Here is a 72,089-nt window from a genome sequence, read left to right as displayed (position 1 = left end):
GAGAACTCAGAGTGAGTAAATTGGCCATTTTCATGCACTTTTAACCATTCCATAAATCTTGTGTTTAGGGCCCCTGGAAGCATGAAACTCACTTTAAACATGCTAATTTTAGCTCTAACACTGATGATCAACCTACAAATGTGAACTGACGTTCAAAAATAAAACATTTGAAAACGGACCATTTTCCACATTTCTGAAGCATGACGTAATGGGGGGGTATTATCTCTTTTGTCAAAAATCAGCCGTTTTTGCTTGAACATTAAATGCCTTTAAATAGTATTTAATTCACTTCCCGAGCCCCTGGAAGCATGAAAATCACTTTAAACATGCTAATTTTAGCTCTAACACTGATGATCCACCTACAAATGTGAACTGACGTTCAAAAATAAAACATATGAAAACTGACCATTTTCCACTTTTCTGAAGCATGACGTAATGGGGGGGTGTTATCTCTTTTGTCGAAAATCAGCCGTTTTTGCTTGAACATTAAATGCCTCCAAATGGTATTTAATTAACTTCCCGGGGTGAAGAAACCCTTTTTGAGAACTCAGAGTGAGTAAATTGGCCATTTTAATGCACTTTTAACCATTCCATAAATCTTGTGTTTAGGGCCCCTGGAAGCATAAAAATCACTTTAAACATGCTAATTTTAGCTCTAACACTGATGATCCACCTACAAATGTGAACTGACGTTCAAAAATAAAACATTTGAAAACGGACCATTTTCCACATTTCTGAAGCATGACGTAATGGGGGGGTGTTATCTCTTTTGTCGAAAATCAGCCGTTTTTGCTTGAACATTAAATGCCTCCAAATGGTATTTAATTAACTTCCCGGGGTGAAGAAACCCTTTTTGAGAACTCAGAGTGAATAAATTGGCCATTTTCATGCACTTTTAACCATTCCATAAATCTTGTGTTTAGGGCCCCTGGAAGCATGAAAATCACTTTAAACATGCTAATTTTAGCTCTAATACTGATGATCAACCTACAAATGTGAACTGACGTTCAAAAATAAAACATTTGAAAATGGACCATTTTCCACATTTCTGAAGCATGACGTAATGGGAGGGTGTTATCTCTTTTGTCAAAAATCAGCCGTTTTTGCTTGATCATTAAATGCCTTCAAATAGTATTTAATTCACTTCCCGAGCCCCTGGAAGCATGAAAATCACTTTAAACATGCTAATTTTAGCTCTAACACTGATGATCCACCTACAAATGTGAACTGACGTTCAAAAATAAAACATTTGAAAACTGATCATTTTCCACATTTCTGAAGCATGACGTAATGGGAGGGGTGTTATCTCTTTTGTCGAAAATCAGCCGTTTTTGCTTGAACATTAAATGCCTCCAAATGGTATTTAATTAACTTCCTTGGGTGAAGAAACCCTTTTTGAGAACTCAGAGTCAGTAAATTGGCCATTTTCATGCACTTTTAACCATTCCATAAATCTTGTGTTTAGGGCCCCTGGAAGCATGAAAATCACTTTAAACATGCTAATTTAGGTCTAACACTGATGATCAACCTACAAATGTGAACTGACGTTCAAAAATAAAACATTTGAAAACGGACCATTTTCCACATTTCTGAAGCATGACGTAATGGGGGGGTGTTATCTCTTTTGTCAAAAATCAGCCGTTTTTGCTTGAACATTAAATGCCTCCAAATAGTATTTAATTCACTTCCCGAGCCCCTGGAAGCATGAAAATCACTTTAAACATGCTAATTTTAGCTCTAACACTGATGATCCACCTACAAATGTGAACTGACTTTCAAAAATAAAACATTTGAAAACGGACCATTTTCCACATTTCTGAAGCATGACGTAATGGGGGGGTGTTATCTCTTTTGTCGAAAATCAGCCGTTTTTGCTTGAACATTAAATGCATCCAAATGGTATTTAAATAACTTCCCGGGGTGAAGAAACCCTTTTTGAGAACTCAGAGTGAGTAAATTGGCCATTTTCATGCACTTTTAACCATTCCATAAATCTTGTGTTTAGGGCCCCTGGAAGCATGAAACTCACATTAAACATGCTAATTTTAGCTCTAACACTGATGATCAACCTACAAATGTGAACTGACGTTCAAAAATAAAACATTTGAAAACGGACCATTTTCCACATTTCTGAAGCATGACGTAATGGGGGGGTGTTATCTCTTTTGTCAAAAATCAGCCGTTTTTGCTTGAACATTAAATGCCTCCAAATAGTATTTAATTCACTTCCCGAGCCCCTGGAAGCATGAAAATCACTTTAAACATGCTAATTTTAGCTCTAACACTGATGATCAACCTACAAATGTGAACTGACGTTCAAAAATAAAACATTTGAAAACGGACCATTTTCCACATTTCTGAAGCATGATGTAATGGGAAGGTGTTATCTCTTTTGTCAAAAATCAGCCGTTTTTGCTTGAACATTAAATGCCTCCAAATAGTATTTAATTCACTTCCCGAGCCCCTGGATGCATGAAAATCACTTTAAACATGCTAATTTTAGCTCTAACACTGATGATCCACCTACAAATGTGAACTGACGTTCAAAAATAAAACATTTGAAAACGGACCATTTTCCACATTTCTGAAGCATGACGTAATGGGGGGGTGTTATCTCTTTTGTCGAAAATCAGCCGTTTTTGCTTGAACATTAATTGCATCCAAATGGTATTTAATTAACTTCCCGGGGTGAAGAACCCCTTTTTGAGAACACAGAGTGAGTAAATTGGCCATTTTCATGCACTTTTAACCATTCCATAAATCTTGTGTTTAGGGCCCCTGGAAGCATGAAACTCACTTTAAACATGCTAATTTTAGCTCTAACACTGATGATCAACCTACAAATGTGAACTGACGTTCAAAAATAAAACATTTGAAAACGGACCATTTTCCACATTTCTGAAGCATGACGTAATGGGGGGGTGTTATCTCTTTTGTCAAAAATCAGCCGTTTTTGCTTGAACATTAAATGCCAACAAATAGTATTTAATTCACTTCCCGAGCCCCTGGAAGCATGCAAATAACTTTAAACAAGCTAATTTTAGCTCTAACACTGATGATCAACCTACAAATGTGAACTGACGTTCAAAAATAAAACATTTGAAAACGGACCATTCTCCACATTTCTGAAGCATGACGTAATGGGGGGGTGTTATCTCTTTTGTCGAAAATCAGCTGTTTTTGCTTGAACATTAAATGCCTCCAAATAGTATTTAATTCACTTCCCGAGCCCCTGGATGCATGAAAATCACTTTAAACATGCTAATTTTAGCTCTAACACTGATGATCCACCTACAAATGTGAACTGACGTTCAAAAATAAAACATTTGAAAACGGACCATTTTCCACATTTCTGAAGCATGACGTAATGGGGGGGTGTTATCTCTTTTGTCGAAAATCAGCCGTTTTTGCTTGAACATTAAATGCATCCAAATGGTATTTAATTAACTTCCCGGGGTGAAGAAACCCTTTTTGAGAACACAGAGTGAGTAAATTGGCCATTTTCATGCACTTTTAACCATTCCATAAATCTTGTGTTTAGGGCCCCTGGAAGCATGAAACTCTCTTTAAACATGCTAATTTTAGCTCTAACACTGATGATCAACCTACAAATGTGAACTGACGTTCAAAAATAAAACATTTGAAAACGGACCATTTTCCACATTTCTGAAGCATGACGTAATGGGGGGGTGTTATCTCTTTTGTCAAAAATCAGCCGTTTTTGCTTGAACATTAAATGCCAACAAATAGTATTTAATTCACTTCCCGAGCCCCTGGAAGCATGCAAATAACTTTAAACAAGCTAATTTTAGCTCTAACACTGATGATCAACCTACAAATGTGAACTGACGTTCAAAAATAAAACATTTGAAAACGGACCATTCTCCACATTTCTGAAGCATGACGTAATGGGGGGTGTTATCTCTTTTGTCGAAAATCAGCCGTTTTTGCTTGAACATTAAATGCCTCCAAATGGTATTTAATTAACTTCCCGGGGTGAAGAAACCCTTTTTGAGAACACAGAGTGAGTAAATTGGCCATTTTCATGCACTTTTAACCATTCCATAAATCTTGTGTTTAGGGCCCCTGGAAGCATGAAAATCACTTTAAACATGCTAATTTTAGCTCTAATACTGATGATCAACCTACAAATGTGAACTGACGTTCAAAAATAAAACATTTGAAAACGGACCATTTTCCACATTTCTGAAGCATGACGTAATGGGGGGGTGTTATCTCTTTTGTCGAAAATCAGCTGTTTTTGCTTGAACATTAAATGCCTCCAAATAGTATTTAATTCACTTCCCGAGCCCCTGGATGCATGAAAATCACTTTAAACATGCTAATTTTAGCTCTAACACTGATGATCCACCTACAAATGTGAACTGACGTTCAAAAATAAAACATTTGAAAACGGACCATTTTCCACATTTCTGAAGCATGACGTAATGGGGGGGTGTTATCTCTTTTGTCGAAAATCAGCCGTTTTTGCTTGAACATTAAATGCCTCCAAATGGTATTTAATTAACTTCCCGGGGTGAAGAAACCCTTTTTGAGAACTCAGAGTGAGTAAATTGGCCATTTTCATGCACTTTTAACCATTCCATAAATCTTGTGTTTAGGGCCCCTGGAAGCATGAAACTCACTTTAAACATGCTAATTTTAGCTCTAACACTGATGATAAACCTACAAATGTGAACTGACGTTCAAAAATAAAACATTTGAAAACGGACCATTTTCCACATTTCTGAAGCATGACGTAATGGGGGGGTATTATCTCTTTTGTCAAAAATCAGCCGTTTTTGCTTGAACATTAAATGCCTTTAAATAGTATTTAATTCACTTCCCGAGCCCCTGGAAGCATGAAAATCACTTTAAACATGCAAATTTTAGCTCTAACACTGATGATCCACCTACAAATGTGAACTGACGTTCAAAAATAAAACATATGAAAACTGACCATTTTCCACTTTTCTGAAGCATGACGTAATGGGGGGGTGTTATCTCTTTTGTCGAAAATCAGCCGTTTTTGCTTGAACATTAAATGCCTCCAAATGGTATTTAATTAACTTCCCGGGGTGAAGAAACCCTTTTTGAGAACTCAGAGTGAGTAAATTGGCCATTTTAATGCACTTTTAACCATTCCATAAATCTTGTGTTTAGGGCCCCTGGAAGCATAAAAATCACTTTAAACATGCTAATTTTAGCTCTAACACTGATGATCCACCTACAAATGTGAACTGACGTTCAAAAATAAAACATTTGAAAACGGACCATTTTCCACATTTCTGAAGCATGACGTAATGGGGGGGTGTTATCTCTTTTGTCGAAAATCAGCCGTTTTTGCTTGAACATTAAATGCCTCCAAATGGTATTTAATTAACTTCCCGGGGTGAAGAAACCCTTTTTGAGAACTCAGAGTGAATAAATTGGCCATTTTCATGCACTTTTAACTATTCCATAAATCTTGTGTTTAGGGCCCCTGGAAGCATGAAAATCACTTTAAACATGCTAATTTTAGCTCTAATACTGATGATCAACCTACAAATGTGAACTGACGTTCAAAAATAAAACATTTGAAAATGGACCATTTTCCACATTTCTGAAGCATGACGTAATGGGAGGGTGTTATCTCTTTTGTCAAAAATCAGCCGTTTTTGCTTGAACATTAAATGCCTTCAAATAGTATTTAATTCACTTCCCGAGCCCCTGGAAGCATGAAAATCACTTTAAACATGCTAATTTTAGCTCTAACACTGATGATCCACCTACAAATGTGAACTGACGTTCAAAAATAAAACATTTGAAAACTGATCATTTTCCACATTTCTGAAGCATGACGTAATGGGAGGGGTGTTATCTCTTTTGTCGAAAATCAGCCGTTTTTGCTTGAACATTAAATGCCTCCAAATGGTATTTAATTAACTTCCTTGGGTGAAGAAACCCTTTTTGAGAACTCAGAGTCAGTAAATTGGCCATTTTCATGCACTTTTAACCATTCCATAAATCTTGTGTTTAGGGCCCCTGGAAGCATGAAAATCACTTTAAACATGCTAATTTAGGTCTAACACTGATGATCAACCTACAAATGTGAACTGACGTTCAAAAATAAAACATTTGAAAATGGACCATTTTCCACATTTCTGAAGCATGACGTAATGGGGGGGTGTTATCTCTTTTGTCAAAAATCAGCCGTTTTTGCTTGAACATTAAATGCCTCCAAATAGTATTTAATTCACTTCCCGAGCCCCTGGAAGCATGAAAATCACTTTAAACATGCTAATTTTAGCTCTAACACTGATGATCCACCTACAAATGTGAACTGACTTTCAAAAATAAAACATTTGAAAACGGACCATTTTCCACATTTCTGAAGCATGACGTAATGGGGGGGTGTTATCTCTTTTGTCGAAAATCAGCCGTTTTTGCTTGAACATTAAATGCATCCAAATGGTATTTAAATAACTTCCCGGGGTGAAGAAACCCTTTTTGAGAACTCAGAGTGAGTAAATTGGCCATTTTCATGCACTTTTAACCATTCCATAAATCTTGTGTTTAGGGCCCCTGGAAGCATGAAACTCACATTAAACATGCTAATTTTAGCTCTAACACTGATGATCAACCTACAAATGTGAACTGACGTTCAAAAATAAAACATTTGAAAACGGACCATTTTCCACATTTCTGAAGCATGACGTAATGGGGGGGTGTTATCTCTTTTGTCAAAAATCAGCCGTTTTTGCTTGAACATTAAATGCCTCCAAATAGTATTTAATTCACTTCCCGAGCCCCTGGAAGCATGAAAATCACTTTAAACATGCTAATTTTAGCTCTAACACTGATGATCCACCTACAAATGTGAACTGACTTTCAAAAATAAAACATTTGAAAACAGACCATTTTCCACATTTCTGAAGCATGACATAATGGGGGGGTGTTATCTCTTTTGTCGAAAATCAGCCGTTTTTGCTTGAACATTAAATGCCTCCAAATGGTATTTAATTAACTTCCCGGGGTGAAGAAACCCTTTTTGAGAACTCAGAGTGAGTAAATTGGCCATTTTCATGCACTTTTAACCATTCCATAAATCTTGTGTTTAGGGCCACTGGAAGCATGAAACTCACTTTAAACATGCTAATTTTAGCTCTAACACTGATGATCAACCTACAAATGTGAACTGACGTTCAAAAATAAAACATTTGAAAACGGACCATTTTCCACATTTCTGAAGCATGACGTAATGGGGGGGTGTTATCTCTTTTGTCAAAAATCAGCCGTTTTTGCTTGAACATTAAATGCCTCCAAATAGTATTTAATTCACTTCCCGAGCCCCTGGAAGCATGAAAATCACTTTAAACATGCTAATTTTAGCTCTAACACTGATGATCCACCTACAAATGTGAACTGACTTTCAAAAATAAAACATTTGAAAACGGACCATTTTCCACATTTCTGAAGCATGACGTAATGGGGGGGTGTTATCTCTTTTGTCGAAAATCAGCCGTTTTTGCTTGAACATTAAATGCATCCAAATGGTATTTAAATAACTTCCCGGGGTGAAGAAACCCTTTTTGAGAACTCAGAGTGAGTAAATTGGCCATTTTCATGCACTTTTAACCATTCCATAAATCTTGTGTTTAGGGCCCCTGGAAGCATGAAACTCACATTAAACATGCTAATTTTAGCTCTAACACTGATGATCAACCTACAAATGTGAACTGACGTTCAAAAATAAAACATTTGAAAACGGACCATTTTCCACATTTCTGAAGCATGACGTAATGGGGGGGTGTTATCTCTTTTGTCAAAAATCAGCCGTTTTTGCTTGAACATTAAATGCCTCCAAATAGTATTTAATTCACTTCCCGAGCCCCTGGAAGCATGAAAATCACTTTAAACATGCTAATTTTAGCTCTAACACTGATGATCCACCTACAAATGTGAACTGACTTTCAAAAATAAAACATTTGAAAACAGACCATTTTCCACATTTCTGAAGCATGACATAATGGGGGGGTGTTATCTCTTTTGTCGAAAATCAGCCGTTTTTGCTTGAACATTAAATGCCTCCAAATGGTATTTAATTAACTTCCCGGGGTGAAGAAACCCTTTTTGAGAACTCAGAGTGAGTAAATTGGCCATTTTCATGCACTTTTAACCATTCCATAAATCTTGTGTTTAGGGCCACTGGAAGCATGAAACTCACTTTAAACATGCTAATTTTAGCTCTAACACTGATGATCAACCTACAAATGTGAACTGACGTTCAAAAATAAAACATTTGAAAACGGACCATTTTCCACATTTCTGAAGCATGATGTAATGGGAAGGTGTTATCTCTTTTGTCAAAAATCAGCCGTTTTTGCTTGAACATTAAATGCCTCCAAATAGTATTTAATTCACTTCCCGAGCCCCTGGATGCATGAAAATCACTTTAAACATGCTAATTTTAGCTCTAACACTGATGATCCACCTACAAATGTGAACTGACGTTCAAAAATAAAACATTTGAAAACGGACCATTTTCCACATTTCTGAAGCATGACGTAATGGGGGGGTGTTATCTCTTTTGTCGAAAATCAGCCGTTTTTGCTTGAACATTAATTGCATCCAAATGGTATTTAATTAACTTCCCGGGGTGAAGAAACCCTTTTTGAGAACACAGAGTGTGTAAATTGGCCATTTTCATGCACTTTTAACCATTCCATAAATCTTGTGTTTAGGGCCCCTGGAAGCATGAAACTCACTTTAAACATGCTAATTTTAGCTCTAACACTGATGATCAACCTACAAATGTGAACTGACGTTCAAAAATAAAACATTTGAAAACGGACCATTTTCCACATTTCTGAAGCATGACGTAATGGGGGGGGTGTTATCTCTTTTGTCAAAAATCAGCCGTTTTTGCTTGAACATTAAATGCCAACAAATAGTATTTAATTCACTTCCCGAGCCCCTGGAAGCATGCAAATAACTTTAAACAAGCTAATTTTAGCTCTAACACTGATGATCAACCTACAAATGTGAACTGACGTTCAAAAATAAAACATTTGAAAACGGACCATTCTCCACATTTCTGAAGCATGACGTAATGGGGGGTGTTATCTCTTTTGTCGAAAATCAGCCGTTTTTGCTTGAACATTAAATGCCTCCAAATGGTATTTAATTAACTTCCCGGGGTGAAGAAACCCTTTTTGAGAACTCAGAGTGAGTAAATTGGCCATTTTCATGCACTTTTAACCATTCCATAAATCTTGTGTTTAGGGCCCCTGGAAGCATGAAACTCACTTTAAACATGCTAATTTTAGCTCTAACACTGATGATCAACCTACAAATGTGAACTGACGTTCAAAAATAAAACATTTGAAAACGGACCATTTTCCACATTTCTGAAGCATGACGTAATGGGGGGGTGTTATCTCTTTTGTCAAAAATCAGCCGTTTTTGCTTGAACATTAAATGCCTCCAAATAGTATTTAATTCACTTCCCGAGCCCCTGGAAGCATGAAAATCACTTTAAACATGCTAATTTTAGCTCTAACACTGATGATCAACCTACAAATGTGAACTGACGTTCAAAAATAAAACATTTGAAAACGGACCATTTTCCACATTTCTGAAGCATGACGTAATGGGGGGGTGTTATCTCTTTTGTCGAAAATCAGCTGTTTTTGCTTGAACATTAAATGCCTCCAAATAGTATTTAATTCACTTCCCGAGCCCCTGGATGCATGAAAATCACTTTAAACATGCTAATTTTAGCTCTAACACTGATGATCCACCTACAAATGTGAACTGACGTTCAAAAATAAAACATTTGAAAATGGACCATTTTCCACATTTCTGAAGCATGACGTAATGGGGGGGTGTTATCTCTTTTGTCGAAAATCAGCCGTTTTTGCTTGAACATTAAATGCATCCAAATGGTATTTAATTAACTTCCCGGGGTGAAGAAACCCTTTTTGAGAACACAGAGTGAGTAAATTGGCCATTTTCATGCACTTTTAACCATTCCATAAATCTTGTGTTTAGGGCCCCTGGAAGCATGAAACTCTCTTTAAACATGCTAATTTTAGCTCTAACACTGATGATCAACCTACAAATGTGAACTGACGTTCAAAAATAAAACATTTGAAAACGGACCATTTTCCACATTTCTGAAGCATGACGTAATGGGGGGGGTGTTATCTCTTTTGTCAAAAATCAGCCGTTTTTGCTTGAACATTAAATGCCAACAAATAGTATTGAATTCACTTCCCGAGCCCCTGGAAGCATGCAAATAACTTTAAACAAGCTAATTTTAGCTCTAACACTGATGATCAACCTACAAATGTGAACTGACGTTCAAAAATAAAACATTTGAAAACGGACCATTCTCCACATTTCTGAAGCATGACGTAATGGGGGGTGTTATCTCTTTTGTCGAAAATCAGCCGTTTTTGCTTGAACATTAAATGCCTCCAAATGGTATTTAATTAACTTCCCGTGGTGAAGAAACCCTTTTTGAGAACTCAGAGTGAGTAAATTGGCCATTTTCATGCACTTTTAACCATTCCATAAATCTTGTGTTTAGGGCCCCTGGAAGCATGAAACTCACTTTAAACATGCTAATTTTAGCTCTAACACTGATGATCAACCTACAAATGTGAACTGACGTTCAAAAATAAAACATTTGAAAACGGACCATTTTCCACATTTCTGAAGCATGACTTAATGGGGGGGTGTTATCTCTTTTGTCAAAAATCAGCCGTTTTTGCTTGAACATTAAATGCCTCCAAATAGTATTTAATTCACTTCCCGAGCCCCTGGAAGCATGAAAATCACTTTAAACATGCTAATTTTAGCTCTAACACTGATGATCAACCTACAAATGTGAACTGACGTTCAAAAATAAAACATTTGAAAACGGACCATTTTCCACATTTCTGAAGCATGACGTAATGGGGGGGTGTTATCTCTTTTGTCGAAAATCAGCTGTTTTTGCTTGAACATTAAATGCCTCCAAATAGTATTTAATTCACTTCCCGAGCCCCTGGATGCATGAAAATCACTTTAAACATGCTAATTTTAGCTCTAACACTGATGATCCACCTACAAATGTGAACTGACGTTCAAAAATAAAACATTTGAAAACGGACCATTTTCCACATTTCTGAAGCATGACGTAATGGGGGGGTGTTATCTCTTTTGTCGAAAATCAGCTGTTTTTGCTTGAACATTAAATGCCTCCAAATAGTATTTAATTCACTTCCCGAGCCCCTGGATGCATGAAAATCACTTTAAACATGCTAATTTTAGCTCTAACACTGATGATCCACCTACAAATGTGAACTGACGTTCAAAAATAAAACATTTGAAAACGGACCATTTTCCACATTTCTGAAGCATGACGTAATGGGGGGGTGTTATCTCTTTTGTCGAAAATCAGCCGTTTTTGCTTGAACATTAAATGCATCCAAATGGTATTTAATTAACTTCCCGGGGTGAAGAAACCCTTTTTGAGAACACAGAGTGAGTAAATTGGCCATTTTCATGCACTTTTAACCATTCCATAAATCTTGTGTTTAGGGCCCCTGGAAGCATGAAACTCACTTTAAACATGCTAATTTTAGCTCTAACACTGATGATCAACCTACAAATGTGAACTGACGTTCAAAAATAAAACATTTGAAAACGGACCATTTTCCACATTTCTGAAGCATGACGTAATGGGGGGGTGTTATCTCTTTTGTCAAAAATCAGCCGTTTTTGCTTGAACATTAAATGCCTTTAAATAGTATTTAATTCACTTCCCGAGCCCCTGGAAGCATGAAAATCACTTTAAACATGCTAATTTTAGCTCTAACACTGATGATCCACCTACAAATGTGAACTGACGTTCAAAAATAAAACACATGAAAACTGACCATTTTCCACTTTTCTGAAGCATGACGTAATGGGGGGGTGTTATCTCTTTTGTCGAAAATCAGCCGTTTTTGCTTGAACATTAAATGCCTCCAAATGGTATTTAATTAACTTCCCGGGGTGAAGAAACCCTTTTTGAGAACTCAGAGTGAGTAAATTGGCCATTTTAATGCACTTTTAACCATTCCATAAATCTTGTGTTTAGGGCCCCTGGAAGCATGAAAATCACTTTAAACATGCTAATTTTAGCTCTAACACTGATGATCCACCTACAAATGTGAACTGATGTTCAAAAATAAAACATTTGAAAACGGACCATTTTCCACATTTCTGAAGCATGACGTAATGGGGGGGTGTTATCTCTTTTGTCGAAAATCAGCCGTTTTTGCTTGAACATTAAATGCCTCCAAATGGTATTTAATTAACTTCCCGGGGTGAAGAAACCCTTTTTGAGAACTCAGAGTGAATAAATTGGCCATTTTCATGCACTTTTAACCATTCCATAAATCTTGTGTTTAGGGCCCCTGGAAGCATGATAATCACTTTAAACATGCTAATTTTAGCTCTAATACTGATGATCAACCTACAAATGTGAACTGACGTTCAAAAATAAAACATTTGAAAATGGACCATTTTCCACATTTCTGAAGCATGACGTAATGGGGGGGTGTTATCTCTTTTGTCAAAAATCAGCCGTTTTTGCTTGAACATTAAATGCCTCCAAATAGTATTTAATTCACTTCCCGAGCCCCTGGAAGCATGAAAATCACTTTAAACATGCTAATTTTAGCTCTAACACTGATGATCCACCTACAAATGTGAACTGACGTTCAAAAATAAAACATTTGAAAACTGATCATTTTCCACATTTCTGAAGCATGACGTAATGGGGGGGGTGTTATCTCTTTTGTCGAAAATCAGCCGTTTTTGCTTGAACATTAAATGCCTCCAAATGGTATTTAATTAACTTCCTTGGGTGAAGAAACCCTTTTTGAGAACTCAGAGTCAGTAAATTGGCCATTTTCATGCACTTTTAACCATTCCATAAATCTTGTGTTTAGGGCCCCTGGAAGCATGAAAATCACTTTAAACATGCTAATTTAGGTCTAACACTGATGATCAACCTACAAATGTAAACTGACGTTCAAAAATAAAACATTTGAAAACGGACCATTTTCCACATTTCTGAAGCATGACGTAATGGGGGGGTGTTATCTCTTTTGTCAAAAATCTGCCGTTTTTGCTTGAACATTAAATGCCTCCAAATAGTATTTAATTCACTTCCCGAGCCCCTGGAAGCATGAAAATCACTTTAAACATGCTAATTTTAGCTCTAACACTGATGATCCACCTACAAATGTGAACTGACTTTCAAAAATAAAACATTTGAAAACGGACCATTTTCCACATTTCTGAAGCATGACGTAATGGGGGGGTGTTATCTCTTTTGTCGAAAATCAGCCGTTTTTGCTTGAACATTAAATGCATCCAAATGGTATTTAAATAACTTCCCGGGGTGAAGAAACCCTTTTTGAGAACTCAGAGTGAGTAAATTGGCCATTTTCATGCACTTTTAACCATTCCATAAATCTTGTGTTTAGGGCCCCTGGAAGCATGAAACTCACATTAAACATGCTAATTTTAGCTCTAACACTGATGATCAACCTACAAATGTGAACTGACGTTCAAAAATAAAACATTTGAAAACGGACCATTTTCCACATTTCTGAAGCATGACGTAATGGGGGGGTGTTATCTCTTTTGTCAAAAATCAGCCGTTTTTGCTTGAACATTAAATGCCTCCAAATAGTATTTAATTCACTTCCCGAGCCCCTGGAAGCATGAAAATCACTTTAAACATGCTAATTGTAGCTCTAACACTGATGATCCACCTACAAATGTGAACTGACTTTCAAAAATAAAACATTTGAAAACAGACCATTTTCCACATTTCTGAAGCATGACGCAATGGGGGGGTGTTATCTCTTTTGTCGAAAATCAGCCGTTTTTGCTTGAACATTAAATGCCTCCAAATGGTATTTAATTAACTTCCCGGGGTGAAGAAACCCTTTTTGAGAACTCAGAGTGAGTAAATTGGCCATTTTCATGCACTTTTAACCATTCCATAAATCTTGTGTTTAGGGCCACTGGAAGCATGAAACTCACTTTAAACATGCTAATTTTAGCTCTAACACTGATGATCAACCTACAAATGTGAACTGACGTTCAAAAATAAAACATTTGAAAACGGACCATTTTCCACATTTCTGAAGCATGATGTAATGGGAGGGTGTTATCTCTTTTTTCAAAAATCAGCCGTTTTTGCTTGAACATTAAATGCCTCCAAATAGTATTTAATTCACTTCCCGAGCCCCTGGATGCATGAAAATCACTTTAAACATGCTAATTTTAGCTCTAACACTGATGATCCACCTACAAATGTGAACTGACGTTCAAAAATAAAACATTTGAAAACGGACCATTTTCCACATTTCTGAAGCATGACGTAATGGGGGGGTGTTATCTCTTTTGTCGAAAATCAGCCGTTTTTGCTTGAACATTAATTGCATCCAAATGGTATTTAAGTAACTTCCCGGGGTGAAGAAACCCTTTTTGAGAACACAGAGTGAGTAAATTGGCCATTTTCATGCACTTTTAACCATTCCATAAATCTTGTGTTTAGGGCCCCTGGAAGCATGAAACTCACTTTAAACATGCTAATTTTAGCTCTAACACTGATGATCAACCTACAAATGTGAACTGACGTTCAAAAATAAAACATTTGAAAACGGACCATTTTCCACATTTCTGAAGCATGACGTAATGGGGGGGTGTTATCTCTTTTGTCAAAAATCAGCCGTTTTTGCTTGAACATTAAATGCCAACAAATAGTATTTAATTCACTTCCCGAGCCCCTGGAAGCATGCAAATAACTTTAAACAAGCTAATTTTAGCTCTAACACTGATGATCAACCTACAAATGTGAACTGACGTTCAAAAATAAAACATTTGAAAACGGACCATTCTCCACATTTCTGAAGCATGACGTAATGGGGGGGTGTTATCTCTTTTGTCGAAAATCAGCCGTTTTTGCTTGAACATTAAATGCCTCCAAATGGTATTTAATTAACTTCCTTGGGTGAAGAAACCCTTTTTGAGAACTCAGAGTCAGTAAATTGGCCATTTTCATGCACTTTTAACCATTCCATAAATCTTGTGTTTAGGGCCCCTGGAAGCATGAAAATCACTTTAAACATGCTAATTTAGGTCTAACACTGATGATCAACCTACAAATGTGAACTGACGTTCAAAAATAAAACATTTGAAAACGGACCATTTTCCACATTTCTGAAGCATGACGTAATGGGGGGGTGTTATCTCTTTTGTCAAAAATCAGCCGTTTTTGCTTGAACATTAAATGCCTCCAAATAGTATTTAATTCACTTCCCGAGCCCCTGGAAGCATGAAAATCACTTTAAACATGCTAATTTTAGCTCTAACACTGATGATCCACCTACAAATGTGAACTGACTTTCAAAAATAAAACATTTGAAAACGGACCATTTTCCACATTTCTGAAGCATGACGTAATGGGGGGGTGTTATCTCTTTTGTCGAAAATCAGCCGTTTTTGCTTGAACATTAAATGCATCCAAATGGTATTTAAATAACTTCCCGGGGTGAAGAAACCCTTTTTGAGAACTCAGAGTGAGTAAATTGGCCATTTTCATGCACTTTTAACCATTCCATAAATCTTGTGTTTAGGGCCCCTGGAAGCATGAAACTCACATTAAACATGCTAATTTTAGCTCTAACACTGATGATCAACCTACAAATGTGAACTGACGTTCAAAAATAAAACATTTGAAAACGGACCATTTTCCACATTTCTGAAGCATGACGTAATGGGGGGGTGTTATCTCTTTTGTCAAAAATCAGCCGTTTTTGCTTGAACATTAAATGCCTCCAAATAGTATTTAATTCACTTCCCGAGCCCCTGGAAGCATGAAAATCACTTTAAACATGCTAATTTTAGCTCTAACACTGATGATCCACCTACAAATGTGAACTGACTTTCAAAAATAAAACATTTGAAAACAGACCATTTTCCACATTTCTGAAGCATGACGTAATGGGGGGGTGTTATCTCTTTTGTCGAAAATCAGCCGTTTTTGCTTGAACATTAAATGCCTCCAAATGGTATTTAATTAACTTCCCGGGGTGAAGAAACCCTTTTTGAGAACTCAGAGTGAGTAAATTGGCCATTTTCATGCACTTTTAACCATTCCATAAATCTTGTGTTTAGGGCCACTGGAAGCATGAAACTCACTTTAAACATGCTAATTTTAGCTCTAACACTGATGATCAACCTACAAATGTGAACTGACGTTCAAAAATAAAACATTTGAAAACGGACCATTTTCCACATTTCTGAAGCATGATGTAATGGGAGGGTGTTATCTCTTTTGTCAAAAATCAGCCGTTTTTGCTTGAACATTAAATGCCTCCAAATAGTATTTAATTCACTTCCCGAGCCCCTGGATGCATGAAAATCACTTTAAACATGCTAATTTTAGCTCTAACACTGATGATCCACCTACAAATGTGAACTGACGTTCAAAAATAAAACATTTGAAAACGGACCATTTTCCACATTTCTGAAGCATGCGTAATGGGGGGGTGTTATCTCTTTTGTCGAAAATCAGCCGTTTTTGCTTGAACATTAATTGCATCCAAATGGTATTTAATTAACTTCCCGGGGTGAAGAAACCCTTTTTGAGAACACAGAGTGAGTAAATTGGCCATTTTCATGCACTTTTAACCATTCCATAAATCTTGTGTTTAGGGCCCCTGGAAGCATGAAACTCACTTTAAACATGCTAATTTTAGCTCTAACACTGATGATCAACCTACAAATGTGAACTGACGTTCAAAAATAAAACATTTGAAAACGGACCATTTTCCACATTTCTGAAGCATGATGTAATGGGAAGGTGTTATCTCTTTTGTCAAAAATCAGCCGTTTTTGCTTGAACATTAAATGCCTCCAAATAGTATTTAATTCACTTCCCGAGCCCCTGGAAGCATGCAAATAACTTTAAACAAGCTAATTTTAGCTCTAACACTGATGATCAACCTACAAATGTGAACTGACGTTCAAAAATAAAACATTTGAAAACGGACCATTCTCCACATTTCTGAAGCATGACGTAATGGGGGGTGTTATCTCTTTTGTCGAAAATCAGCCGTTTTTGCTTGAACATTAAATGCCTCCAAATGGTATTTAATTAACTTCCCGGGGTGAAGAAACCCTTTTTGAGAACTCAGAGTGAGTAAATTGGCCATTTTCATGCACTTTTAACCATTCCATAAATCTTGTGTTTAGGGCCCCTGGAAGCATGAAACTCACTTTAAACATGCTAATTTTAGCTCTAACACTGATGATCAACCTACAAATGTGAACTGACGTTCAAAAATAAAACATTTGAAAACGGACCATTTTCCACATTTCTGAAGCATGACGTAATGGGGGGGTGTTATCTCTTTTGTCAAAAATCAGCCGTTTTTGCTTGAACATTAAATGCCTCCAAATAGTATTTAATTCACTTCCCGAGCCCCTGGAAGCATGCAAATAACTTTAAACAAGCTAATTTTAGCTCTAACACTGATGATCAACCTACAAATGTGAACTGACGTTCAAAAATAAAACATTTGAAAACGGACCATTTTCCACATTTCTGAAGCATGACGTAATGGGGGGGTGTTATCTCTTTTGTCGAAAATCAGCCGTTTTTGCTTGAACATTAATTGCATCCAAATGGTATTTAATTAACTTCCCGGGGTGAAGAAACCCTTTTTGAGAACACAGAGTGAGTAAATTGGCCATTTTCATGCACTTTTAACCATTCCATAAATCTTGTGTTTAGGGCCCCTGGAAGCATGAAACTCACTTTAAACATGCTAATTTTAGCTCTAACACTGATGATCAACCTACAAATGTGAACTGACGTTCAAAAATAAAACATTTGAAAACGGACCATTTTCCACATTTCTGAAGCATGACGTAATGGGGGGGTGTTATCTCTTTTGTCAAAAATCAGCCGTTTTTGCTTGAACATTAAATGCCAACAAATAGTATTTAATTCACTTCCCGAGCCCCTGGAAGCATGCAAATAACTTTAAACAAGCTAATTTTAGCTCTAACACTGATGATCAACCTACAAATGTGAACTGACGTTCAAAAATAAAACATTTGAAAACGGACCATTCTCCACATTTCTGAAGCATGACGTAATGGGGGGTGTTATCTCTTTTGTCGAAAATCAGCCGTTTTTGCTTGAACATTAAATGCCTCCAAATGGTATTTAATTAACTTCCCGGGGTGAAGAAACCCTTTTTGAGAACTCAGAGTGAGTAAATTGGCCATTTTCATGCACTTTTAACCATTCCATAAATCTTGTGTTTAGGGCCCCTGGAAGCATGAAACTCACTTTAAACATGCTAATTTTAGCTCTAACACTGATGATCAACCTACAAATGTGAACTGACGTTCAAAAATAAAACATTTGAAAACGGACCATTTTCCACATTTCTGAAGCATGACGTAATGGGGGGGTGTTATCTCTTTTGTCAAAAATCAGCCGTTTTTGCTTGAACATTAAATGCCTCCAAATAGTATTTAATTCACTTCCCGAGCCCCTGGAAGCATGAAAATCACTTTAAACATGCTAATTTTAGCTCTAACACTGATGATCAACCTACAAATGTGAACTGACGTTCAAAAATAAAACATTTGAAAACGGACCATTTTCCACATTTCTGAAGCATGACGTAATGGGGGGTGTTATCTCTTTTGTCGAAAATCAGCTGTTTTTGCTTGAACATTAAATGCCTCCAAATAGTATTTAATTCACTTCCCGAGCCCCTGGATGCATGAAAATCACTTTAAACATGCTAATTTTAGCTCTAACACTGATGATCCACCTACAAATGTGAACTGACGTTCAAAAATAAAACGTTTGAAAACGGACCATTTTCCACATTTCTGAAGCATGACGTAATGGGGGGGTGTTATCTCTTTTGTCGAAAATCAGCCGTTTTTGCTTGAACATTAAATGCATCCAAATGGTATTTAATTAACTTCCCGGGGTGAAGAAACCCTTTTTGAGAACACAGAGTGAGTAAATTGGCCATTTTCATGCACTTTTAACCATTCCATAAATCTTGTGTTTAGGGCCCCTGGAAGCATGAAACTCTCTTTAAACATGCTAATTTTAGCTCTAACACTGATGATCAACCTACAAATGTGAACTGACGTTCAAAAATAAAACATTTGAAAACGGACCATTTTCCACATTTCTGAAGCATGACGTAATGGGGGGGTGTTATCTCTTTTGTCAAAAATCAGCCGTTTTTGCTTGAACATTAAATGCCAACAAATAGTATTTAATTCACTTCCCGAGCCCCTGGAAGCATGCAAATAACTTTAAACAAGCTAATTTTAGCTCTAACACTGATGATCAACCTACAAATGTGAACTGACGTTCAAAAATAAAACATTTGAAAACGGACCATTCTCCACATTTCTGAAGCATGACGTAATGGGGGGTGTTATCTCTTTTGTCGAAAATCAGCCGTTTTTGCTTGAACATTAAATGCCTCCAAATGGTATTTAATTAACTTCCCGGGGTGAAGAAACCCTTTTTGAGAACTCAGAGTGAGTAAATTGGCCATTTTCATGCACTTTTAACCATTCCATAAATCTTGTGTTTAGGGCCCCTGGAAGCATGAAACTCACTTTAAACATGCTAATTTTAGCTCTAACACTGATGATCAACCTACAAATGTGAACTGACGTTCAAAAATAAAACATTTGAAAACGGACCATTTTCCACATTTCTGAAGCATGACGTAATGGGGGGGTGTTATCTCTTTTGTCAAAAATCAGCCGTTTTTGCTTGAACATTAAATGCCTCCAAATAGTATTTAATTCACTTCCCGAGCCCCTGGAAGCATGAAAATCACTTTAAACATGCTAATTTTAGCTCTAACACTGATGATCAACCTACAAATGTGAACTGACGTTCAAAAATAAAACATTTGAAAACGGACCATTTTCCACATTTCTGAAGCATGACGTAATGGGGGGGTGTTATCTCTTTTGTCGAAAATCAGCTGTTTTTGCTTGAACATTAAATGCCTCCAAATAGTATTTAATTCACTTCCCGAGCCCCTGGATGCATGAAAATCACTTTAAACATGCTAATTTTAGCTCTAACACTGATGATCCACCTACAAATGTGAACTGACGTTCAAAAATAAAACATTTGAAAACGGACCATTTTCCACATTTCTGAAGCATGACGTAATGGGGGGGTGTTATCTCTTTTGTCGAAAATCAGCCGTTTTTGCTTGAACATTAAATGCATCCAAATGGTATTTAATTAACTTCCCGGGGTGAAGAAACCCTTTTTGAGAACACAGAGTGAGTAAATTGGCCATTTTCATGCACTTTTAACCATTCCATAAATCTTGTGTTTAGGGCCCCTGGAAGCATGAAACTCACTTTAAACATGCTAATTTTAGCTCTAACACTGATGATCAACCTACAAATGTGAACTGACGTTCAAAAATAAAACATTTGAAAACGGACCATTTTCCACATTTCTGAAGCATGACGTAATGGGGGGGTGTTATCTCTTTTGTCAAAAATCAGCCGTTTTTGCTTGAACATTAAATGCCTTTAAATAGTATTTAATTCACTTCCCGAGCCCCTGGAAGCATGAAAATGACTTTAAACATGCTAATTTTAGCTCTAACACTGATGATCCACCTACAAATGTGAACTGACGTTCAAAAATAAAACATATGAAAACTGACCATTTTCCACTTTTCTGAAGCATGACGTAATGGGGGGGTGTTATCTCTTTTGTCGAAAATCAGCCGTTTTTGCTTGAACATTAAATGCCTCCAAATGGTATTTAATTAACTTCCCGGGGTGAAGAAACCCTTTTTGAGAACTCAGAGTGAGTAAATTGGCCATTTTAATGCACTTTTAACCATTCCATAAATCTTGTGTTTAGGGCCCCTGGAAGCATGAAAATCACTTTAAACATGCTAATTTTAGCTCTAACACTGATGATCCACCTACAAATGTGAACTGACGTTCAAAAATAAAACATTTGAAAACGGACCATTTTCCACATTTCTGAAGCATGACGTAATGGGGGGGTGTTATCTCTTTTGTCGAAAATCAGCCGTTTTTGCTTGAACATTAAATGCCTCCAAATGGTATTTAATTAACTTCCCGGGGTGAAGAAACCCTTTTTGAGAACTCAGAGTGAATAAATTGGCCATTTTCATGCACTTTTAACCATTCCATAAATCTTGTGTTTAGGGCCCCTGGAAGCATGAAAATCACTTTAAACATGCTAATTTTAGCTCTAATACTGATGATCAACCTACAAATGTGAACTGACGTTCAAAAATAAAACATTTGAAAATGGACCATTTTCCACATTTCTGAAGCATGACGTAATGGGGGGGTGTTATCTCTTTTGTCAAAAATCAGCCGTTTTTGCTTGAACATTAAATGCCTCCAAATAGTATTTAATTCACTTCCCGAGCCCCTGGAAGCATGAAAATCACTTTAAACATGCTAATTTTAGCTCTAACACTGATGATCCACCTACAAATGTGAACTGACGTTCAAAAATAAAACATTTGAAAACTGATCATTTTCCACATTTCTGAAGCATGACGTAATGGGGGGGGTGTTATCTCTTTTGTCGAAAATCAGCCGTTTTTGCTTGAACATTAAATGCCTCCAAATGGTATTTAATTAACTTCCTTGGGTGAAGAAACCCTTTTTGAGAACTCAGAGTCAGTAAATTGGCCATTTTCATGCACTTTTAACCATTCCATAAATCTTGTGTTTAGGGCCCCTGGAAGCATGAAAATCACTTTAAACATGCTAATTTAGGTCTAACACTGATGATCAACCTACAAATGTGAACTGACGTTCAAAAATAAAACATTTGAAAACGGACCATTTTCCACATTTCTGAAGCATGACGTAATGGGGGGGTGTTATCTCTTTTGTCAAAAATCAGCCGTTTTTGCTTGAACATTAAATGCCTCCAAATAGTATTTAATTCACTTCCCGAGCCCCTGGAAGCATGAAAATCACTTTAAACATGCTAATTTTAGCTCTAACACTGATGATCCACCTACAAATGTGAACTGACTTTCAAAAATAAAACATTTGAAAACGGACCATTTTCCACATTTCTGAAGCATGACGTAATGGGGGGGTGTTATCTCTTTTGTCGAAAATCAGCCGTTTTTGCTTGAACATTAAATGCATCCAAATGGTATTTAAATAACTTCCCGGGGGGAAGAAACCCTTTTTGAGAACTCAGAGTGAGTAAATTGGCCATTTTCATGCACTTTTAACCATTCCATAAATCTTGTGTTTAGGGCCCCTGGAAGCATGAAACTCACATTAAACATGCTAATTTTAGCTCTAACACTGATGATCAACCTACAAATGTGAACTGACGTTCAAAAATAAAACATTTGAAAACGGACCATTTTCCACATTTCTGAAGCATGACGTAATGGGGGGGGTGTTATCTCTTTTGTCAAAAATCAGCCGTTTTTGCTTGAACATTAAATGCCTCCAAATAGTATTTAATTCACTTCCCGAGCCCCTGGAAGCATGAAAATCACTTTAAACATGCTAATTGTAGCTCTAACACTGATGATCCACCTACAAATGTGAACTGACTTTCAAAAATAAAACATTTGAAAACAGACCATTTTTCACATTTCTGAAGCATGACGCAATGGGGGGGTGTTATCTCTTTTGTCGAAAATCAGCCGTTTTTGCTTGAACATTAAATGCATCCAAATGGTATTTAATTAACTTCCCGGGGTGAAGAAACCCTTTTTGAGAACACAGAGTGAGTAAATTGGCCATTTTCATGCACTTTTAACCATTCCATAAATCTTGTGTTTAGGGCCCCTGGAAGCATGAAACTCTCTTTAAACATGCTAATTTTAGCTCTAACACTGATGATCAACCTACAAATGTGAACTGACGTTCAAAAATAAAACATTTGAAAACGGACCATTTTCCACATTTCTGAAGCATGACGTAATGGGGGGGGTGTTATCTCTTTTGTCAAAAATCAGCCGTTTTTGCTTGAACATTAAATGCCAACAAATAGTATTTAATTCACTTCCCGAGCCCCTGGAAGCATGCAAATAACTTTAAACAAGCTAATTTTAGCTCTAACACTGATGATCAACCTACAAATGTGAACTGACGTTCAAAAATAAAACATTTGAAAACGGACCATTCTCCACATTTCTGAAGCATGACGTAATGGGGGGTGTTATCTCTTTTGTCGAAAATCAGCCGTTTTTGCTTGAACATTAAATGCCTCCAAATGGTATTTAATTAACTTCCCATGGTGAAGAAACCCTTTTTGAGAACTCAGAGTGAGTAAATTGGCCATTTTCATGCACTTTTAACCATTCCATAAATCTTGTGTTTAGGGCCCCTGGAAGCATGAAACTCACTTTAAACATGCTAATTTTAGCTCTAACACTGATGATCAACCTACAAATGTGAACTGACGTTCAAAAATAAAACATTTGAAAACGGACCATTTTCCACATTTCTGAAGCATGACTTAATGGGGGGGTGTTATCTCTTTTGTCAAAAATCAGCCGTTTTTGCTTGAACATTAAATGCCTCCAAATAGTATTTAATTCACTTCCCGAGCCCCTGGAAGCATGAAAATCACTTTAAACATGCTAATTTTAGCTCTAACACTGATGATCAACCTACAAATGTGAACTGACGTTCAAAAATAAAACATTTGAAAACGGACCATTTTCCACATTTCTGAAGCATGACGTAATGGGGGGGTGTTATCTCTTTTGTCGAAAATCAGCTGTTTTTGCTTGAACATTAAATGCCTCCAAATAGTATTTAATTCACTTCCCGAGCCCCTGGATGCATGAAAATCACTTTAAACATGCTAATTTTAGCTCTAACACTGATGATCCACCTACAAATGTGAACTGACGTTCAAAAATAAAACATTTGAAAACGGACCATTTTCCACATTTCTGAAGCATGACGTAATGGGGGGGTGTTATCTCTTTTGTCGAAAATCAGCTGTTTTTGCTTGAACATTAAATGCCTCCAAATAGTATTTAATTCACTTCCCGAGCCCCTGGATGCATGAAAATCACTTTAAACATGCTAATTTTAGCTCTAACACTGATGATCCACCTACAAATGTGAACTGACGTTCAAAAATAAAACATTTGAAAACGGACCATTTTCCACATTTCTGAAGCATGACGTAATGGGGGGGTGTTATCTCTTTTGTCGAAAATCAGCCGTTTTTGCTTGAACATTAAATGCATCCAAATGGTATTTAATTAACTTCCCGGGGTGAAGAAACCCTTTTTGAGAACACAGAGTGAGTAAATTGGCCATTTTCATGCACTTTTAACCATTCCATAAATCTTGTGTTTAGGGCCCCTGGAAGCATGAAACTCACTTTAAACATGCTAATTTTAGCTCTAACACTGATGATCAACCTACAAATGTGAACTGACGTTCAAAAATAAAACATTTGAAAACGGACCATTTTCCACATTTCTGAAGCATGACGTAATGGGGGGGTGTTATCTCTTTTGTCAAAAATCAGCCGTTTTTGCTTGAACATTAAATGCCTTTAAATAGTATTTAATTCACTTCCCGAGCCCCTGGAAGCATGAAAATCACTTTAAACATGCTAATTTTAGCTCTAACACTGATGATCCACCTACAAATGTGAACTGACGTTCAAAAATAAAACACATGAAAACTGACCATTTTCCACTTTTCTGAAGCATGACGTAATGGGGGGGTGTTATCTCTTTTGTCGAAAATCAGCCGTTTTTGCTTGAACATTAAATGCCTCCAAATGGTATTTAATTAACTTCCCGGGGTGAAGAAACCCTTTTTGAGAACTCAGAGTGAGTAAATTGGCCATTTTAATGCACTTTTAACCATTCCATAAATCTTGTGTTTAGGGCCCCTGGAAGCATGAAAATCACTTTAAACATGCTAATTTTAGCTCTAACACTGATGATCCACCTACAAATGTGAACTGATGTTCAAAAATAAAACATTTGAAAACGGACCATTTTCCACATTTCTGAAGCATGACGTAATGGGGGGGTGTTATCTCTTTTGTCGAAAATCAGCCGTTTTTGCTTGAACATTAAATGCCTCCAAATGGTATTTAATTAACTTCCCGGGGTGAAGAAACCCTTTTTGAGAACTCAGAGTGAATAAATTGGCCATTTTCATGCACTTTTAACCATTCCATAAATCTTGTGTTTAGGGCCCCTGGAAGCATGATAATCACTTTAAACATGCTAATTTTAGCTCTAATACTGATGATCAACCTACAAATGTGAACTGACGTTCAAAAATAAAACATTTGAAAATGGACCATTTTCCACATTTCTGAAGCATGACGTAATGGGGGGGTGTTATCTCTTTTGTCAAAAATCAGCCGTTTTTGCTTGAACATTAAATGCCTCCAAATAGTATTTAATTCACTTCCCGAGCCCCTGGAAGCATGAAAATCACTTTAAACATGCTAATTTTAGCTCTAACACTGATGATCCACCTACAAATGTGAACTGACGTTCAAAAATAAAACATTTGAAAACTGATCATTTTCCACATTTCTGAAGCATGACGTAATGGGGGGGGTGTTATCTCTTTTGTCGAAAATCAGCCGTTTTTGCTTGAACATTAAATGCCTCCAAATGGTATTTAATTAACTTCCTTGGGTGAAGAAACCCTTTTTGAGAACTCAGAGTCAGTAAATTGGCCATTTTCATGCACTTTTAACCATTCCATAAATCTTGTGTTTAGGGCCCCTGGAAGCATGAAAATCACTTTAAACATGCTAATTTAGGTCTAACACTGATGATCAACCTACAAATGTAAACTGACGTTCAAAAATAAAACATTTGAAAACGGACCATTTTCCACATTTCTGAAGCATGACGTAATGGGGGGGTGTTATCTCTTTTGTCAAAAATCTGCCGTTTTTGCTTGAACATTAAATGCCTCCAAATAGTATTTAATTCACTTCCCGAGCCCCTGGAAGCATGAAAATCACTTTAAACATGCTAATTTTAGCTCTAACACTGATGATCCACCTACAAATGTGAACTGACTTTCAAAAATAAAACATTTGAAAACGGACCATTTTCCACATTTCTGAAGCATGACGTAATGGGGGGGTGTTATCTCTTTTGTCGAAAATCAGCCGTTTTTGCTTGAACATTAAATGCATCCAAATGGTATTTAAATAACTTCCCGGGGTGAAGAAACCCTTTTTGAGAACTCAGAGTGAGTAAATTGGCCATTTTCATGCACTTTTAACCATTCCATAAATCTTGTGTTTAGGGCCCCTGGAAGCATGAAACTCACATTAAACATGCTAATTTTAGCTCTAACACTGATGATCAACCTACAAATGTGAACTGACGTTCAAAAATAAAACATTTGAAAACGGACCATTTTCCACATTTCTGAAGCATGACGTAATGGGGGGGTGTTATCTCTTTTGTCAAAAATCAGCCGTTTTTGCTTGAACATTAAATGCCTCCAAATAGTATTTAATTCACTTCCCGAGCCCCTGGAAGCATGAAAATCACTTTAAACATGCTAATTGTAGCTCTAACACTGATGATCCACCTACAAATGTGAACTGACTTTCAAAAATAAAACATTTGAAAACAGACCATTTTCCACATTTCTGAAGCATGACGCAATGGGGGGGTGTTATCTCTTTTGTCGAAAATCAGCCGTTTTTGCTTGAACATTAAATGCCTCCAAATGGTATTTAATTAACTTCCCGGGGTGAAGAAACCCTTTTTGAGAACTCAGAGTGAGTAAATTGGCCATTTTCATGCACTTTTAACCATTCCATAAATCTTGTGTTTAGGGCCACTGGAAGCATGAAACTCACTTTAAACATGCTAATTTTAGCTCTAACACTGATGATCAACCTACAAATGTGAACTGACGTTCAAAAATAAAACATTTGAAAACGGACCATTTTCCACATTTCTGAAGCATGATGTAATGGGAGGGTGTTATCTCTTTTTTCAAAAATCAGCCGTTTTTGCTTGAACATTAAATGCCTCCAAATAGTATTTAATTCACTTCCCGAGCCCCTGGATGCATGAAAATCACTTTAAACATGCTAATTTTAGCTCTAACACTGATGATCCACCTACAAATGTGAACTGACGTTCAAAAATAAAACATTTGAAAACGGACCATTTTCCACATTTCTGAAGCATGACGTAATGGGGGGGTGTTATCTCTTTTGTCGAAAATCAGCCGTTTTTGCTTGAACATTAATTGCATCCAAATGGTATTTAAGTAACTTCCCGGGGTGAAGAAACCCTTTTTGAGAACACAGAGTGAGTAAATTGGCCATTTTCATGCACTTTTAACCATTCCATAAATCTTGTGTTTAGGGCCCCTGGAAGCATGAAACTCACTTTAAACATGCTAATTTTAGCTCTAACACTGATGATCAACCTACAAATGTGAACTGACGTTCAAAAATAAAACATTTGAAAACGGACCATTTTCCACATTTCTGAAGCATGACGTAATGGGGGGGTGTTATCTCTTTTGTCAAAAATCAGCCGTTTTTGCTTGAACATTAAATGCCAACAAATAGTATTTAATTCACTTCCCGAGCCCCTGGAAGCATGCAAATAACTTTAAACAAGCTAATTTTAGCTCTAACACTGATGATCAACCTACAAATGTGAACTGACGTTCAAAAATAAAACATTTGAAAACGGACCATTCTCCACATTTCTGAAGCATGACGTAATGGGGGGGTGTTATCTCTTTTGTCGAAAATCAGCCGTTTTTGCTTGAACATTAAATGCCTCCAAATGGTATTTAATTAACTTCCTTGGGTGAAGAAACCCTTTTTGAGAACTCAGAGTCAGTAAATTGGCCATTTTCATGCACTTTTAACCATTCCATAAATCTTGTGTTTAGGGCCCCTGGAAGCATGAAAATCACTTTAAACATGCTAATTTAGGTCTAACACTGATGATCAACCTACAAATGTGAACTGACGTTCAAAAATAAAACATTTGAAAACGGACCATTTTCCACATTTCTGAAGCATGACGTAATGGGGGGGTGTTATCTCTTTTGTCAAAAATCAGCCGTTTTTGCTTGAACATTAAATGCCTCCAAATAGTATTTAATTCACTTCCCGAGCCCCTGGAAGCATGAAAATCACTTTAAACATGCTAATTTTAGCTCTAACACTGATGATCCACCTACAAATGTGAACTGACTTTCAAAAATAAAACATTTGAAAACGGACCATTTTCCACATTTCTGAAGCATGACGTAATGGGGGGGTGTTATCTCTTTTGTCGAAAATCAGCCGTTTTTGCTTGAACATTAAATGCATCCAAATGGTATTTAAATAACTTCCCGGGGTGAAGAAACCCTTTTTGAGAACTCAGAGTGAGTAAATTGGCCATTTTCATGCACTTTTAACCATTCCATAAATCTTGTGTTTAGGGCCCCTGGAAGCATGAAACTCACATTAAACATGCTAATTTTAGCTCTAACACTGATGATCAACCTACAAATGTGAACTGACGTTCAAAAATAAAACATTTGAAAACGGACCATTTTCCACATTTCTGAAGCATGACGTAATGGGGGGGTGTTATCTCTTTTGTCAAAAATCAGCCGTTTTTGCTTGAACATTAAATGCCTCCAAATAGTATTTAATTCACTTCCCGAGCCCCTGGAAGCATGAAAATCACTTTAAACATGCTAATTTTAGCTCTAACACTGATGATCCACCTACAAATGTGAACTGACTTTCAAAAATAAAACATTTGAAAACAGACCATTTTCCACATTTCTGAAGCATGACGTAATGGGGGGGTGTTATCTCTTTTGTCGAAAATCAGCCGTTTTTGCTTGAACATTAAATGCCTCCAAATGGTATTTAATTAACTTCCCGGGGTGAAGAAACCCTTTTTGAGAACTCAGAGTGAGTAAATTGGCCATTTTCATGCACTTTTAACCATTCCATAAATCTTGTGTTTAGGGCCACTGGAAGCATGAAACTCACTTTAAACATGCTAATTTTAGCTCTAACACTGATGATCAACCTACAAATGTGAACTGACGTTCAAAAATAAAACATTTGAAAACGGACCATTTTCCACATTTCTGAAGCATGATGTAATGGGAGGGTGTTATCTCTTTTGTCAAAAATCAGCCGTTTTTGCTTGAACATTAAATGCCTCCAAATAGTATTTAATTCACTTCCCGAGCCCCTGGATGCATGAAAATCACTTTAAACATGCTAATTTTAGCTCTAACACTGATGATCCACCTACAAATGTGAACTGACGTTCAAAAATAAAACATTTGAAAACGGACCATTTTCCACATTTCTGAAGCATGCGTAATGGGGGGGTGTTATCTCTTTTGTCGAAAATCAGCCGTTTTTGCTTGAACATTAATTGCATCCAAATGGTATTTAATTAACTTCCCGGGGTGAAGAAACCCTTTTTGAGAACACAGAGTGAGTAAATTGGCCATTTTCATGCACTTTTAACCATTCCATAAATCTTGTGTTTAGGGCCCCTGGAAGCATGAAACTCACTTTAAACATGCTAATTTTAGCTCTAACACTGATGATCAACCTACAAATGTGAACTGACGTTCAAAAATAAAACATTTGAAAACGGACCATTTTCCACATTTCTGAAGCATGATGTAATGGGAAGGTGTTATCTCTTTTGTCAAAAATCAGCCGTTTTTGCTTGAACATTAAATGCCTCCAAATAGTATTTAATTCACTTCCCGAGCCCCTGGAAGCATGCAAATAACTTTAAACAAGCTAATTTTAGCTCTAACACTGATGATCAACCTACAAATGTGAACTGACGTTCAAAAATAAAACATTTGAAAACGGACCATTCTCCACATTTCTGAAGCATGACGTAATGGGGGGTGTTATCTCTTTTGTCGAAAATCAGCCGTTTTTGCTTGAACATTAAATGCCTCCAAATGGTATTTAATTAACTTCCCGGGGTGAAGAAACCCTTTTTGAGAACTCAGAGTGAGTAAATTGGCCATTTTCATGCACTTTTAACCATTCCATAAATCTTGTGTTTAGGGCCCCTGGAAGCATGAAACTCACTTTAAACATGCTAATTTTAGCTCTAACACTGATGATCAACCTACAAATGTGAACTGACGTTCAAAAATAAAACATTTGAAAACGGACCATTTTCCACATTTCTGAAGCATGACGTAATGGGGGGGTGTTATCTCTTTTGTCAAAAATCAGCCGTTTTTGCTTGAACATTAAATGCCTCCAAATAGTATTTAATTCACTTCCCGAGCCCCTGGAAGCATGCAAATAACTTTAAACAAGCTAATTTTAGCTCTAACACTGATGATCAACCTACAAATGTGAACTGACGTTCAAAAATAAAACATTTGAAAACGGACCATTTTCCACATTTCTGAAGCATGACGTAATGGGGGGGTGTTATCTCTTTTGTCGAAAATCAGCCGTTTTTGCTTGAACATTAATTGCATCCAAATGGTATTTAATTAACTTCCCGGGGTGAAGAAACCCTTTTTGAGAACACAGAGTGAGTAAATTGGCCATTTTCATGCACTTTTAACCATTCCATAAATCTTGTGTTTAGGGCCCCTGGAAGCATGAAACTCACTTTAAACATGCTAATTTTAGCTCTAACACTGATGATCAACCTACAAATGTGAACTGACGTTCAAAAATAAAACATTTGAAAACGGACCATTTTCCACATTTCTGAAGCATGACGTAATGGGGGGGTGTTATCTCTTTTGTCAAAAATCAGCCGTTTTTGCTTGAACATTAAATGCCAACAAATAGTATTTAATTCACTTCCCGAGCCCCTGGAAGCATGCAAATAACTTTAAACAAGCTAATTTTAGCTCTAACACTGATGATCAACCTACAAATGTGAACTGACGTTCAAAAATAAAACATTTGAAAACGGACCATTCTCCACATTTCTGAAGCATGACGTAATGGGGGGTGTTATCTCTTTTGTCGAAAATCAGCCGTTTTTGCTTGAACATTAAATGCCTCCAAATGGTATTTAATTAACTTCCCGGGGTGAAGAAACCCTTTTTGAGAACTCAGAGTGAGTAAATTGGCCATTTTCATGCACTTTTAACCATTCCATAAATCTTGTGTTTAGGGCCCCTGGAAGCATGAAACTCACTTTAAACATGCTAATTTTAGCTCTAACACTGATGATCAACCTACAAATGTGAACTGACGTTCAAAAATAAAACATTTGAAAACGGACCATTTTCCACATTTCTGAAGCATGACGTAATGGGGGGGTGTTATCTCTTTTGTCAAAAATCAGCCGTTTTTGCTTGAACATTAAATGCCTCCAAATAGTATTTAATTCACTTCCCGAGCCCCTGGAAGCATGAAAATCACTTTAAACATGCTAATTTTAGCTCTAACACTGATGATCAACCTACAAATGTGAACTGACGTTCAAAAATAAAACATTTGAAAACGGACCATTTTCCACATTTCTGAAGCATGACGTAATGGGGGGTGTTATCTCTTTTGTCGAAAATCAGCTGTTTTTGCTTGAACATTAAATGCCTCCAAATAGTATTTAATTCACTTCCCGAGCCCCTGGATGCATGAAAATCACTTTAAACATGCTAATTTTAGCTCTAACACTGATGATCCACCTACAAATGTGAACTGACGTTCAAAAATAAAACGTTTGAAAACGGACCATTTTCCACATTTCTGAAGCATGACGTAATGGGGGGGTGTTATCTCTTTTGTCGAAAATCAGCCGTTTTTGCTTGAACATTAAATGCATCCAAATGGTATTTAATTAACTTCCCGGGGTGAAGAAACCCTTTTTGAGAACACAGAGTGAGTAAATTGGCCATTTTCATGCACTTTTAACCATTCCATAAATCTTGTGTTTAGGGCCCCTGGAAGCATGAAACTCTCTTTAAACATGCTAATTTTAGCTCTAACACTGATGATCAACCTACAAATGTGAACTGACGTTCAAAAATAAAACATTTGAAAACGGACCATTTTCCACATTTCTGAAGCATGACGTAATGGGGGGGTGTTATCTCTTTTGTCAAAAATCAGCCGTTTTTGCTTGAACATTAAATGCCAACAAATAGTATTTAATTCACTTCCCGAGCCCCTGGAAGCATGCAAATAACTTTAAACAAGCTAATTTTAGCTCTAACACTGATGATCAACCTACAAATGTGAACTGACGTTCAAAAATAAAACATTTGAAAACGGACCATTCTCCACATTTCTGAAGCATGACGTAATGGGGGGTGTTATCTCTTTTGTCGAAAATCAGCCGTTTTTGCTTGAACATTAAATGCCTCCAAATGGTATTTAATTAACTTCCCGGGGTGAAGAAACCCTTTTTGAGAACTCAGAGTGAGTAAATTGGCCATTTTCATGCACTTTTAACCATTCCATAAATCTTGTGTTTAGGGCCCCTGGAAGCATGAAACTCACTTTAAACATGCTAATTTTAGCTCTAACACTGATGATCAACCTACAAATGTGAACTGACGTTCAAAAATAAAACATTTGAAAACGGACCATTTTCCACATTTCTGAAGCATGACGTAATGGGGGGGTGTTATCTCTTTTGTCAAAAATCAGCCGTTTTTGCTTGAACATTAAATGCCTCCAAATAGTATTTAATTCACTTCCCGAGCCCCTGGAAGCATGAAAATCACTTTAAACATGCTAATTTTAGCTCTAACACTGATGATCAACCTACAAATGTGAACTGACGTTCAAAAATAAAACATTTGAAAACGGACCATTTTCCACATTTCTGAAGCATGACGTAATGGGGGGGTGTTATCTCTTTTGTCGAAAATCAGCTGTTTTTGCTTGAACATTAAATGCCTCCAAATAGTATTTAATTCACTTCCCGAGCCCCTGGATGCATGAAAATCACTTTAAACATGCTAATTTTAGCTCTAACACTGATGATCCACCTACAAATGTGAACTGACGTTCAAAAATAAAACATTTGAAAACGGACCATTTTCCACATTTCTGAAGCATGACGTAATGGGGGGGTGTTATCTCTTTTGTCGAAAATCAGCCGTTTTTGCTTGAACATTAAATGCATCCAAATGGTATTTAATTAACTTCCCGGGGTGAAGAAACCCTTTTTGAGAACACAGAGTGAGTAAATTGGCCATTTTCATGCACTTTTAACCATTCCATAAATCTTGTGTTTAGGGCCCCTGGAAGCATGAAACTCACTTTAAACATGCTAATTTTAGCTCTAACACTGATGATCAACCTACAAATGTGAACTGACGTTCAAAAATAAAACATTTGAAAACGGACCATTTTCCACATTTCTGAAGCATGACGTAATGGGGGGGTGTTATCTCTTTTGTCAAAAATCAGCCGTTTTTGCTTGAACATTAAATGCCTTTAAATAGTATTTAATTCACTTCCCGAGCCCCTGGAAGCATGAAAATGACTTTAAACATGCTAATTTTAGCTCTAACACTGATGATCCACCTACAAATGTGAACTGACGTTCAAAAATAAAACATATGAAAACTGACCATTTTCCACTTTTCTGAAGCATGACGTAATGGGGGGGTGTTATCTCTTTTGTCGAAAATCAGCCGTTTTTGCTTGAACATTAAATGCCTCCAAATGGTATTTAATTAACTTCCCGGGGTGAAGAAACCCTTTTTGAGAACTCAGAGTGAGTAAATTGGCCATTTTAATGCACTTTTAACCATTCCATAAATCTTGTGTTTAGGGCCCCTGGAAGCATGAAAATCACTTTAAACATGCTAATTTTAGCTCTAACACTGATGATCCACCTACAAATGTGAACTGACGTTCAAAAATAAAACATTTGAAAACGGACCATTTTCCACATTTCTGAAGCATGACGTAATGGGGGGGTGTTATCTCTTTTGTCGAAAATCAGCCGTTTTTGCTTGAACATTAAATGCCTCCAAATGGTATTTAATTAACTTCCCGGGGTGAAGAAACCCTTTTTGAGAACTCAGAGTGAATAAATTGGCCATTTTCATGCACTTTTAACCATTCCATAAATCTTGTGTTTAGGGCCCCTGGAAGCATGAAAATCACTTTAAACATGCTAATTTTAGCTCTAATACTGATGATCAACCTACAAATGTGAACTGACGTTCAAAAATAAAACATTTGAAAATGGACCATTTTCCACATTTCTGAAGCATGACGTAATGGGGGGGTGTTATCTCTTTTGTCAAAAATCAGCCGTTTTTGCTTGAACATTAAATGCCTCCAAATAGTATTTAATTCACTTCCCGAGCCCCTGGAAGCATGAAAATCACTTTAAACATGCTAATTTTAGCTCTAACACTGATGATCCACCTACAAATGTGAACTGACGTTCAAAAATAAAACATTTGAAAACTGATCATTTTCCACATTTCTGAAGCATGACGTAATGGGGGGGGTGTTATCTCTTTTGTCGAAAATCAGCCGTTTTTGCTTGAACATTAAATGCCTCCAAATGGTATTTAATTAACTTCCTTGGGTGAAGAAACCCTTTTTGAGAACTCAGAGTCAGTAAATTGGCCATTTTCATGCACTTTTAACCATTCCATAAATCTTGTGTTTAGGGCCCCTGGAAGCATGAAAATCACTTTAAACATGCTAATTTAGGTCTAACACTGATGATCAACCTACAAATGTGAACTGACGTTCAAAAATAAAACATTTGAAAACGGACCATTTTCCACATTTCTGAAGCATGACGTAATGGGGGGGTGTTATCTCTTTTGTCAAAAATCAGCCGTTTTTGCTTGAACATTAAATGCCTCCAAATAGTATTTAATTCACTTCCCGAGCCCCTGGAAGCATGAAAATCACTTTAAACATGCTAATTTTAGCTCTAACACTGATGATCCACCTACAAATGTGAACTGACTTTCAAAAATAAAACATTTGAAAACGGACCATTTTCCACATTTCTGAAGCATGACGTAATGGGGGGGTGTTATCTCTTTTGTCGAAAATCAGCCGTTTTTGCTTGAACATTAAATGCATCCAAATGGTATTTAAATAACTTCCCGGGGGGAAGAAACCCTTTTTGAGAACTCAGAGTGAGTAAATTGGCCATTTTCATGCACTTTTAACCATTCCATAAATCTTGTGTTTAGGGCCCCTGGAAGCATGAAACTCACATTAAACATGCTAATTTTAGCTCTAACACTGATGATCAACCTACAAATGTGAACTGACGTTCAAAAATAAAACATTTGAAAACGGACCATTTTCCACATTTCTGAAGCATGACGTAATGGGGGGGGTGTTATCTCTTTTGTCAAAAATCAGCCGTTTTTGCTTGAACATTAAATGCCTCCAAATAGTATTTAATTCACTTCCCGAGCCCCTGGAAGCATGAAAATCACTTTAAACATGCTAATTGTAGCTCTAACACTGATGATCCACCTACAAATGTGAACTGACTTTCAAAAATAAAACATTTGAAAACAGACCATTTTTCACATTTCTGAAGCATGACGTAATGGGGGGGTGTTATCTCTTTTGTCGAAAATCAGCCGTTTTTGCTTGAACATTAAATGCCTCCAAATGGTATTTAATTAACTTCCCGGGGTGAAGAAACCCTTTTTGAGAACACAGAGTGAGTAAATTGGCCATTTTCATGCACTTTTAACCATTCCATAAATCTTGTGTTTAGGGCCACTGGAAGCATGAAACTCACTTTAAACATGCTAATTTTAGCTCTAACACTGATGATCAACCTACAAATGTGAACTGACGTTCAAAAATAAAACATTTGAAAACGGACCATTTTCCACATTTCTGAAGCATGATGTAATGGGAGGGTGTTATCTCTTTTTTCAAAAATCAGCCGTTTTTGCTTGAACATTAAATGCCTCCAAATAGTATTTAATTCACTTCCCGAGCCCCTGGATGCATGAAAATCACTTTAAACATGCTAATTTTAGCTCTAACACTGATGATCCACCTACAAATGTGAACTGACGTTCAAAAATAAAACATTTGAAAACGGACCATTTTCCACATTTCTGAAGCATGACGTAATGGGGGGGTGTTATCTCTTTTGTCGAAAATCAGCCGTTTTTGCTTGAACATTAATTGCATCCAAATGGTATTTAAGTAACTTCCCGGGGTGAAGAAACCCTTTTTGAGAACACAGAGTGAGTAAATTGGCCATTTTCATGCACTTTTAACCATTCCATAAATCTTGTGTTTAGGGCCCCTGGAAGCATGAAACTCACTTTAAACATGCTAATTTTAGCTCTAACACTGATGATCAACCTACAAATGTGAACTGACGTTCAAAAATAAAACATTTGAAAACGGACCATTTTCCACATTTCTGAAGCATGACGTAATGGGGGGGTGTTATCTCTTTTGTCAAAAATCAGCCGTTTTTGCTTGAACATTAAATGCCAACAAATAGTATTTAATTCACTTCCCGAGCCCCTGGAAGCATGCAAATAACTTTAAACAAGCTAATTTTAGCTCTAACACTGATGATCAACCTACAAATGTGAACTGACGTTCAAAAATAAAACATTTGAAAACGGACCATTCTCCACATTTCTGAAGCATGACGTAATGGGGGGGGTGTTATCTCTTTTGTCGAAAATCAGCCGTTTTTGCTTGAACATTAAATGCCTCCAAATGGTATTTAATTAACTTCCTTGGGTGAAGAAACCCTTTTTGAGAACTCAGAGTCAGTAAATTGGCCATTTTCATGCACTTTTAACCATTCCATAAATCTTGTGTTTAGGGCCCCTGGAAGCATGAAAATCACTTTAAACATGCTAATTTAGGTCTAACACTGATGATCAACCTACAAATGTGAACTGACGTTCAAAAATAAAACATTTGAAAACGGACCATTTTCCACATTTCTGAAGCATGACGTAATGGGGGGGTGTTATCTCTTTTGTCAAAAATCAGCCGTTTTTGCTTGAACATTAAATGCCTCCAAATAGTATTTAATTCACTTCCCGAGCCCCTGGAAGCATGAAAATCACTTTAAACATGCTAATTTTAGCTCTAACACTGATGATCCACCTACAAATGTGAACTGACTTTCAAAAATAAAACATTTGAAAACAGACCATTTTCCACATTTCTGAAGCATGACGTAATGGGGGGGTGTTATCTCTTTTGTCGAAAATCAGCCGTTTTTGCTTGAACATTAAATGCCTCCAAATGGTATTTAATTAACTTCCCGGGGTGAAGAAACCCTTTTTGAGAACTCAGAGTGAGTAAATTGGCCATTTTCATGCACTTTTAACCATTCCATAAATCTTGTGTTTAGGGCCACTGGAAGCATGAAACTCACTTTAAACATGCTAATTTTAGCTCTAACACTGATGATCAACCTACAAATGTGAACTGACGTTCAAAAATAAAACATTTGAAAACGGACCATTTTCCACATTTCTGAAGCATGATGTAATGGGAGGGTGTTATCTCTTTTGTCAAAAATCAGCCGTTTTTGCTTGAACATTAAATGCCTCCAAATAGTATTTAATTCACTTCCCGAGCCCCTGGATGCATGAAAATCCCTTTAAACATGCTAATTTTAGCTCTAACACTGATGATCCACCTACAAATGTGAACTGACGTTCAAAAATAAAACATTTGAAAACGGACCATTTTCCACATTTCTGAAGCATGCGTAATGGGGGGGTGTTATCTCTTTTGTCGAAAATCAGCCGTTTTTGCTTGAACATTAATTGCATCCAAATGGTATTTAATTAACTTCCCGGGGTGAAGAAACCCTTTTTGAGAACACAGAGTGAGTAAATTGGCCATTTTCATGCACTTTTAACCATTCCATAAATCTTGTGTTTAGGGCCCCTGGAAGCATGAAACTCACTTTAAACATGCTAATTTTAGCTCTAACACTGATGATCAACCTACAAATGTGAACTGACGTTCAAAAATAAAACATTTGAAAACGGACCATTTTCCACATTTCTGAAGCATGACGTAATGGGGGGGTGTTATCTCTTTTGTCAAAAATCAGCCGTTTTTGCTTGAACATTAAATGCCAACAAATAGTATTTAATTCACTTCCCGAGCCCCTGGAAGCATGCAAATAACTTTAAACAAGCTAATTTTAGCTCTAACACTGATGATCAACCTACAAATGTGAACTGACGTTCAAAAATAAAACATTTGAAAACGGACCATTCTCCACATTTCTGAAGCATGACGTAATGGGGGGTGTTATCTCTTTTGTCGAAAATCAGCCGTTTTTGCTTGAACATTAAATGCCTCCAAATGGTATTTAATTAACTTCCCGGGGTGAAGAAACCCTTTTTGAGAACTCAGAGTGAGTAAATTGGCCATTTTCATGCACTTTTAACCGTTCCATAAATCTTGTGTTTAGGGCCCCTGGAAGCATGAAACTCACTTTAAACATGCTAATTTTAGCTCTAACACTGATGATCAACCTACAAATGTGAACTGACGTTCAAAAATAAAACATTTGAAAACGGACCATTTTCCACATTTCTGAAGCATGACGTAATGGGGGGGTGTTATCTCTTTTGTCAAAAATCAGCCGTTTTTGCTTGAACATTAAATGCCTCCAAATAGTATTTAATTCACTTCCCGAGCCCCTGGAAGCATGCAAATAACTTTAAACAAGCTAATTTTAGCTCTAACACTGATGATCAACCTACAAATGTGAACTGACGTTCAAAAATAAAACATTTGAAAACGGACCATTTTCCACATTTCTGAAGCATGACGTAATGGGGGGGTGTTATCTCTTTTGTCGAAAATCAGCTGTTTTTGCTTGAACATTAAATGCCTCCAAATAGTATTTAATTCACTTCCCGAGCCCCTGGAAGCATGAAAATCACTTTAAACATGCTAATTTTAGCTCTAACACTGATGATCCACCTACAAATGTGAACTGACGTTCAAAAATAAAACATTCAAAAACGGACCATTTTCCACATTTCTGAAGCATGACGTAATGGGGGGTGTTATCTCTTTTGTCGAAAATCAGCCGTTTTTGCTTGAACATTAAATGCATCCAAATGGTATTTAATTAACTTCCCGGGGTGAAGAAACCCTTTTTGAGAACACAGAGTGAGTAAATTGGCCATTTTCATGCACTTTTAACCATTCCATAAATCTTGTGTTTAGGGCCCCTGGAAGCATGAAACTCACTTTAAACATGCTAATTTTAGCTCTAACACTGATGATCAACCTACAAATGTGAACTGACGTTCAAAAATAAAACATTTGAAAACGGACCATTTTCCACATTTCTGAAGCATGACGTAATGGGGGGGTGTTATCTCTTTTGTCAAAAATCAGCTGTTTTTGCTTGAACATTAAATGCCCACAAATAGTATTTAATTCACTTCCCGAGCCCCTGGAAGCATGAAAATCACTTTAAACATGCTAATTTTAGCTCTAACACTGATGATCCACCTACAAATGTGAACTGACGTTCAAAAATAAAACATATGAAAACTGACCATTTTCCACTTTTCTGAAGCATGACGTAATGGGGGGGTGTTATCTCTTTTGTCGAAAATCAGCCGTTTTTGCTTGAACATTAAATGCCTCCAAATGGTATTTAATTAACTTCCCGGGGTGAAGAAACCCTTTTTGAGAACTCAGAGTGAATAAATTGGCCATTTTCATGCACTTTTAACCATTCCATAAATCTTGTGTTTAGGGCCCCTGGAAGCATGAAAATCACTTTAAACATGCTAATTTTAGCTCTAATACTGATGATCAACCTACAAATGTGAACTGACCTTCAAAAATAAAACATTTGAAAACGGACCATTTTCCACATTTCTGAAGCATGACGTAATGGGAGGGTGTTATCTCTTTTGTCAAAAATCAGCCGTTTTTGCTTGAACATTAAATGCCTCCAAATAGTATTTAATTTACTTCCCGAGCCCCTGGAAGCATGAAAATCACTTTAAACATGCTAATTTTAGCTCTAACACTGATGATCAACCTACAAATGTGAACTGACGTTCAAAAATAAAACATTTGAAAATGGACCATTTTCCACATTTCTGAAGCATGACGTAATGGGGGGGTGTTATCTCTTTTGTCAAAAATCAGCCGTTTTTGCTTGAACATTAAATGCCTCCAAATAGTATTTAATTCACTTCCCGAGCCCCTGGAAGCATGAAAATCACTTTAAACATGCTAATTTTAGCTCTAACACTGATGATCCACCTACAAATGTGAACTGACGTTCAAAAATAAAACATTTGAAAACTGATCATTTTCCACATTTCTGAAGCATGACGTAATGGGGGGGGTGTTATCTCTTTTGTCTAAAATCAGCCGTTTTTGCTTGAACATTAAATGCCTCCAAATGGTATTTAATTAACTTCCTTGGGTGAAGAAACCCTTTTTGAGAACTCAGAGTCAGTAAATTGGCCATTTTCATGCACTTTTAACCATTCCATAAATCTTGTGTTTAGGGCCCCTGGAAGCATGAAAATCACTTTAAACATGCTAATTTTAGCTCTAACACTGACGATCAACCTACAAATGTGAACTGACGTTCAAAAATAAAACATTTGAAAACGGACCATTTTCCACATTTCTGAAGCATGACGTAATGGGGGGGGGTGTTATCTCTTTTGTCAAAAATCAGCCGTTTTTGCTTGAACATTAAATGCCTCCAAATAGTATTTAATTCACTTCCCGAGCCCCTGGAAGCATGAAAATCACTTTAAACATGCTAATTTTAGCTCTAACACTGATGATCCACCTACAAATGTGAACTGACTTTCAAAAATAAAACATTTGAAAACAGACCATTTTCCACATTTCTGAAGCATGACGTAATGGGGGGGTGTTATCTCTTTTGTCGAAAATCAGCCGTTTTTGCTTGAACATTAAATGCCTCCAAATGGTATTTAATTAACTTCCCGGGGTGAAGAAACCCTTTTTGAGAACTCAGAGTGAGTAAATTGGCCATTTTCATGCACTTTTAACCATTCCATAAATCTTGTGTTTAGGGCCCCTGGAAGCATGAAACTCACATTAAACATGCTAATTTTAGCTCTAACACTGATGATCAACCTACAAATGTGAACTGACGTTCAAAAATAAAACATTTGAAAACGGACCATTTTCCACATTTCTGAAGCATGATGTAATGGGAGGGTGTTATCTCTTTTGTCAAAAATCAGCCGTTTTTGCTTGAACATTAAATGCCTCCAAATAGTATTTAATTCACTTCCCGAGCCCCTGGATGCATGAAAATCACTTTAAACATGCTAATTTTAGCTCTAACACTGATGATCCACCTACAAATGTGAACTGACGTTCAAAAATAAAACATTTGAAAACGGACCATTTTCCACATTTCTGAAGCATGCGTAATGGGGGGGTGTTATCTCTTTTGTCGAAAATCAGCCGTTTTTGCTTGAACATTAATTGCATCCAAATGGTATTTAATTAACTTCCCGGGGTGAAGAAACCCTTTTTGAGAACACAGAGTGAGTAAATTGGCCATTTTCATGCACTTTTAACCATTCCATAAATCTTGTGTTTAGGGCCCCTGGAAGCATGAAACTCACTTTAAACATGCTAATTTTAGCTCTAACACTGATGATCAACCTACAAATGTGAACTGACGTTCAAAAATAAAACATTTGAAAACGGACCATTTTCCACATTTCTGAAGCATGACGTAATGGGGGGGTGTTATCTCTTTTGTCAAAAATCAGCCGTTTTTGCTTGAACATTAAATGCCAACAAATAGTATTTAATTCACTTCCCGAGCCCCTGGAAGCATGCAAATAACTTTAAACAAGCTAATTTTAGCTCTAACACTGATGATCAACCTACAAATGTGAACTGACGTTCAAAAATAAAACATTTGAAAACGGACCATTCTCCACATTTCTGAAGCATGACGTAATGGGGGGTGTTATCTCTTTTGTCGAAAATCAGCCGTTTTTGCTTGAACATTAAATGCCTCCAAATGGTATTTAATTAACTTCCCGGGGTGAAGAAACCCTTTTTGAGAACTCAGAGTGAGTAAATTGGCCATTTTCATGCACTTTTAACCGTTCCATAAATCTTGTGTTTAGGGCCCCTGGAAGCATGAAACTCACTTTAAACATGCTAATTTTAGCTCTAACACTGATGATCAACCTACAAATGTGAACTGACGTTCAAAAATAAAACATTTGAAAACGGACCATTTTCCACATTTCTGAAGCATGACGTAATGGGGGGGTGTTATCTCTTTTGTCAAAAATCAGCCGTTTTTGCTTGAACATTAAATGCCTCCAAATAGTATTTAATTCACTTCCCGAGCCCCTGGAAGCATGCAAATAACTTTAAACAAGCTAATTTTAGCTCTAACACTGATGATCAACCTACAAATGTGAACTGACGTTCAAAAATAAAACATTTGAAAACGGACCATTTTCCACATTTCTGAAGCATGACGTAATGGGGGGGTGTTATCTCTTTTGTCGAAAATCAGCTGTTTTTGCTTGAACATTAAATGCCTCCAAATAGTATTTAATTCACTTCCCGAGCCCCTGGAAGCATGAAAATCACTTTAAACATGCTAATTTTAGCTCTAACACTGATGATCCACCTACAAATGTGAACTGACGTTCAAAAATAAAACATTCAAAAACGGACCATTTTCCACATTTCTGAAGCATGACGTAATGGGGGGTGTTATCTCTTTTGTCGAAAATCAGCCGTTTTTGCTTGAACATTAAATGCATCCAAATGGTATTTAATTAACTTCCCGGGGTGAAGAAACCCTTTTTGAGAACACAGAGTGAGTAAATTGGCCATTTTCATGCACTTTTAACCATTCCATAAATCTTGTGTTTAGGGCCCCTGGAAGCATGAAACTCACTTTAAACATGCTAATTTTAGCTCTAACACTGATGATCAACCTACAAATGTGAACTGACGTTCAAAAATAAAACATTTGAAAACGGACCATTTTCCACATTTCTGAAGCATGACGTAATGGGGGGGTGTTATCTCTTTTGTCAAAAATCAGCTGTTTTTGCTTGAACATTAAATGCCCACAAATAGTATTTAATTCACTTCCCGAGCCCCTGGAAGCATGAAAATCACTTTAAACATGCTAATTTTAGCTCTAACACTGATGATCCACCTACAAATGTGAACTGACGTTCAAAAATAAAACATATGAAAACTGACCATTTTCCACTTTTCTGAAGCATGACGTAATGGGGGGGTGTTATCTCTTTTGTCGAAAATCAGCCGTTTTTGCTTGAACATTAAATGCCTCCAAATGGTATTTAATTAACTTCCCGGGGTGAAGAAACCCTTTTTGAGAACCCAGAGTGAATAAATTGGCCATTTTCATGCACTTTTAACCATTCCATAAATCTTGTGTTTAGGGCCCCTGGAAGCATGAAAATCACTTTAAACATGCTAATTTTAGCTCTAATACTGATGATCAACCTACAAATGTGAACTGACCTTCAAAAATAAAACATTTGAAAACGGACCATTTTCCACATTTCTGAAGCATGACGTAATGGGAGGGTGTTATCTCTTTTGTCAAAAATCAGCCGTTTTTGCTTGAACATTAAATGCCTCCAAATAGTATTTAATTTACTTCCCGAGCCCCTGGAAGCATGAAAATCACTTTAAACATGCTAATTTTAGCTCTAACACTGATGATCAACCTACAAATGTGAACTGACGTTCAAAAATAAAACATTTGAAAATGGACCATTTTCCACATTTCTGAAGCATGACGTAATGGGGGGGTGTTATCTCTTTTGTCAAAAATCAGCCGTTTTTGCTTGAACATTAAATGCCTCCAAATAGTATTTAATTCACTTCCCGAGCCCCTGGAAGCATGAAAATCACTTTAAACATGCTAATTTTAGCTCTAACACTGATGATCCACCTACAAATGTGAACTGACGTTCAAAAATAAAACATTTGAAAACTGATCATTTTCCACATTTCTGAAGCATGACGTAATGGGGGGGGTGTTATCTCTTTTGTCTAAAATCAGCCGTTTTTGCTTGAACATTAAATGCCTCCAAATGGTATTTAATTAACTTCCTTGGGTGAAGAAACCCTTTTTGAGAACTCAGAGTCAGTAAATTGGCCATTTTCATGCACTTTTAACCATTCCATAAATCTTGTGTTTAGGGCCCCTGGAAGCATGAAAATCACTTTAAACATGCTAATTTTAGCTCTAACACTGATGATCAACCTACAAATGTGAACTGACGTTCAAAAATAAAACATTTGAAAACGGACCATTTTCCACATTTCTGAAGCATGACGTAATGGGGGGGTGTTATCTCTTTTGTCAAAAATCAGCCGTTTTTGCTTGAACATTAAATGCCTCCAAATAGTATTTAATTCACTTCCCGAGCCCCTGGAAGCATGAAAATCACTTTAAACATGCTAATTTTAGCTCTAACACTGATGATCCACCTACAAATGTGAACTGACTTTCAAAAATAAAACATTTGAAAACGGACCATTTTCCACATTTCTGAAGCATGACGTAATGGGGGGGTGTTATCTCTTTTGTCGAAAATCAGCCGTTTTTGCTTGAACATTAAATGCATCCAAATGGTATTTAATTAACTTCCCGGGGTGAAGAAACCCTTTTTGAGAACTCAGAGTGAGTAAATTGGCCATTTTCATGCACTTTTAACCATTCCATAAATCTTGTGTTTAGGGCCCCTGGAAGCATGAAACTCACATTAAACATGCTAATTTTAGCTCTAACACTGATGATCAACCTACAAATGTGAACTGACGTTCAAAAATAAAACATTTGAAAACGGACCATTTTCCACATTTCTGAAGCATGACGTAATGGGGGGGTGTTATCTCTTTTGTCAAAAATCAGCCGTTTTTGCTTGAACATTAAATGCCTCCAAATAGTATTTAATTCACTTCCCGAGCCCCTGGAAGCATGAAAATCACTTTAAACATGCTAATTTTAGCTCTAACACTGATGATCCACCTACAAATGTGAACTGACTTTCAAAAATAAAACATTTGAAAACAGACCATTTTCCACATTTCTGAAGCATGACGTAATGGGGGGGTGTTATCTCTTTTGTCGAAAATCAGCCGTTTTTGCTTGAACATTAAATGCCTCCAAATGGTATTTAATTAACTTCCCGGGGTGAAGAAACCCTTTTTGAGAACTCAGAGTGAGTAAATTGGCCATTTTCATGCACTTTTAACCATTCCATAAATCTTGTGTTTAGGGCCACTGGAAGCATGAAAATCACTTTAAACATGCTAATTTTAGCTCTAACACTGATGATCAACCTACAAATGTGAACTGACGTTCAAAAATAAAACATTTGAAAACGGACAATTTTCCACATTTCTGAAGCATGATGTAATGGGAGGGTGTTATCTCTTTTGTCAAAAATCAGCCGTTTTTGCTTGAACATTAAATGCCTCCAAATAGTATTTAATTCACTTCCCGAGCCCCTGGATGCATGAAAATCACTTTAAACATGCTAATTTTAGCTCTAACACTGATGATCCACCTACAAATGTGAACTGACGTTCAAAAATAAAACATTTGAAAACGGACCATTTTCCACATTTCTGAAGCATGCGTAATGGGGGGGTGTTATCTCTTTTGTCGAAAATCAGCCGTTTTTGCTTGAACATTAATTGCATCCAAATGGTATTTAATTAACTTGCCGGGGTGAAGAAACCCTTTTTGAGAACACAGAGTGAGTAAATTGGCCATTTTCATGCACTTTTAACCATTCCATAAATCTTGTGTTTAGGGCCCCTGGAAGCATGAAACTCACTTTAAACATGCTAATTTTAGCTCTAACACTGATGATCAACCTACAAATGTGAACTGACGTTCAAAAATAAAACATTTGAAAACGGACCATTTTCCACATTTCTGAAGCATGACGTAATGGGGGGGTGTTATCTCTTTTGTGAAAAATCAGCCGTTTTTGCTTGAACATTAAATGCCAACAAATAGTATTTAATTCACTTCCCGAGCCCCTGGAAGCATGCAAATAACTTTAAACAAGCTAATTTTAGCTCTAACACTGATGATCAACCTACAAATGTGAACTGACGTTCAAAAATAAAACATTTGAAAACGGACCATTCTCCACATTTCTGAAGCATGACGTAATGGGGGGTGTTATCTCTTTTGTCGAAAATCAGCCGTTTTTGCTTGAACATTAAATGCCTCCAAATGGTATTTAATTAACTTCCCGGGGTGAAGAAACCCTTTTTGAGAACTCAGAGTGAGTAAATTGGCCATTTTCATGCACTTTTAACCATTCCATAAATCTTGTGTTTAGGGCCACTGGAAGCATGAAACTCACTTTAAACATGCTAATTTTAGCTCTAACACTGATGATCAACCTACAAATGTGAACTGACGTTCAAAAATAAAACATTTGAAAACGGACCATTTTCCACATTTCTGAAGCATGATGTAATGGGAGGGTGTTATCTCTTTTGTCAAAAATCAGCCGTTTTTGCTTGAACATTAAATGCCTCCAAATAGTATTTAATTCACTTCCCGAGCCCCTGGATGCATGAAAATCCCTTTAAACATGCTAATTTTAGCTCTAACACTGATGATCCACCTACAAATGTGAACTGACGTTCAAAAATAAAACATTTGAAAACGGACCATTTTCCACATTTCTGAAGCATGCGTAATGGGGGGGTGTTATCTCTTTTGTCGAAAATCAGCCGTTTTTGCTTGAACATTAATTGCATCCAAATGGTATTTAATTAACTTCCCGGGGTGAAGAAACCCTTTTTGAGAACACAGAGTGAGTAAATTGGCCATTTTCATGCACTTTTAACCATTCCATAAATCTTGTGTTTAGGGCCCCTGGAAGCATGAAACTCACTTTAAACATGCTAATTTTAGCTCTAACACTGATGATCAACCTACAAATGTGAACTGACGTTCAAAAATAAAACATTTGAAAACGGACCATTTTCCACATTTCTGAAGCATGACGTAATGGGGGGGTGTTATCTCTTTTGTCAAAAATCAGCCGTTTTTGCTTGAACATTAAATGCCAACAAATAGTATTTAATTCACTTCCCGAGCCCCTGGAAGCATGCAAATAACTTTAAACAAGCTAATTTTAGCTCTAACACTGATGATCAACCTACAAATGTGAACTGACGTTCAAAAATAAAACATTTGAAAACGGACCATTCTCCACATTTCTGAAGCATGACGTAATGGGGGGTGTTATCTCTTTTGTCGAAAATCAGCCGTTTTTGCTTGAACATTAAATGCCTCCAAATGGTATTTAATTAACTTCCCGGGGTGAAGAAACCCTTTTTGAGAACTCAGAGTGAGTAAATTGGCCATTTTCATGCACTTTTAACCGTTCCATAAATCTTGTGTTTAGGGCCCCTGGAAGCATGAAACTCACTTTAAACATGCTAATTTTAGCTCTAACACTGATGATCAACCTACAAATGTGAACTGACGTTCAAAAATAAAACATTTGAAAACGGACCATTTTCCACATTTCTGAAGCATGACGTAATGGGGGGGTGTTATCTCTTTTGTCAAAAATCAGCCGTTTTTGCTTGAACATTAAATGCCTCCAAATAGTATTTAATTCACTTCCCGAGCCCCTGGAAGCATGCAAATAACTTTAAACAAGCTAATTTTAGCTCTAACACTGATGATCAACCTACAAATGTGAACTGACGTTCAAAAATAAAACATTTGAAAACGGACCATTTTCCACATTTCTGAAGCATGACGTAATGGGGGGGTGTTATCTCTTTTGTCGAAAATCAGCTGTTTTTGCTTGAACATTAAATGCCTCCAAATAGTATTTAATTCACTTCCCGAGCCCCTGGAAGCATGAAAATCACTTTAAACATGCTAATTTTAGCTCTAACACTGATGATCCACCTACAAATGTGAACTGACGTTCAAAAATAAAACATTCAAAAACGGACCATTTTCCACATTTCTGAAGCATGACGTAATGGGGGGTGTTATCTCTTTTGTCGAAAATCAGCCGTTTTTGCTTGAACATTAAATGCATCCAAATGGTATTTAATTAACTTCCCGGGGTGAAGAAACCCTTTTTGAGAACACAGAGTGAGTAAATTGGCCATTTTCATGCACTTTTAACCATTCCATAAATCTTGTGTTTAGGGCCCCTGGAAGCATGAAACTCACTTTAAACATGCTAATTTTAGCTCTAACACTGATGATCAACCTACAAATGTGAACTGACGTTCAAAAATAAAACATTTGAAAACGGACCATTTTCCACATTTCTGAAGCATGACGTAATGGGGGGGTGTTATCTCTTTTGTCAAAAATCAGCTGTTTTTGCTTGAACATTAAATGCCCACAAATAGTATTTAATTCACTTCCCGAGCCCCTGGAAGCATGAAAATCACTTTAAACATGCTAATTTTAGCTCTAACACTGATGAACCACCTACAAATGTGAACTGACGTTCAAAAATAAAACATATGAAAACTGACCATTTTCCACTTTTCTGAAGCATGACGTAATGGGGGGGTGTTATCTCTTTTGTCGAAAATCAGCCGTTTTTGCTTGAACATTAAATGCCTCCAAATGGTATTTAATTAACTTCCCGGGGTGAAGAAACCCTTTTTGAGAACTCAGAGTGAATAAATTGGCCATTTTCATGCACTTTTAACCATTCCATAAATCTTGTGTTTAGGGCCCCTGGAAGCATGAAAATCACTTTAAACATGCTAATTTTAGCTCTAATACTGATGATCAACCTACAAATGTGAACTGACCTTCAAAAATAAAACATTTGAAAACGGACCATTTTCCACATTTCTGAAGCATGACGTAATGGGAGGGTGTTATCTCTTTTGTCAAAAATCAGCCGTTTTTGCTTGAACATTAAATGCCTCCAAATAGTATTTAATTTACTTCCCGAGCCCCTGGAAGCATGAAAATCACTTTAAACATGCTAATTTTAGCTCTAACACTGATGATCAACCTACAAATGTGAACTGACGTTCAAAAATAAAACATTTGAAAATGGACCATTTTCCACATTTCTGAAGCATGACGTAATGGGGGGGTGTTATCTCTTTTGTCAAAAATCAGCCGTTTTTGCTTGAACATTAAATGCCTCCAAATAGTATTTAATTCACTTCCCGAGCCCCTGGAAGCATGAAAATCACTTTAAACATGCTAATTTTAGCTCTAACACTGATGATCCACCTACAAATGTGAACTGACGTTCAAAAATAAAACATTTGAAAACTGATCATTTTCCACATTTCTGAAGCATGACGTAATGGGGGGGGTGTTATCTCTTTTGTCTAAAATCAGCCGTTTTTGCTTGAACATTAAATGCCTCCAAATGGTATTTAATTAACTTCCTTGGGTGAAGAAACCCTTTTTGAGAACTCAGAGTCAGTAAATTGGCCATTTTCATGCACTTTTAACCATTCCATAAATCTTGTGTTTAGGGCCCCTGGAAGCATGAAAATCACTTTAAACATGCTAATTTTAGCTCTAACACTGACGATCAACCTACAAATGTGAACTGACGTTCAAAAATAAAACATTTGAAAACGGACCATTTTCCACATTTCTGAAGCATGACGTAATGGGGGGGGGTGTTATCTCTTTTGTCAAAAATCAGCCGTTTTTGCTTGAACATTAAATGCCTCCAAATAGTATTTAATTCACTTCCCGAGCCCCTGGAAGCATGAAAATCACTTTAAACATGCTAATTTTAGCTCTAACACTGATGATCCACCTACAAATGTGAACTGACTTTCAAAAATAAAACATTTGAAAACAGACCATTTTCCACATTTCTGAAGCATGACGTAATGGGGGGGTGTTATCTCTTTTGTCGAAAATCAGCCGTTTTTGCTTGAACATTAAATGCCTCCAAATGGTATTTAATTAACTTCCCGGGGTGAAGAAACCCTTTTTGAGAACTCAGAGTGAGTAAATTGGCCATTTTCATGCACTTTTAACCATTCCATAAATCTTGTGTTTAGGGCCCCTGGAAGCATGAAACTCACATTAAACATGCTAATTTTAGCTCTAACACTGATGATCAACCTACAAATGTGAACTGACGTTCAAAAATAAAACATTTGAAAACGGACCATTTTCCACATTTCTGAAGCATGATGTAATGGGAGGGTGTTATCTCTTTTGTCAAAAATCAGCCGTTTTTGCTTGAACATTAAATGCCTCCAAATAGTATTTAATTCACTTCCCGAGCCCCTGGATGCATGAAAATCACTTTAAACATGCTAATTTTAGCTCTAACACTGATGATCCACCTACAAATGTGAACTGACGTTCAAAAATAAAACATTTGAAAACGGACCATTTTCCACATTTCTGAAGCATGCGTAATGGGGGGGTGTTATCTCTTTTGTCGAAAATCAGCCGTTTTTGCTTGAACATTAATTGCATCCAAATGGTATTTAATTAACTTCCCGGGGTGAAGAAACCCTTTTTGAGAACACAGAGTGAGTAAATTGGCCATTTTCATGCACTTTTAACCATTCCATAAATCTTGTGTTTAGGGCCCCTGGAAGCATGAAACTCACTTTAAACATGCTAATTTTAGCTCTAACACTGATGATCAACCTACAAATGTGAACTGACGTTCAAAAATAAAACATTTGAAAACGGACCATTTTCCACATTTCTGAAGCATGACGTAATGGGGGGGTGTTATCTCTTTTGTCAAAAATCAGCCGTTTTTGCTTGAACATTAAATGCCAACAAATAGTATTTAATTCACTTCCCGAGCCCCTGGAAGCATGCAAATAACTTTAAACAAGCTAATTTTAGCTCTAACACTGATGATCAACCTACAAATGTGAACTGACGTTCAAAAATAAAACATTTGAAAACGGACCATTCTCCACATTTCTGAAGCATGACGTAATGGGGGGTGTTATCTCTTTTGTCGAAAATCAGCCGTTTTTGCTTGAACATTAAATGCCTCCAAATGGTATTTAATTAACTTCCCGGGGTGAAGAAACCCTTTTTGAGAACTCAGAGTGAGTAAATTGGCCATTTTCATGCACTTTTAACCGTTCCATAAATCTTGTGTTTAGGGCCCCTGGAAGCATGAAACTCACTTTAAACATGCTAATTTTAGCTCTAACACTGATGATCAACCTACAAATGTGAACTGACGTTCAAAAATAAAACATTTGAAAACGGACCATTTTCCACATTTCTGAAGCATGACGTAATGGGGGGGTGTTATCTCTTTTGTCAAAAATCAGCCGTTTTTGCTTGAACATTAAATGCCTCCAAATAGTATTTAATTCACTTCCCGAGCCCCTGGAAGCATGCAAATAACTTTAAACAAGCTAATTTTAGCTCTAACACTGATGATCAACCTACAAATGTGAACTGACGTTCAAAAATAAAACATTTGAAAACGGACCATTTTCCACATTTCTGAAGCATGACGTAATGGGGGGGTGTTATCTCTTTTGTCGAAAATCAGCTGTTTTTGCTTGAACATTAAATGCCTCCAAATAGTATTTAATTCACTTCCCGAGCCCCTGGAAGCATGAAAATCACTTTAAACATGCTAATTTTAGCTCTAACACTGATGATCCACCTACAAATGTGAACTGACGTTCAAAAATAAAACATTCAAAAACGGACCATTTTCCACATTTCTGAAGCATGACGTAATGGGGGGTGTTATCTCTTTTGTCGAAAATCAGCCGTTTTTGCTTGAACATTAAATGCATCCAAATGGTATTTAATTAACTTCCCGGGGTGAAGAAACCCTTTTTGAGAACACAGAGTGAGTAAATTGGCCATTTTCATGCACTTTTAACCATTCCATAAATCTTGTGTTTAGGGCCCCTGGAAGCATGAAACTCACTTTAAACATGCTAATTTTAGCTCTAACACTGATGATCAACCTACAAATGTGAACTGACGTTCAAAAATAAAACATTTGAAAACGGACCATTTTCCACATTTCTGAAGCATGACGTAATGGGGGGGTGTTATCTCTTTTGTCAAAAATCAGCTGTTTTTGCTTGAACATTAAATGCCCACAAATAGTATTTAATTCACTTCCCGAGCCCCTGGAAGCATGAAAATCACTTTAAACATGCTAATTTTAGCTCTAACACTGATGATCCACCTACAAATGTGAACTGACGTTCAAAAATAAAACATATGAAAACTGACCATTTTCCACTTTTCTGAAGCATGACGTAATGGGGGGGTGTTATCTCTTTTGTCGAAAATCAGCCGTTTTTGCTTGAACATTAAATGCCTCCAAATGGTATTTAATTAACTTCCCGGGGTGAAGAAACCCTTTTTGAGAACTCAGAGTGAATAAATTGGCCATTTTCATGCACTTTTAACCATTCCATAAATCTTGTGTTTAGGGCCCCTGGAAGCATGAAAATCACTTTAAACATGCTAATTTTAGCTCTAATACTGATGATCAACCTACAAATGTGAACTGACCTTCAAAAATAAAACATTTGAAAACGGACCATTTTCCACATTTCTGAAGCATGACGTAATGGGAGGGTGTTATCTCTTTTGTCAAAAATCAGCCGTTTTTGCTTGAACATTAAATGCCTCCAAATAGTATTTAATTTACTTCCCGAGCCCCTGGAAGCATGAAAATCACTTTAAACATGCTAATTTTAGCTCTAACACTGATGATCAACCTACAAATGTGAACTGACGTTCAAAAATAAAACATTTGAAAATGGACCATTTTCCACATTTCTGAAGCATGACGTAATGGGGGGGTGTTATCTCTTTTGTCAAAAATCAGCCGTTTTTGCTTGAACATTAAATGCCTCCAAATAGTATTTAATTCACTTCCCGAGCCCCTGGAAGCATGAAAATCACTTTAAACATGCTAATTTTAGCTCTAACACTGATGATCCACCTACAAATGTGAACTGACGTTCAAAAATAAAACATTTGAAAACTGATCATTTTCCACATTTCTGAAGCATGACGTAATGGGGGGGGTGTTATCTCTTTTGTCTAAAATCAGCCGTTTTTGCTTGAACATTAAATGCCTCCAAATGGTATTTAATTAACTTCCTTGGGTGAAGAAACCCTTTTTGAGAACTCAGAGTCAGTAAATTGGCCATTTTCATGCACTTTTAACCATTCCATAAATCTTGTGTTTAGGGCCCCTGGAAGCATGAAAATCACTTTAAACATGCTAATTTTAGCTCTAACACTGATGATCAACCTACAAATGTGAACTGACGTTCAAAAATAAAACATTTGAAAACGGACCATTTTCCACATTTCTGAAGCATGACGTAATGGGGGGGTGTTATCTCTTTTGTCAAAAATCAGCCGTTTTTGCTTGAACATTAAATGCCTCCAAATAGTATTTAATTCACTTCCCGAGCCCCTGGAAGCATGAAAATCACTTTAAACATGCTAATTTTAGCTCTAACACTGATGATCCACCTACAAATGTGAACTGACTTTCAAAAATAAAACATTTGAAAACGGACCATTTTCCACATTTCTGAAGCATGACGTAATGGGGGGGTGTTATCTCTTTTGTCGAAAATCAGCCGTTTTTGCTTGAACATTAAATGCATCCAAATGGTATTTAATTAACTTCCCGGGGTGAAGAAACCCTTTTTGAGAACTCAGAGTGAGTAAATTGGCCATTTTCATGCACTTTTAACCATTCCATAAATCTTGTGTTTAGGGCCCCTGGAAGCATGAAACTCACATTAAACATGCTAATTTTAGCTCTAACACTGATGATCAACCTACAAATGTGAACTGACGTTCAAAAATAAAACATTTGAAAACGGACCATTTTCCACATTTCTGAAGCATGACGTAATGGGGGGGTGTTATCTCTTTTGTCAAAAATCAGCCGTTTTTGCTTGAACATTAAATGCCTCCAAATAGTATTTAATTCACTTCCCGAGCCCCTGGAAGCATGAAAATCACTTTAAACATGCTAATTTTAGCTCTAACACTGATGATCCACCTACAAATGTGAACTGACTTTCAAAAATAAAACATTTGAAAACAGACCATTTTCCACATTTCTGAAGCATGACGTAATGGGGGGGTGTTATCTCTTTTGTCGAAAATCAGCCGTTTTTGCTTGAACATTAAATGCCTCCAAATGGTATTTAATTAACTTCCCGGGGTGAAGAAACCCTTTTTGAGAACTCAGAGTGAGTAAATTGGCCATTTTCATGCACTTTTAACCATTCCATAAATCTTGTGTTTAGGGCCACTGGAAGCATGAAAATCACTTTAAACATGCTAATTTTAGCTCTAACACTGATGATCAACCTACAAATGTGAACTGACGTTCAAAAATAAAACATTTGAAAACGGACAATTTTCCACATTTCTGAAGCATGATGTAATGGGAGGGTGTTATCTCTTTTGTCAAAAATCAGCCGTTTTTGCTTGAACATTAAATGCCTCCAAATAGTATTTAATTCACTTCCCGAGCCCCTGGATGCATGAAAATCACTTTAAACATGCTAATTTTAGCTCTAACACTGATGATCCACCTACAAATGTGAACTGACGTTCAAAAATAAAACATTTGAAAACGGACCATTTTCCACATTTCTGAAGCATGCGTAATGGGGGGGTGTTATCTCTTTTGTCGAAAATCAGCCGTTTTTGCTTGAACATTAATTGCATCCAAATGGTATTTAATTAACTTGCCGGGGTGAAGAAACCCTTTTTGAGAACACAGAGTGAGTAAATTGGCCATTTTCATGCACTTTTAACCATTCCATAAATCTTGTGTTTAGGGCCCCTGGAAGCATGAAACTCACTTTAAACATGCTAATTTTAGCTCTAACACTGATGATCAACCTACAAATGTGAACTGACGTTCAAAAATAAAACATTTGAAAACGGACCATTTTCCACATTTCTGAAGCATGACGTAATGGGGGGGTGTTATCTCTTTTGTCAAAAATCAGCCGTTTTTGCTTGAACATTAAATGCCAACAAATAGTATTTAATTCACTTCCCGAGCCCCTGGAAGCATGCAAATAACTTTAAACAAGCTAATTTTAGCTCTAACACTGATGATCAACCTACAAATGTGAACTGACGTTCAAAAATAAAACATTTGAAAACGGACCATTCTCCACATTTCTGAAGCATGACGTAATGGGGGGTGTTATCTCTTTTGTCGAAAATCAGCCGTTTTTGCTTGAACATTAAATGCCTCCAAATGGTATTTAATTAACTTCCCGGGGTGAAGAAACCCTTTTTGAGAACTCAGAGTGAGTAAATTGGCCATTTTCATGCACTTTTAACCATTCCATAAATCTTGTGTTTAGGGCCACTGGAAGCATGAAACTCACTTTAAACATGCTAATTTTAGCTCTAACACTGATGATCAACCTACAAATGTGAACTGACGTTCAAAAATAAAACATTTGAAAACGGACCATTTTCCACATTTCTGAAGCATGATGTAATGGGGGGGTGTTATCTCTTTTGTCAAAAATCAGCCGTTTTTGCTTGAACATTAAATGCCTCCAAATAGTATTTAATTCACTTCCCGAGCCCCTGGAAGCATGAAAATCACTTTAAACATGCTAATTTTAGCTCTAACACTGATGATCAACCTACAAATGTGAACTGACGTTCAAAAATAAAACATTTGAAAACGGACCATTTTCCACATTTCTGAAGCATGACGTAATGGGGGGGTGTTATCTCTTTTGTCGAAAATCAGCTGTTTTTGCTTGAACATTAAATGCCTCCAAATAGTATTTAATTCACTTCCCGAGCCCCTGGAAGCATGAAAATCACTTTAAACATGCTAATTTTAGCTCTAACACTGATGATCCACCTACAAATGTGAACTGACTTTCAAAAATAAAACATTTGAAAACAGACCATTTTCCACATTTCTGAAGCATGACGTAATGGGGGGGTGTTATCTCTTTTGTCGAAAATCAGCCGTTTTTGCTTGAACATTAAATGCCTCCAAATGGTATTTAATTAACTTCCCGGGGTGAAGAAACCCTTTTTGAGAACTCAGAGTGAGTAAATTGGCCATTTTCATGCACTTTTAACCATTCCATAAATCTTGTGTTTAGGGCCACTGGAAGCATGAAAATCACTTTAAACATGCTAATTTTAGCTCTAACACTGATGATCAACCTACAAATGTGAACTGACGTTCAAAAATAAAACATTTGAAAACGGACCATTTTCCACATTTCTGAAGCATGATGTAATGGGAGGGTGTTATCTCTTTTGTCAAAAATCAGCCGTTTTTGCTTGAACATTAAATGCCTCCAAATAGTATTTAATTCACTTCCCGAGCCCCTGGATGCATGAAAATCACTTTAAACATGCTAATTTTAGCTCTAACACTGATGATCCACCTACAAATGTGAACTGACGTTCAAAAATAAAACATTTGAAAACGGACCATTTACCACATTTCTGAAGCATGCGTAATGGGGGGGTGTTATCTCTTTTGTCGAAAATCAGCCGTTTTTGCTTGAACATTAATTGCATCCAAATGGTATTTAATTAACTTGCCGGGGTGAAGAAACCCTTTTTGAGAACACAGAGTGAGTAAATTGGCCATTTTCATGCACTTTTAACCATTCCATAAATCTTGTGTTTAGGGCCCCTGGAAGCATGAAACTCACTTTAAACATGCTAATTTTAGCTCTAACACTGATGATCAACCTACAAATGTGAACTGACGTTCAAAAATAAAACATTTGAAAACGGACCATTTTCCACATTTCTGAAGCATGACGTAATGGGGGGGTGTTATCTCTTTTGTCAAAAATCAGCCGTTTTTGCTTGAACATTAAATGCCAACAAATAGTATTTAATTCACTTCCCGAGCCCCTGGAAGCATGCAAATAACTTTAAACAAGCTAATTTTAGCTCTAACACTGATGATCAACCTACAAATGTGAACTGACGTTCAAAAATAAAACATTTGAAAACGGACCATTCTCCACATTTCTGAAGCATGACGTAATGGGGGGTGTTATCTCTTTTGTCGAAAATCAGCCGTTTTTGCTTGAACATTAAATGCCTCCAAATGGTATTTAATTAACTTCCCGGGGTGAAGAAACCCTTTTTGAGAACTCAGAGTGAGTAAATTGGCCATTTTCATGCACTTTTAACCATTCCATAAATCTTGTGTTTAGGGCCACTGGAAGCATGAAACTCACTTTAAACAAGCTAATTTTAGCTCTAACACTGATGATCAACCTACAAATGTGAACTGACGTTCAAAAATAAAACATTTGAAAACGGACCATTTTCCACATTTCTGAAGCATGACGTAATGGGGGGGTGTTATCTCTTTTGTCGAAAATCAGCTGTTTTTGCTTGAACATTAAATGCCTCCAAATAGTATTTAATTCACTTCCCGAGCCCCTGGAAGCATGAAAATCACTTTAAACATGCTAATTTTAGCTCTAACACTGATGATCCACCTACAAATGTGAACTGACGTTCAAAAATAAAACATTCAAAAACGGACCATTTTCCACATTTCTGAAGCATGACGTAATGGGGGGTGTTATCTCTTTTGTCGAAAATCAGCCGTTTTTGCTTGAACATTAAATGCATCCAAATGGTATTTAATTAACTTCCCGGGGTGAAGAAACCCTTTTTGAGAACACAGAGTGAGTAAATTGGCCATTTTCATGCACTTTTAACCATTCCATAAATCTTGTGTTTAGGGCCCCTGGAAGCATGAAACTCACTTTAAACATGCTAATTTTAGCTCTAACACTGATGATCAACCTACAAATGTGAACTGACGTTCAAAAATAAAACATTTGAAAACGGACCATTTTCCACATTTCTGAAGCATGACGTAATGGGGGGGTGTTATCTCTTTTGTCAAAAATCAGCTGTTTTTGCTTGAACATTAAATGCCCACAAATAGTATTTAATTCACTTCCCGAGCCCCTGGAAGCATGAAAATCACTTTAAACATGCTAATTTTAGCTCTAACACTGATGATCCACCTACAAATGTGAACTGACGTTCAAAAATAAAACATATGAAAACTGACCATTTTCCACTTTTCTGAAGCATGACGTAATGGGGGGGTGTTATCTCTTTTGTCGAAAATCAGCCGTTTTTGCTTGAACATTAAATGCCTCCAAATGGTATTTAATTAACTTCCCGGGGTGAAGAAACCCTTTTTGAGAACCCAGAGTGAATAAATTGGCCATTTTCATGCACTTTTAACCATTCCATAAATCTTGTGTTTAGGGCCCCTGGAAGCATGAAAATCACTTTAAACATGCTAATTTTAGCTCTAATACTGATGATCAACCTACAAATGTGAACTGACCTTCAAAAATAAAACATTTGAAAACGGACCATTTTCCACATTTCTGAAGCATGACGTAATGGGAGGGTGTTATCTCTTTTGTCAAAAATCAGCCGTTTTTGCTTGAACATTAAATGCCTCCAAATAGTATTTAATTTACTTCCCGAGCCCCTGGAAGCATGAAAATCACTTTAAACATGCTAATTTTAGCTCTAACACTGATGATCAACCTACAAATGTGAACTGACGTTCAAAAATAAAACATTTGAAAATGGACCATTTTCCACATTTCTGAAGCATGACGTAATGGGGGGGTGTTATCTCTTTTGTCAAAAATCAGCCGTTTTTGCTTGAACATTAAATGCCTCCAAATAGTATTTAATTCACTTCCCGAGCCCCTGGAAGCATGAAAATCACTTTAAACATGCTAATTTTAGCTCTAACACTGATGATCCACCTACAAATGTGAACTGACGTTCAAAAATAAAACATTTGAAAACTGATCATTTTCCACATTTCTGAAGCATGACGTAATGGGGGGGGTGTTATCTCTTTTGTCTAAAATCAGCCGTTTTTGCTTGAACATTAAATGCCTCCAAATGGTATTTAATTAACTTCCTTGGGTGAAGAAACCCTTTTTGAGAACTCAGAGTCAGTAAATTGGCCATTTTCATGCACTTTTAACCATTCCATAAATCTTGTGTTTAGGGCCCCTGGAAGCATGAAAATCACTTTAAACATGCTAATTTTAGCTCTAACACTGATGATCAACCTACAAATGTGAACTGACGTTCAAAAAAAAAACATTTGAAAACGGACCATTTTCCACATTTCTGAAGCATGACGTAATGGGGGGGTGTTATCTCTTTTGTCAAAAATCAGCCGTTTTTGCTTGAACATTAAATGCCTCCAAATAGTATTTAATTCACTTCCCGAGCCCCTGGAAGCATGAAAATCACTTTAAACATGCTAATTTTAGCTCTAACACTGATGATCCACCTACAAATGTGAACTGACTTTCAAAAATAAAACATTTGAAAACGGACCATTTTCCACATTTCTGAAGCATGACGTAATGGGGGGGTGTTATCTCTTTTGTCGAAAATCAGCCGTTTTTGCTTGAACATTAAATGCATCCAAATGGTATTTAATTAACTTCCCGGGGTGAAGAAACCCTTTTTGAGAACTCAGAGTGAGTAAATTGGCCATTTTCATGCACTTTTAACCATTCCATAAATCTTGTGTTTAGGGCCCCTGGAAGCATGAAACTCACATTAAACATGCTAATTTTAGCTCTAACACTGATGATCAACCTACAAATGTGAACTGACGTTCAAAAATAAAACATTTGAAAACGGACCATTTTCCACATTTCTGAAGCATGACGTAATGGGGGGGTGTTATCTCTTTTGTCAAAAATCAGCCGTTTTTGCTTGAACATTAAATGCCTCCAAATAGTATTTAATTCACTTCCCGAGCCCCTGGAAGCATGAAAATCACTTTAAACATGCTAATTTTAGCTCTAACACTGATGATCCACCTACAAATGTGAACTGACTTTCAAAAATAAAACATTTGAAAACAGACCATTTTCCACATTTCTGAAGCATGACGTAATGGGGGGGTGTTATCTCTTTTGTCGAAAATCAGCCGTTTTTGCTTGAACATTAAATGCCTCCAAATGGTATTTAATTAACTTCCCGGGGTGAAGAAACCCTTTTTGAGAACTCAGAGTGAGTAAATTGGCCATTTTCATGCACTTTTAACCATTCCATAAATCTTGTGTTTAGGGCCACTGGAAGCATGAAAATCACTTTAAACATGCTAATTTTAGCTCTAACACTGATGATCAACCTACAAATGTGAACTGACGTTCAAAAATAAAACATTTGAAAACGGACAATTTTCCACATTTCTGAAGCATGATGTAATGGGAGGGTGTTATCTCTTTTGTCAAAAATCAGCCGTTTTTGCTTGAACATTAAATGCCTCCAAATAGTATTTAATTCACTTCCCGAGCCCCTGGATGCATGAAAATCACTTTAAACATGCTAATTTTAGCTCTAACACTGATGATCCACCTACAAATGTGAACTGACGTTCAAAAATAAAACATTTGAAAACGGACCATTTTCCACATTTCTGAAGCATGCGTAATGGGGGGGTGTTATCTCTTTTGTCGAAAATCAGCCGTTTTTGCTTGAACATTAATTGCATCCAAATGGTATTTAATTAACTTGCCGGGGTGAAGAAACCCTTTTTGAGAACACAGAGTGAGTAAATTGGCCATTTTCATGCACTTTTAACCATTCCATAAATCTTGTGTTTAGGGCCCCTGGAAGCATGAAACTCACTTTAAACATGCTAATTTTAGCTCTAACACTGATGATCAACCTACAAATGTGAACTGACGTTCAAAAATAAAACATTTGAAAACGGACCATTTTCCACATTTCTGAAGCATGACGTAATGGGGGGGTGTTATCTCTTTTGTCAAAAATCAGCCGTTTTTGCTTGAACATTAAATGCCAACAAATAGTATTTAATTCACTTCCCGAGCCCCTGGAAGCATGCAAATAACTTTAAACAAGCTAATTTTAGCTCTAACACTGATGATCAACCTACAAATGTGAACTGACGTTCAAAAATAAAACATTTGAAAACGGACCATTCTCCACATTTCTGAAGCATGACGTAATGGGGGGTGTTATCTCTTTTGTCGAAAATCAGCCGTTTTTGCTTGAACATTAAATGCCTCCAAATGGTATTTAATTAACTTCCCGGGGTGAAGAAACCCTTTTTGAGAACTCAGAGTGAGTAAATTGGCCATTTTCATGCACTTTTAACCATTCCATAAATCTTGTGTTTAGGGCCACTGGAAGCATGAAACTCACTTTAAACATGCTAATTTTAGCTCTAACACTGATGATCAACCTACAAATGTGAACTGACGTTCAAAAATAAAACATTTGAAAACGGACCATTTTCCACATTTCTGAAGCATGATGTAATGGGAGGGTGTTATCTCTTTTGTCAAAAATCAGCCGTTTTTGCTTGAACATTAAATGCCTCCAAATAGTATTTAATTCACTTCCCGAGCCCCTGGATGCATGAAAATCCCTTTAAACATGCTAATTTTAGCTCTAACACTGATGATCCACCTACAAATGTGAACTGACGTTCAAAAATAAAACATTTGAAAACGGACCATTTTCCACATTTCTGAAGCATGCGTAATGGGGGGGTGTTATCTCTTTTGTCGAAAATCAGCCGTTTTTGCTTGAACATTAATTGCATCCAAATGGTATTTAATTAACTTCCCGGGGTGAAGAAACCCTTTTTGAGAACACAGAGTGAGTAAATTGGCCATTTTCATGCACTTTTAACCATTCCATAAATCTTGTGTTTAGGGCCCCTGGAAGCATGAAACTCACTTTAAACATGCTAATTTTAGCTCTAACACTGATGATCAACCTACAAATGTGAACTGACGTTCAAAAATAAAACATTTGAAAACGGACCATTTTCCACATTTCTGAAGCATGACGTAATGGGGGGGTGTTATCTCTTTTGTCAAAAATCAGCCGTTTTTGCTTGAACATTAAATGCCAACAAATAGTATTTAATTCACTTCCCGAGCCCCTGGAAGCATGCAAATAACTTTAAACAAGCTAATTTTAGCTCTAACACTGATGATCAACCTACAAATGTGAACTGACGTTCAAAAATAAAACATTTGAAAACGGACCATTCTCCACATTTCTGAAGCATGACGTAATGGGGGGTGTTATCTCTTTTGTCGAAAATCAGCCGTTTTTGCTTGAACATTAAATGCCTCCAAATGGTATTTAATTAACTTCCCGGGGTGAAGAAACCCTTTTTGAGAACTCAGAGTGAGTAAATTGGCCATTTTCATGCACTTTTAACCGTTCCATAAATCTTGTGTTTAGGGCCCCTGGAAGCATGAAACTCACTTTAAACATGCTAATTTTAGCTCTAACACTGATGATCAACCTACAAATGTGAACTGACGTTCAAAAATAAAACATTTGAAAACGGACCATTTTCCACATTTCTGAAGCATGACGTAATGGGGGGGTGTTATCTCTTTTGTCAAAAATCAGCCGTTTTTGCTTGAACATTAAATGCCTCCAAATAGTATTTAATTCACTTCCCGAGCCCCTGGAAGCATGCAAATAACTTTAAACAAGCTAATTTTAGCTCTAACACTGATGATCAACCTACAAATGTGAACTGACGTTCAAAAATAAAACATTTGAAAACGGACCATTTTCCACATTTCTGAAGCATGACGTAATGGGGGGGTGTTATCTCTTTTGTCGAAAATCAGCTGTTTTTGCTTGAACATTAAATGCCTCCAAATAGTATTTAATTCACTTCCCGAGCCCCTGGAAGCATGAAAATCACTTTAAACATGCTAATTTTAGCTCTAACACTGATGATCCACCTACAAATGTGAACTGACGTTCAAAAATAAAACATTCAAAAACGGACCATTTTCCACATTTCTGAAGCATGACGTAATGGGGGGTGTTATCTCTTTTGTCGAAAATCAGCCGTTTTTGCTTGAACATTAAATGCATCCAAATGGTATTTAATTAACTTCCCGGGGTGAAGAAACCCTTTTTGAGAACACAGAGTGAGTAAATTGGCCATTTTCATGCACTTTTAACCATTCCATAAATCTTGTGTTTAGGGCCCCTGGAAGCATGAAACTCACTTTAAACATGCTAATTTTAGCTCTAACACTGATGATCAACCTACAAATGTGAACTGACGTTCAAAAATAAAACATTTGAAAACGGACCATTTTCCACATTTCTGAAGCATGACGTAATGGGGGGGTGTTATCTCTTTTGTCAAAAATCAGCTGTTTTTGCTTGAACATTAAATGCCCACAAATAGTATTTAATTCACTTCCCGAGCCCCTGGAAGCATGAAAATCACTTTAAACATGCTAATTTTAGCTCTAACACTGATGAACCACCTACAAATGTGAACTGACGTTCAAAAATAAAACATATGAAAACTGACCATTTTCCACTTTTCTGAAGCATGACGTAATGGGGGGGTGTTATCTCTTTTGTCGAAAATCAGCCGTTTTTGCTTGAACATTAAATGCCTCCAAATGGTATTTAATTAACTTCCCGGGGTGAAGAAACCCTTTTTGAGAACTCAGAGTGAATAAATTGGCCATTTTCATGCACTTTTAACCATTCCATAAATCTTGTGTTTAGGGCCCCTGGAAGCATGAAAATCACTTTAAACATGCTAATTTTAGCTCTAATACTGATGATCAACCTACAAATGTGAACTGACCTTCAAAAATAAAACATTTGAAAACGGACCATTTTCCACATTTCTGAAGCATGACGTAATGGGAGGGTGTTATCTCTTTTGTCAAAAATCAGCCGTTTTTGCTTGAACATTAAATGCCTCCAAATAGTATTTAATTTACTTCCCGAGCCCCTGGAAGCATGAAAATCACTTTAAACATGCTAATTTTAGCTCTAACACTGATGATCAACCTACAAATGTGAACTGACGTTCAAAAATAAAACATTTGAAAATGGACCATTTTCCACATTTCTGAAGCATGACGTAATGGGGGGGTGTTATCTCTTTTGTCAAAAATCAGCCGTTTTTGCTTGAACATTAAATGCCTCCAAATAGTATTTAATTCACTTCCCGAGCCCCTGGAAGCATGAAAATCACTTTAAACATGCTAATTTTAGCTCTAACACTGATGATCCACCTACAAATGTGAACTGACGTTCAAAAATAAAACATTTGAAAACTGATCATTTTCCACATTTCTGAAGCATGACGTAATGGGGGGGGTGTTATCTCTTTTGTCTAAAATCAGCCGTTTTTGCTTGAACATTAAATGCCTCCAAATGGTATTTAATTAACTTCCTTGGGTGAAGAAACCCTTTTTGAGAACTCAGAGTCAGTAAATTGGCCATTTTCATGCACTTTTAACCATTCCATAAATCTTGTGTTTAGGGCCCCTGGAAGCATGAAAATCACTTTAAACATGCTAATTTTAGCTCTAACACTGACGATCAACCTACAAATGTGAACTGACGTTCAAAAATAAAACATTTGAAAACGGACCATTTTCCACATTTCTGAAGCATGACGTAATGGGGGGGGGTGTTATCTCTTTTGTCAAAAATCAGCCGTTTTTGCTTGAACATTAAATGCCTCCAAATAGTATTTAATTCACTTCCCGAGCCCCTGGAAGCATGAAAATCACTTTAAACATGCTAATTTTAGCTCTAACACTGATGATCCACCTACAAATGTGAACTGACTTTCAAAAATAAAACATTTGAAAACAGACCATTTTCCACATTTCTGAAGCATGACGTAATGGGGGGGTGTTATCTCTTTTGTCGAAAATCAGCCGTTTTTGCTTGAACATTAAATGCCTCCAAATGGTATTTAATTAACTTCCCGGGGTGAAGAAACCCTTTTTGAGAACTCAGAGTGAGTAAATTGGCCATTTTCATGCACTTTTAACCATTCCATAAATCTTGTGTTTAGGGCCCCTGGAAGCATGAAACTCACATTAAACATGCTAATTTTAGCTCTAACACTGATGATCAACCTACAAATGTGAACTGACGTTCAAAAATAAAACATTTGAAAACGGACCATTTTCCACATTTCTGAAGCATGATGTAATGGGAGGGTGTTATCTCTTTTGTCAAAAATCAGCCGTTTTTGCTTGAACATTAAATGCCTCCAAATAGTATTTAATTCACTTCCCGAGCCCCTGGATGCATGAAAATCACTTTAAACATGCTAATTTTAGCTCTAACACTGATGATCCACCTACAAATGTGAACTGACGTTCAAAAATAAAACATTTGAAAACGGACCATTTTCCACATTTCTGAAGCATGCGTAATGGGGGGGTGTTATCTCTTTTGTCGAAAATCAGCCGTTTTTGCTTGAACATTAATTGCATCCAAATGGTATTTAATTAACTTCCCGGGGTGAAGAAACCCTTTTTGAGAACACAGAGTGAGTAAATTGGCCATTTTCATGCACTTTTAACCATTCCATAAATCTTGTGTTTAGGGCCCCTGGAAGCATGAAACTCACTTTAAACATGCTAATTTTAGCTCTAACACTGATGATCAACCTACAAATGTGAACTGACGTTCAAAAATAAAACATTTGAAAACGGACCATTTTCCACATTTCTGAAGCATGACGTAATGGGGGGGTGTTATCTCTTTTGTCAAAAATCAGCCGTTTTTGCTTGAACATTAAATGCCAACAAATAGTATTTAATTCACTTCCCGAGCCCCTGGAAGCATGCAAATAACTTTAAACAAGCTAATTTTAGCTCTAACACTGATGATCAACCTACAAATGTGAACTGACGTTCAAAAATAAAACATTTGAAAACGGACCATTCTCCACATTTCTGAAGCATGACGTAATGGGGGGTGTTATCTCTTTTGTCGAAAATCAGCCGTTTTTGCTTGAACATTAAATGCCTCCAAATGGTATTTAATTAACTTCCCGGGGTGAAGAAACCCTTTTTGAGAACTCAGAGTGAGTAAATTGGCCATTTTCATGCACTTTTAACCGTTCCATAAATCTTGTGTTTAGGGCCCCTGGAAGCATGAAACTCACTTTAAACATGCTAATTTTAGCTCTAACACTGATGATCAACCTACAAATGTGAACTGACGTTCAAAAATAAAACATTTGAAAACGGACCATTTTCCACATTTCTGAAGCATGACGTAATGGGGGGGTGTTATCTCTTTTGTCAAAAATCAGCCGTTTTTGCTTGAACATTAAATGCCTCCAAATAGTATTTAATTCACTTCCCGAGCCCCTGGAAGCATGCAAATAACTTTAAACAAGCTAATTTTAGCTCTAACACTGATGATCAACCTACAAATGTGAACTGACGTTCAAAAATAAAACATTTGAAAACGGACCATTTTCCACATTTCTGAAGCATGACGTAATGGGGGGGTGTTATCTCTTTTGTCGAAAATCAGCTGTTTTTGCTTGAACATTAAATGCCTCCAAATAGTATTTAATTCACTTCCCGAGCCCCTGGAAGCATGAAAATCACTTTAAACATGCTAATTTTAGCTCTAACACTGATGATCCACCTACAAATGTGAACTGACGTTCAAAAATAAAACATTCAAAAACGGACCATTTTCCACATTTCTGAAGCATGACGTAATGGGGGGTGTTATCTCTTTTGTCGAAAATCAGCCGTTTTTGCTTGAACATTAAATGCATCCAAATGGTATTTAATTAACTTCCCGGGGTGAAGAAACCCTTTTTGAGAACACAGAGTGAGTAAATTGGCCATTTTCATGCACTTTTAACCATTCCATAAATCTTGTGTTTAGGGCCCCTGGAAGCATGAAACTCACTTTAAACATGCTAATTTTAGCTCTAACACTGATGATCAACCTACAAATGTGAACTGACGTTCAAAAATAAAACATTTGAAAACGGACCATTTTCCACATTTCTGAAGCATGACGTAATGGGGGGGTGTTATCTCTTTTGTCAAAAATCAGCTGTTTTTGCTTGAACATTAAATGCCCACAAATAGTATTTAATTCACTTCCCGAGCCCCTGGAAGCATGAAAATCACTTTAAACATGCTAATTTTAGCTCTAACACTGATGATCCACCTACAAATGTGAACTGACGTTCAAAAATAAAACATATGAAAACTGACCATTTTCCACTTTTCTGAAGCATGACGTAATGGGGGGGTGTTATCTCTTTTGTCGAAAATCAGCCGTTTTTGCTTGAACATTAAATGCCTCCAAATGGTATTTAATTAACTTCCCGGGGTGAAGAAACCCTTTTTGAGAACTCAGAGTGAATAAATTGGCCATTTTCATGCACTTTTAACCATTCCATAAATCTTGTGTTTAGGGCCCCTGGAAGCATGAAAATCACTTTAAACATGCTAATTTTAGCTCTAATACTGATGATCAACCTACAAATGTGAACTGACCTTCAAAAATAAAACATTTGAAAACGGACCATTTTCCACATTTCTGAAGCATGACGTAATGGGAGGGTGTTATCTCTTTTGTCAAAAATCAGCCGTTTTTGCTTGAACATTAAATGCCTCCAAATAGTATTTAATTTACTTCCCGAGCCCCTGGAAGCATGAAAATCACTTTAAACATGCTAATTTTAGCTCTAACACTGATGATCAACCTACAAATGTGAACTGACGTTCAAAAATAAAACATTTGAAAATGGACCATTTTCCACATTTCTGAAGCATGACGTAATGGGGGGGTGTTATCTCTTTTGTCAAAAATCAGCCGTTTTTGCTTGAACATTAAATGCCTCCAAATAGTATTTAATTCACTTCCCGAGCCCCTGGAAGCATGAAAATCACTTTAAACATGCTAATTTTAGCTCTAACACTGATGATCCACCTACAAATGTGAACTGACGTTCAAAAATAAAACATTTGAAAACTGATCATTTTCCACATTTCTGAAGCATGACGTAATGGGGGGGGTGTTATCTCTTTTGTCTAAAATCAGCCGTTTTTGCTTGAACATTAAATGCCTCCAAATGGTATTTAATTAACTTCCTTGGGTGAAGAAACCCTTTTTGAGAACTCAGAGTCAGTAAATTGGCCATTTTCATGCACTTTTAACCATTCCATAAATCTTGTGTTTAGGGCCCCTGGAAGCATGAAAATCACTTTAAACATGCTAATTTTAGCTCTAACACTGATGATCAACCTACAAATGTGAACTGACGTTCAAAAATAAAACATTTGAAAACGGACCATTTTCCACATTTCTGAAGCATGACGTAATGGGGGGGTGTTATCTCTTTTGTCAAAAATCAGCCGTTTTTGCTTGAACATTAAATGCCTCCAAATAGTATTTAATTCACTTCCCGAGCCCCTGGAAGCATGAAAATCACTTTAAACATGCTAATTTTAGCTCTAACACTGATGATCCACCTACAAATGTGAACTGACTTTCAAAAATAAAACATTTGAAAACGGACCATTTTCCACATTTCTGAAGCATGACGTAATGGGGGGGTGTTATCTCTTTTGTCGAAAATCAGCCGTTTTTGCTTGAACATTAAATGCATCCAAATGGTATTTAATTAACTTCCCGGGGTGAAGAAACCCTTTTTGAGAACTCAGAGTGAGTAAATTGGCCATTTTCATGCACTTTTAACCATTCCATAAATCTTGTGTTTAGGGCCCCTGGAAGCATGAAACTCACATTAAACATGCTAATTTTAGCTCTAACACTGATGATCAACCTACAAATGTGAACTGACGTTCAAAAATAAAACATTTGAAAACGGACCATTTTCCACATTTCTGAAGCATGACGTAATGGGGGGGTGTTATCTCTTTTGTCAAAAATCAGCCGTTTTTGCTTGAACATTAAATGCCTCCAAATAGTATTTAATTCACTTCCCGAGCCCCTGGAAGCATGAAAATCACTTTAAACATGCTAATTTTAGCTCTAACACTGATGATCCACCTACAAATGTGAACTGACTTTCAAAAATAAAACATTTGAAAACAGACCATTTTCCACATTTCTGAAGCATGACGTAATGGGGGGGTGTTATCTCTTTTGTCGAAAATCAGCCGTTTTTGCTTGAACATTAAATGCCTCCAAATGGTATTTAATTAACTTCCCGGGGTGAAGAAACCCTTTTTGAGAACTCAGAGTGAGTAAATTGGCCATTTTCATGCACTTTTAACCATTCCATAAATCTTGTGTTTAGGGCCACTGGAAGCATGAAAATCACTTTAAACATGCTAATTTTAGCTCTAACACTGATGATCAACCTACAAATGTGAACTGACGTTCAAAAATAAAACATTTGAAAACGGACAATTTTCCACATTTCTGAAGCATGATGTAATGGGAGGGTGTTATCTCTTTTGTCAAAAATCAGCCGTTTTTGCTTGAACATTAAATGCCTCCAAATAGTATTTAATTCACTTCCCGAGCCCCTGGATGCATGAAAATCACTTTAAACATGCTAATTTTAGCTCTAACACTGATGATCCACCTACAAATGTGAACTGACGTTCAAAAATAAAACATTTGAAAACGGACCATTTTCCACATTTCTGAAGCATGCGTAATGGGGGGGTGTTATCTCTTTTGTCGAAAATCAGCCGTTTTTGCTTGAACATTAATTGCATCCAAATGGTATTTAATTAACTTGCCGGGGTGAAGAAACCCTTTTTGAGAACACAGAGTGAGTAAATTGGCCATTTTCATGCACTTTTAACCATTCCATAAATCTTGTGTTTAGGGCCCCTGGAAGCATGAAACTCACTTTAAACATGCTAATTTTAGCTCTAACACTGATGATCAACCTACAAATGTGAACTGACGTTCAAAAATAAAACATTTGAAAACGGACCATTTTCCACATTTCTGAAGCATGACGTAATGGGGGGGTGTTATCTCTTTTGTCAAAAATCAGCCGTTTTTGCTTGAACATTAAATGCCAACAAATAGTATTTAATTCACTTCCCGAGCCCCTGGAAGCATGCAAATAACTTTAAACAAGCTAATTTTAGCTCTAACACTGATGATCAACCTACAAATGTGAACTGACGTTCAAAAATAAAACATTTGAAAACGGACCATTCTCCACATTTCTGAAGCATGACGTAATGGGGGGTGTTATCTCTTTTGTCGAAAATCAGCCGTTTTTGCTTGAACATTAAATGCCTCCAAATGGTATTTAATTAACTTCCCGGGGTGAAGAAACCCTTTTTGAGAACTCAGAGTGAGTAAATTGGCCATTTTCATGCACTTTTAACCATTCCATAAATCTTGTGTTTAGGGCCACTGGAAGCATGAAACTCACTTTAAACATGCTAATTTTAGCTCTAACACTGATGATCAACCTACAAATGTGAACTGACGTTCAAAAATAAAACATTTGAAAACGGACCATTTTCCACATTTCTGAAGCATGATGTAATGGGGGGGTGTTATCTCTTTTGTCAAAAATCAGCCGTTTTTGCTTGAACATTAAATGCCTCCAAATAGTATTTAATTCACTTCCCGAGCCCCTGGAAGCATGAAAATCACTTTAAACATGCTAATTTTAGCTCTAACACTGATGATCAACCTACAAATGTGAACTGACGTTCAAAAATAAAACATTTGAAAACGGACCATTTTCCACATTTCTGAAGCATGACGTAATGGGGGGGTGTTATCTCTTTTGTCGAAAATCAGCTGTTTTTGCTTGAACATTAAATGCCTCCAAATAGTATTTAATTCACTTCCCGAGCCCCTGGAAGCATGAAAATCACTTTAAACATGCTAATTTTAGCTCTAACACTGATGATCCACCTACAAATGTGAACTGACTTTCAAAAATAAAACATTTGAAAACAGACCATTTTCCACATTTCTGAAGCATGACGTAATGGGGGGGTGTTATCTCTTTTGTCGAAAATCAGCCGTTTTTGCTTGAACATTAAATGCCTCCAAATGGTATTTAATTAACTTCCCGGGGTGAAGAAACCCTTTTTGAGAACTCAGAGTGAGTAAATTGGCCATTTTCATGCACTTTTAACCATTCCATAAATCTTGTGTTTAGGGCCACTGGAAGCATGAAAATCACTTTAAACATGCTAATTTTAGCTCTAACACTGATGATCAACCTACAAATGTGAACTGACGTTCAAAAATAAAACATTTGAAAACGGACCATTTTCCACATTTCTGAAGCATGATGTAATGGGAGGGTGTTATCTCTTTTGTCAAAAATCAGCCGTTTTTGCTTGAACATTAAATGCCTCCAAATAGTATTTAATTCACTTCCCGAGCCCCTGGATGCATGAAAATCACTTTAAACATGCTAATTTTAGCTCTAACACTGATGATCCACCTACAAATGTGAACTGACGTTCAAAAATAAAACATTTGAAAACGGACCATTTACCACATTTCTGAAGCATGCGTAATGGGGGGGTGTTATCTCTTTTGTCGAAAATCAGCCGTTTTTGCTTGAACATTAATTGCATCCAAATGGTATTTAATTAACTTGCCGGGGTGAAGAAACCCTTTTTGAGAACACAGAGTGAGTAAATTGGCCATTTTCATGCACTTTTAACCATTCCATAAATCTTGTGTTTAGGGCCCCTGGAAGCATGAAACTCACTTTAAACATGCTAATTTTAGCTCTAACACTGATGATCAACCTACAAATGTGAACTGACGTTCAAAAATAAAACATTTGAAAACGGACCATTTTCCACATTTCTGAAGCATGACGTAATGGGGGGGTGTTATCTCTTTTGTCAAAAATCAGCCGTTTTTGCTTGAACATTAAATGCCAACAAATAGTATTTAATTCACTTCCCGAGCCCCTGGAAGCATGCAAATAACTTTAAACAAGCTAATTTTAGCTCTAACACTGATGATCAACCTACAAATGTGAACTGACGTTCAAAAATAAAACATTTGAAAACGGACCATTCTCCACATTTCTGAAGCATGACGTAATGGGGGGTGTTATCTCTTTTGTCGAAAATCAGCCGTTTTTGCTTGAACATTAAATGC

This window comes from Lissotriton vulgaris, unplaced genomic scaffold, assembly GCF_964263255.1.
Source record: "Lissotriton vulgaris unplaced genomic scaffold, aLisVul1.2 SCAFFOLD_289, whole genome shotgun sequence".
NCBI lineage: Eukaryota > Metazoa > Chordata > Amphibia > Caudata > Salamandridae > Lissotriton > Lissotriton vulgaris.
The sequence above is the reverse complement of the archived record's forward strand: the minus strand, read 5'-3'. Positions refer to the sequence as shown.